The following is a 72,089-nucleotide window of genomic DNA, read 5'->3' on the forward strand; positions in this document are numbered from 1 at the left end:
TGGAGCAACGCTTGACTCCACACAGTCACATTTAATTTTTTAAAGAAATTGAAAGGGTATTAATCATACGAAAAAAACTATGTGTCTAAAAAAACACTTAAGATTGGTAAACTGGAAAATCTCTTAATTGGATGGATCATCTAATGGGTTAAATTTAAATAATATCTCTACATTTAAAAATCGTTAGAAGTTTTCATTGAGCGTTAAAATAATTCAAAGGGAAATTCGGGGAATAATTAATGCTGAGTGAATTTCTCAAGAATGGTTCTTTATTAAGAGAAATTAAAAATAGCCAAATAAAGGTCTTCATTACACGGGATGAATAGTCATCAAACAGTTCGTGCACCATTGAAATCTATTTCAACGGAGATATTTTCTTGAAATGAGCGCGAAAGTGTACGCTGAATTCATTGCAAGAGTCATTGGTCATGAATCCGAAGCTACAAATCGAAAAATACTAGGTACTCTCTCCGTCCTTGAGGACAAAAATTATACAGGTTCGGATTAAATTGTAAGGTTACGGGGAATACAAGCGCGCGAACAATACATGATGTTTAATTCAACTGCCACTTAAACGAAGCGGGCTATATTTCTCATGCTGTTGTTTCGGATTACGTCGAATGATGACGCCACTGCAATTCGAGCAAATTTGCTGTTCAATCCTTTCCACGAAAATTATGGCATATCATACATTTTGCATCAAAGTCGTTCGCGGAAAAGATGTAAATTCCGTTGCATGGAAAGTCCCGACGCAGTATTAAAGGCAATAAACATAACTTGAGGGTAAATTGGATTGCATTGTCGCCCAAAAAGGTGTGATTACGGCAATTCAGCTTGACGATTTCATAAGTATCTCAAAAGTAGTACACTAAGTCTGCGATATACGAACAAGATGCGTTCCGATACCTTGTTCGTAAGTTGAAAAACCAAAGCAAGCCAACGAAAAGTGTAGTTTTCCCGCCAAATGCAATTTCACATTACAATAGGGTAGTTTCCTTCATCAAAGAAAACGAAAGGCATTGATTGTGATTCGTTACCCACCATTAGTGTATTCATAATATACAAATTATTTCGTTTTAGAAATACCGGTTTAAACGAATGGCAATGGTCCATTTTTATCCTCATTTGAAAACGGCCAGATTGGCGCCCATGCGATGCCACTCCACGTGACGTCACAGGGACCTAGTTTCTATACGAGTAGATAGGAGCTATACATCGTCTGAAATTACCAATGCATGCATGAGGCGCAGGGCTCAGGGAAACATGTCTTAATAATCACTTATTAAAACTTGCTAAGGTCGGAAAGTTTTCTTCGTTTGATAAGGTATTAATAATCCTTATTTAAGCCAAGCGCTACCAGCCAGCAGGGTACTCCGCTACCCGCTAGCAGCCTGCGTCGTATCAGCGCTCAAGCCTCCCTCAAGGTCACCTCACAGGGCGGCAGCGGGAACGAGAAATACGTCACACGGAGAGATTTCCCGGTATTCATACTTACCCGTCGCGTTTTTTAAATTTTTCACTTTTCATTTAATCGCGAAAAATAGATATCGTCATTTAAAAATCTAAAAGCGTGAAATACGTACTCCAGGAGTAATAATCTTTCGATTTAGGCAATAAAAAAATAATAGGAAACCACCCTATTTGGCGTTAACTTACGATGGTGACGAACCGACCTAGTAGCTGCGGGTGCGACACGGCTGGAGCCGAAAGAATTTCGCTGCCCGCGGGAAGGAAATACGTGCGAAAAGCTGAAGAGTTCCTGACTTCAAAACGGTTTAATTGATACTTCGTTAAGACTGTGCCCAAAAAGCGAGTTTCTATGCGCTACCCCGTGTTGTACCGGCCAACTACAAAGGCGCCAAAAATGAAATTTTCGCCACGCTTCAACTTTTTGAATGTTCGTATTACTGAAAGTTCCTAAATCGAATGTTCGTAAGATGAAGAATTCCTGTAAATCGACGTCAAAAAACACTTAATGACCATTATTCAAAGCCATTTTACAGCTTGAAAAAAGCGTAGTAATAAATTCAAAGAACTTTTAAGTTTATCTTTCATATTATACCTTCATACTTATATCACATAAATACGACCTAACACTCATTTTGAGGAATTAATTAATTATCAATCGAAATCATGACGTTCAGTGCCACATATTAAGTCTTTCCTTGACTTACAATGAGGTCGTTCACTCCGAATCCATTCTTACTCTGAGGTAATTCCCGGTATACTTTTAAAAAATCAAAAGATCATTACAGAAATATAAGTGATGCATAAGACATAATGAGTGAATGGTTGTCCGGTATACCAAGAAAAGTAGCAATCCTTATCATCTGCCTGCACTTACTGAGTGAAGACAATCGTTGAGCTCAACGGGCTTCTTCTTTTAAGTGTACACATTTTGGAGATATTTTATCGTACTCTTAGTGACATACCATTATTAAGAAATTACTTTAACTATTTCACATCACTTAACAAATACTAGCTCAAATAAAAGAAGTTTTTACGTATAATAAGTTTACTCATTTTGGAGATTTTCCATGATTCACTTGGTTATACGTAAGATGTAACACGTAGGAGTGATACGACTAGCAGATAGTGGAATTGAATGGAGAACTGTCAAACCAATCATAAGATTGTTGACAATTTATGATGATGATGATGGCTTATAAAAATAACCCCTGCAGAATAATAGGGTCATCATATAATTTAATGCAAAATTCCTCGAGAGCAAAGATAGGATAAAACATAGAGATAGCACGTCCTTCGAAAATCGTCCGTGAAATGCTAACTCGCGCTTTACGCTCCGAAATCCACACGTGCCATACAGGAAAAGAAAACACATATCTCGCTATTTTCCTTTCGACAAAAGAATAGGATCAGAAGGCACGTTGAAAGACCCCTTGAAAGACTGATGAAAGAATGTCTTACTCTATCGTGCATTGCCGATGGGAGAACAACATGGTAGAACGGTGTTGAGGAAATATTGTTCGAGGGCAGTGTTTTTGCAGGCGAGTTTCTAGCAAACTAGAAAAGCTGTACCAATCGGTAACCTCTCTTCAAGAAAAGATATCGGCGAACATAGGGAATAACAGAATAACCGTATCTATAATTTAACAAAAAAAAGGAGTGGTATGGGCATGAATCTTGAAACGAGAATAAATTGACGTCTGAGAACGAAACGGATAAAGCGCCAGTTTTCCACAATCTACCCAAAATTGAAAGAATAAAAAAAGAGACTACGTAACCTCGCCTCAACGATAGAGCACCTTATCTAGCGCTCTCTTCTGGTAATATGAAATTTCGAAATCTATCCGAAAAAATACACGTCGTCTCGTCTTGGCCTGCTCTTATCCAGTTTCTTACCGAGATTCAATTTTAATGCTTCTTGAATGTAATCAATACACGTAAGTGATGCCGTTTATTTCTCAAGACTAGAATTATAAGAGCAGCCTGAATGGGTTATAGTATATCAATGGCTCAAAGATACTACATCAACAGACCAAAATGAGTTTACTGGACTAAACTTTTCAGCTAATTTTTTTATGTCTGTGGCTACTCAGGCATTGTCATTTAGAAAATATATTATTTTTATTTTAATATGTTAAAAATTATATCAACAAACTGAATTTTTACGGAATATTACATCTGCCGGATGTGCTTTTGTTTCATACCGAAATTTCATATTATTTCCCTATGTAAACTTCTTAGATTTTTTCACAAAGAACTACCAGAAAAAATTGTGTTAACGCCCAGCGAAAGGACAAATATATCCGTTAGTTTGTCTATTAATATAATTCACTCATGGCAATGATCAGTAAAAGGCAATTCAAGAGAAATTATATAAGATAATCTTGTATGTAATTTTACATACAGGGAATCTTATATTCTTTATCCTCCCTATTTATACGATACATTACCTGACTTCATATCAAAACTCGACACCATATAAAGATATGAGCAGTTGCCCGACAATATCTAGTCAGAACATCCCTCAATAAAAGCACAAACCACATGCTCCATTTCTAATTCCGACAAGTTTTTTTCTAGAGAAGGTAACAAGAAAATTTCCAAACTAAGCCCTGTTTAACGGCTGTTTAATCAATGCTAAATATCAGGATAGGCACATTAAACTGTGCCATTAACATTATTTTAGTCGGAGTCATGACGATATCTGTCACAGAAAACTACAGGGACAGAATAATTTGTAACACTTTTTTCTATTTAACAATTTAGTTTGAGAGTGAAAAACAGCTAAATGATCGGCTATGAGCAAATATTTATGGTGTACCGGATTAATGTAAAGGTTAAAAGGATTATGAAGACTATTCATGGGTTGCAGCATCCATTTGTTTAGCGACTGAGACTGGAATACTCACGCATCTTAAAGTGCACGTGAAAGATATTAGTAAATTTAAATTATTTAAATCATTATGAATATTAGCAATAATAAGTATTTCAAATTAAAAATTTAATGCAGCTATTACTTATTTTTACTATTCTCAATCCCCCCCGTTTTCTGTGGTTCATCCCACATGTCGTTATTTTACAGTTATGACTAGGGTCCTCCTTCCAACGTGGGTACCCCACATCCCGTAGTTGTATCTTTTCCCACTGTCTCCACTTTGTGCGCCTGTTCCCACCCCCTTCTTCAAAGATGTCATATCCTCCCAAACCCCCTTTCTCAAGGGTATAAAGGTGATTTTCAAATGTTTTGCAGTGTTTTGTACCAGATATTGGCTCGGTCAGCTGAAACGCGTTGTGTGCAGTAAAAATTTTAGTGGAAAAAAGCTACGATCTTTTATTTATTTAAATATATAATTTTGTTCTGTGGCAACCTCTTAAAATTTAGTGTGTATTTCGACCCATTTGGAGGCTATTTAAACCCCCCTTACCCCTTAACCCTCCCCAATAAATCCGCCACTTTTCCTGGGGCAGGAAGAACGATAATGCAAATGGGTCAGTGGCGTGGGTGAAAAAAAGACTCATGAGCGAGAGGACTAGAGACCGTGAAAAAAACCCAAGTATGAGTCGGGTAAAAAATTACAATGGCGGAGTGGATCCGTCCCACCAACGCCTTTTGTTCGGCTATAAGAGTCCCCGAGGCGATGACCACCAAATTGACGTGCGTGTGTGAGATGGGACTGCGGAGGTCGGGGTGGTGGGGGTAAAGGCCACGAGTCGCAGGGGCGGAGAAGTGGGAAAATGGGTGGGGAAACAGAGCGTGGGTGTAATATGAGTTCGTGTGTGTGGGAGAAGAGTAAGGTTTAATAACAGGGAGACAACCAGCAAGACTATCAAACCTCTTCGGATAGAAAATTAAGTCCGAATCATTCCAGTGTGAGGCAATCCCATATATTCCTCGAAGGTTATTCGAAGACTTTTATTTCAGAGGATAAAAGGTGAAGAAGATATTTGGAATGCGATATTAATAACTTGATCTCCATGAATTACAAGAGTATTTAAAATTATCATCTACACCTTGTTGGCTCAGATCTTTTATATTCTTCTGCATGCACTCGACGAATCTAAATTATTTCAGGAAATTCTGGCAAATTATTTAATTTTCAACAGTTTATAAATATTTTCAAATCTGTCAAGCGAGCATTCAAGTCTTTATATCCAGTGAAAGGGAAGACTTTAACCAAAGAATTAACCTACAAAATGGATAACATATTCATATAGGGAAAAATCGATACCTTTGATTTTAAACTTGAACTATTCGCAACAAGTTGCAGGGATTTCTTAGAAGTAATTTGCCCGCTTCCCAGATATTATTCTTGGCTAAATAGCTATAGGAGCAGGTACCCTAAAATTTGACCCAGTTACGTTTAATACAGTAATAATGAAAATTGCTATCCACTGCTGCTCCTTGCTCTTATCTCAACGATAAAATATGTAATATATGAAATAATGCCGAGACTTGCATTGTGTTGTGAACTCCAAATCATTCCAGTGTGAGGCAGACCCAAACATTGTTAATTGTTAAAGGTCATTCTTGGAATTTCATTTCAAAGGACAATTTTTTTTTTCTTTTCTTGACCTTGATTAATACACAATATAATATTTAATATATATTTTTATACAATAATATAATTTAAAATATATACATATATATATGCATATATTTTAAATTATATTATTGTATAAAAAACCCGATCGTACCTTTTTTATGTATAAATATTGTATATCGTTATAATCTTTGTATTTTATATTGTTCATACTTTTTTCTTACATAGCCCTGATGATGATTTAAAAATAAATCAAAACGTTGGCTGAAACTTGTTTTAAAATTGACCTAAACTCCAAGAAATATTGCATTGTATTTCAAAGGACTAAAAAGGAATACGAGATTTGGACTGCGAAATAAATATCTTGACCTCCATTAATTGAAAGAATTTTTTGAGTGTTCATCGACACCCATATCATAATATAAACATTATCCTTCCACTGAATCTTCGCAGTTGTACTATCTCTTTCTTGTAAGTATCATTGATTAATCCGCTATTTAAATTGCGTGCACTTCAGAAATAATACCATTTTAATAACTAATCTCAAATAATTTGACCCCATCTTAATTGACATGATTAACCCAAAAAAACTCACTCATTGTTGAAAATTTTAAGTTATATTACCAACATAGCTCGGGGAAGGTTTTTTATTTTAGCACCAAGAGCGAAGTTTGTAAACAACACTGATTTTTAAATTGAATCGTTCTTATGATCCTCACTTTTTTTAATAGAGACTCATCAATTTATATCATTGAAGATTGAAAAATACGATTCCGAAACTTTGACTGAAGATTTATATTTTATTCCATGACCTGAACTCTTGAGAACATTCCTATAATTTTACAATAATAATATTAAAATAATGGTACAATTTGTGCTTTGTGTGGTATCTCCGCGAGCCGCAGGTTGCCGACCCCAACCCTTGACAACTTCGCATTTCGTAAAGTGCTAATATTTTCATCTGTGATCCAGCACATTTTGGGAGTGTCCTAATACTTCAAGCGGGATTTAAACCCGAGAACCTCTGCTAGGCAGTTAAGCGCACAACCCACATATTTAATTTTATTATTATTTCTAACAGCATATGTTAGTATGTGTGACGTTTTTGGACCGAGTGGTGTGCATGTGGGAGTCCAATTGCATGCTGCATGCTGGTGATTGATCACCCCCTGCCAAACACCCTGGAAGTGGCTCGCAGGGTATTATGTAGATGTAGATAGCTACCACGCTACCTCGATTTCCTAAACCAACCAAATTTCCAATACCTAATTTTTATAATTCTTTAGCGGATAAACGCCTTCATTTCACATTCATATGTTTTTTTTAATTTCGAGTCCACTAGGAGGAAGAAAAAAATGTGAATAGAAATGAAGAGGAGAATCTGTCGAAATAGTTTTGGAGGAGGTCATCGAGAGAAGAGCGGGAAACTTATGTGAGAGCATATGACAGGTAGATGCTAAAAGGAGCATTAGGTATTGGAGTTCTGGGACTTGTCGGACGGATTCCTAGAACATAAGAGTCGCAGGGGGAGGAAAAGGATTAGAATAGACAGGAACTTAACACGCACTTTCGTCCCCCTTCCCCCGCCTCTCACAACCTCGTCATTCCCTCCGCCAACATAAGCACGCACTACACAGGCAAGCCACCACGGAAACCTTGAACCCTAACAACGAGGCTCACATCCCACTGGCCATCCCACGCCCAGAAGGATTGACTAAGGAGCGAGGGGAATAGCCCGAGAAACGGATGTAGTAGATGGGATGATAAAATGAAGGACAAATCGAAGAACGAATTGATGCTAACAACAGACAACATAACAAACAATATATTTCCCTTACATGAAGTCCACGTTCGAGTGGTGGCGGACATATTTAAATGAAATCAAGATTGTGAATCATTCGAATCTGATAAATATATTTAAAGGCTCTTCGTTTTATTCTTTAAAGCACAAAAATTATGCACACGACTTATTTTTTCAGCATTCAAGTTCGTCAAGTAGTGAACTATTTTGCGTGAGTCATTTCCATTTATTACATGCACAGTAGTATCTTTGTCATGCGCATTCATTTATTCTCAATAATAGGAATTTTAATACGACATGAGTCTCCTTTTTTCCACGAGGTAATTTCAACACATCGTGCCAGACAGCTTATAGTTTCGGATATTGGATGTTTTGATCGTTTAGGTAAGGACAAGTAGTACCAGTGAAGAGCAATTGTGGCTAGAATCAAACCTGACAGGGGCAAATTTAAGGATGCCTGCTCCCATAGCTATTACACCAAGGATAATATCTATTTCCTTGGAGGAGGTGTAAAATGAAATCAAGTCTCTATTTCAGAGGATTTGCCGACTTCAATACTCACATCACATAATTTAAAGGATTTAGTTACAATTCAGGTTCATGAAAATTAACTAATTTGCAAGAATTACGCGAAATTTTTAAGATCCGTCGAGTAGGTATTCGACTATATCCCGAAGAATATAAAAGATCTGTGCTTGCAATGATGAAAATTCATTCACTTTAACCAGAGATAAAGCCTAAATGATACACAATTAATCCAGCACGGCCACCACCACTTATACAGTACCTACTTTGAACAAAAGCATGACGTAGAGTAGAGCAGCTCAAGGATAGCAGTTCGCTTGTTTGGTTTGAATTTTGATCCGTAAGCTTCGAGAGGTATTTCACTGGTTGTGAGAGTATTGGACTGATGCCTAATTCCAATCTTGCACTAACTGGTCTTTAGACAGAAAGTATTCTTCCAATACCACCCGACGTTAAAACAATCTCTACTGACGCTTTCTAATTCTAGCAAGAAAATAGTAATTTTGGAAATAAAATGGACGGAGATAAAAACGTAGGGATAGAGGTTAAAAAAAGACCTCGATAGGATATATCTAGCATGAGGCTTCCTTCGAAGAGGGGTTGGCATGGGGTCAATAGGTGAAGTGACCTTATCCAATGACAACTTCGGGTCCACGTATTTGGGAGAGGGGAAATTCAAGGCATGGCCCTATTCATTTCTCTATCCCAAGACCAACCCCTCCCCCACTTCCACACACAACTTCATCCGCTGACCACACGCTCTCTGTTGAAGGATTGGTTTTCAATGCGAGGACTTCTGAGCGACCCTCCGATCCCTTAATGAACCCCAGAGTGGGTGGTGAGCTTGAGCGGTGGTGGCCAAGCCTTAGAAGGAAAAGAAAGCCTTAGGATGGGTTTAAGGTAGATGAAGGTATCATAGAATGAGAGAGAGAGAATTGAGCAGCGAATGGAGTACCAGTTTATTTTACGTCAAGGTTGTCTACCTCTACTTCCGTCGATGTAACCCTGCGAGACTTCACGGAGAGCATGGAAATGAGCCTCTCGGCAGGATGTCCAATCAAGCCCACTGTGTAGGACATCTTACTCCATTGGAAAGACGAAAGAAAAAGCTATACAAAGACATACCTCTATTGCCCGTGATCTAAAGGTTACTGAGACTGGGAATAACGAAGGCTTGCGTCAAAGAATATTTTTCTTAGTTCCCATCTCAGGACTGAAAAATAACTTGTATTTTTTGGGAGAATCCAAATCTCATTCGACCGTATCTAAAAAAATGTCATCATCTTATTCCAATATTTACACATCACACAATATTTATTTCTCCACGAAAAAATGAAATTATTGGGATAGCGAGTGCTCTAAAATTAGTACAACAACATATATAGAATCTAATTAGCCAGCGAAATTAAGTTCACAATGAAATTTTTTATTTTTAAAATATAAACTTTACTACCACAAGCCTCTCATCTCCGTTTGCATTTATTTCCTCTGGTCGGTATATGTTCCAAAACCATTATATCTTGAATCATAACAATAAAATTTTTTGCAATTTCATCGCACCATAGTATTCATTGTATACAATACATATACGTAACCAATCCAAACTCTAAATGCCATCAAAACTTTATTTTCCTCCCTTCATCGCCATACTGTGAGCTATATCAATTATTTCCCAAGTCCTTATAACGCTTCCTTCTTCCTCTACATATACCCACATAGCAACACCACACTATAACACTCGTTTTTAGCTATAAACTTGTATTGTCTCAAATTAAACAAAGGTTGTTAACAGGACGTTTGAGTTAGATTACTTACTTCCACTTATTTTACTGATAACCAACCACAGAAAACAACACTTCTGGCGCTTGCATCAAGTAGACACTCAGGGTGTTACAGGCATCTACAAGCTACGCATAGGGGGAGATTACAACCCAAGGCTAATGCAAACGAGAAAACTTTGCGCAAGCACGTGAGGAAGTTCATCATATTCACCAAGGTAAAACAGATTTATTTTCACATCTCCTTAAAGAGAAGTAGCAAAATTTATATTATAATGTACCAACTCTTGGAAAAAATATTAAAAATGAATATTGACCATTTTAGTTTCCCGCCGAATTCGATAAGCGTATTTACTTTATCAACGATACATCTTCCTGAAATATCCTAAATGACCAGGCTAGCACATGAATATATTACATGAAGATGCTCCGATTTTTGCTCGTAATTAACTTGTAGAATTCTCTCCTCAACATTAGCACTCCAACATGGTTGGAGATATAAGCAGATGTGTTACAGAACACTTAAAAATGAATGCCCCACCTAAAACTTGACTGATTTGCGAGCAATAGGATATTCATGAACATCTTTGATGATAAAAATGAGGTGTTCAATCTTAGAGCATGTCGATATTACCATGTGTCAGCATGAAAATTTAACAATGGCTCTAGACCGCGACAACATGGAGCAATAGAATGCTCATAAAAATTAAATTTGATGATGAAAATAAGGTGTTAAATCTGAGAGCCTGTCAATGTTACCATTTGTCTGCACGAAAATTTAAATATGGGCGAACAATTCAGCAAAACGCATTTCTACCCATTGATATCAATCATCTCACGAATCAAAACAAAACACTAGCATATTTCTGCTTTAAACTACCACAGTAACAAATGTAAGTAAAAGTGAAAAGTTAGCTTGAAAATACCAAGAGGATTTCAGTTTGGCCGACGAATTACATGTTGCACGGAACGCTCTGTAGTGTACTGCTAGTTTCATTAAGGAATAAAGCTCTTCTCCGATAATAATTGGAATGACTTACCAAATTGAGGCTTCCTCGAGACGGCAACAGCTTTGGTCGGAAGTTATTTGTGAGTCCACTAGGGTTTTAGCTGTAATAACCCCCAGTTCGGAATCGACGATAAAAATAGCAGAACAAGGGAAATAGAAGCCTCCCAGCCGTACTTGTGACCTCGTGACACGGATTCCAAATGGTGAAGGAGAACCGAGTTCTCTTCCAAGAACGATCCTGCAAGAAAAAGCAATTGAATAAAAAAAGGCTTTCACAAAAGGGCGTGGTGGATAGGAAAAGGCCCGTCTTTTATGTGATTTAATGACGTACAATGTGAAAGACAAGATATTATGTTGATGAAAAACTGTTTTAGCTTTATTCGTGCCATAGCTTTCGCTCAAATTAGGATTTTTTAAAAACGGCTGAGTAATATTGCAAACGCATGAAAACAGCACGAGAAAACATAATTTTCTCAGTTGTTAATGCAAAAATTCGGGTATACAAAAGCACTAGACAGAAATAAAGGAACCTGTTCAACCATATAATACGGTTATATATCTTACAGGAATTTTAATGCAGCCTTATTTTCTCGTAAAATTATGATAAAAATTAAAAACAAAGATTTTTTATTTAGATAATTAATTTTCTCTATTTACAGCAGTAACAATGTCAATTCATAAAACTTTTGCGTTATCCCGAGTCTTGTGGAATAAAATTCAGCGTTTCTTCTTTTCTGCCGGGGACCTCTGCAGTACTAACGTGACCAACCATAATCACATTTGTCCTGAAGAGGTCACCAAGAAGAGGGGAAGAAACGTTGACTTTTAAGCCACAAGACCCAAACGTTTTATTAATACACAACTTGTGGACCACTAAACTTTTAACAACTTCATAATTAAATTATTCCAGATTATTCATTCACGAATCCCTTCCACGTTATTTTCATCCATTGAATCATCACCAAAAATAAGGACGTGAATCTATAATACCCAATTTATTTAAATAGTCTTACATTGAGGATAGGCGAAGCAATTTTCTCTGCTTCAAAACTAAGAAAAGGAACACCATCAATATAACTGTGCCACATTGACAGAGAATAAGAAAGATTTGGACTATATTGAGGTTAAATGGGAAGCGCAGAGCACGCCCAAAGCCGTTGCCTCGCGATGAAGCCAAGCACTGGCGATAAATGTTTTTCGCACGTCTAGGATGGGAGGAGAACTCGTTCTTCCTTGTCTTAAACGGAAATTAAATTCCTCGAGCCTAGGAATTTTTAGCCCCGGTAGAAAAAAGGAAGAATGGAACGGATAGAATGTTCATTACGCCCCTTATCGATGTCCCCACATTTTTTATACCGAGAAACGTGAACGTCATCCTCTGCGCAAAGTAGCTCCCTCGACTAGGACCGCAATTTTTACGACTCAAGTAGTTTATCAGCTGCGAAACGTGTACCAGAACCTTGTCCCAATCTCTGCCTTACGAAGGAGAGAAATATTATAGAGCGTGGATGAACATACTCCTTCATAGCTTAGGGAGGGTTTCTCATACGCGTAAAAAGACATGAATATAAGTAATACCAGGGTGAGCAATAGAACAGCATTGGATATTGATGCTACTTCAATTGAATTTGAATTTCAAATAATAAACCTAATGCGTATTACATTCATTTCACTATTGAAACATTTATATTATTAACAATCTAACATGACTTGCCATACCTGAAAACGTAGCCCACACTTTTTTTTACTTAAAATTGTGAAAAAAATGACCATAGAAGCATATAAAGCGGCAAAAGGCATACGGAGAAAAGATCAAAGGAAATCTGGAAAATCCGGAGAGAAAAAAGCAGGCTAAGAGTCAAAAGGTAGGGCTTTAAAATGTCACGCACGTGAATGGAGGAGATAACGTCTCTGTTTATATGAGTAACCGAGGAAGGGATAAAATTTGCGATTTACCGAGAAAACAGGATAAGTTTTGGCCAACATGATTTCCACGTCCATTTAACAAAAATTATTTCAATACACCAAAACGCGGGAAAAGAAGAAAATTAAGCAGCGGCAAAAATGGAGCATCATGAATAAAAAAAGGACTCCCTCTACAAAAATGTAAAATTAATGAATTGGAATTATAACCCTTTATAATTTGCAATAATATTAAATCTAGCTATCGCAAAAAATACTCAGTACTTACCATAAAAATAAGAAAACAAAATAGCTTATAATATAAACGCAACGCATATAATATGATAAATGCGAGCAAAAATAACTTCTTAGAATTCGGAAATGTAGGCGTGCTATATTGAAGGATTACTACACCATTAGTAAGCTACTGAAGGAAAAATAATAGCTGTAAATATCTAGGACAACTACTAAGTAGAGATTTGCGACGGAAGCTCATACCAATAGGACTACGACCAAAGCTTTTCTAGTACATAGCGTTTTAATTAGATACCAGGGGAAGAGCTGCTGCAAAACTAAAGACTTCGAGAGAATGTTTGTTAGAACCATTTTAGAGCACGTAGAGTCAGCAAAGGATCATCATTTGAAAGGTGAGATCAAACCGCTGATAAAAGGTCAGCGCTTAGATACAAGATTTGCAATGGGAAATATTAAAATGATGACAAAAGGCACATGAGTGTTAAACATGAGATCGTTATAGACAGGGAGAGAGGCACGAATATAGGGAATCTGTAAAGCATACATTGGTTATCCTGCGTGGGTGGACCAAACAAGCAAGTTAAAAGGTCCAGCGAGGAAGGATCATAGGATCATAATTTTAAGATAGAACCTCCGAGGCAGCTCTAAAATATGCGAAAATGTTCCTTCCTAAATAGGGGAATAGAAGACTGGAATGGTATACCCGAGAAAATATTGGATCCCTTTCCAATTAATGCTTGGATTTTTATGACAAGGATGAAAAATAATTTATTTTATGGCTATTTTGGTACCTACTTTTGAATTTAGAGTTTTAAATGTTGTATTTTGGACTTAATATATTTTTGTGCTTTATGTTACCACCCGACCCCATGGTCGGCTAGTATCAATTTGTTTCATAATAATTATTATTAAAGTGTTATACCGAATAAGTTATGCATGGAGCATTCATGACGGAGTCCGCCAGTCCTCCCTGCTCTCATGGGCTATCCTCGTCAATTCATAATAATTCCTACCCCCTTTCATTATATTTAAAAGTCCTATTTATTTCTTTCCTCTCCCTCGTTTACCCAACATTCTACCCTATAACTCTACTTTCAAAACCCCTTCTCCGCTAAATACTCGCTCCATCCATAACTCCTAATATAATAATAATAATGATAGAATAATTATAATAATAATAATTAGGATTATAAAAATAATAAGAATAAAAATAATATTAATGTACCCAGAGGGTAGACTCTGACACCAAAATATATTCGGAGACCACACAAAAATGTGTGGTTTCACAGAAAATGTACTATGATCTAGGCACGCAAAAGCGGATACGTGGAAGAATGGGAACGGAGATATCTTGAGAGGGTGAGGTCGAAGATGAGTTCGATGATGGAATTTCATTTTGCTCATCGCCCTCATCTTTTTCCTTAGCCTGGTTCCTTGAGGTCCATGAGGTGTGACATTCCACGAGTGAAGAGGATAAGGGAGGCGCACGTTGGATTTGAGGAGTTTGAGGAGGGCCCTGCCGGGCGAATCCGTGTTACGCTCCCACCTCGTCCCCATACTCCACCCCCTATCGTGCCCCATAGTCCGAGACAACGGCGAACACTTACGCTCCAGGGACGAAAATTCTACGGAATCATGTTTTCCCATCACGGGCGATCCTCGAGTCTCAGAAAGCCAGCGCTTCTTCGTTATCTCATGGAGAACTTCTTTACATGCATCGAAAGCATTGCTAAGCGCACGATGCCTTGAAGTACTATATTAAACCAAATTAACTTTGAATGTCTGGATTTGCAAGGGTTACTAAATTCGTCATTACATTTAACGAGAGAAATTTTAGGAAGGAAAGTGGATTCATAAAATTTTTTAAGTGGTATCAAAGGTCATCAGGGTCGCTAAGGGCAATGATTTCTTTCAAATCGATTCAATTTTACTGGTTTAAATTATACTCGCATGTAACGATACCGTTTCATAAGCGAGTGAAGTACGATGTTAAATATGTTTCTTTCTTTGAGCACAACGATCATTATCATCACGGTATCATTCAAACCTGAAAAATAAACAATCATACCACGAATGTAATTGATAATTTCATTTTCAATACTTTTGGGCACAGTGGTTGGAAATAACGGTTCTAATGATTAGCAATATATTAGGCAGCAAGTTACTCCACAATGCATCTACATAACACTCTGCGAGCCACCTACAGGGTGTTTGGCAGGGGGTGATCAACCACTGCGGCATATTCACTATCTACACATTGACTAAGGAGAATATTTTTTTTTGTTTTTGATGATAAATTGCAAGAAGATACTAGATAGATTACTAGATAGTAAAATTAATAACATAAAGGTATAAAATTCGAATTCGTTCAAAATTGAAATTGCGTGCTATTGTGCGTACAAGAAAACGATCAACTTCCGACAAAAAATATTTTGAAAACTAACAGCTAATAACACTTGCTCTCTTTTCGATACATGAGCGAAATATTTATCCAGAGAAGGAACACCATAAAAATATCGAAGACTGGAGGAACTTGACGGCATTTACATAAACAAAATGAAAATATTAATTACATTTCGAGGAGGAAAAACGGTTCCTGAAGATAGGCTCATTGGACTTGACATCCCACCAGAAAGGTGAATTACGAAATCGTAATTTGGACGAAAATACATATCTGATCCTATTAAGGACGGTGATAAGAATAAAAAGTGATCAAAACCTGTCAGGTTCGTTCAGAAATGAAAGAAAAACAAAATTATACCGGACGGGTTGAGAAAAAAATTCCGTCTTCATCCCTTTCTGCTCTTCCGAACTCTGACAGCTTTTTAAGCTCCAACAAGCACAGCAAACGGTAGCTACCAGAAACGCGCACCCCCGTCCGTACCTTTCATGCAAAATGACGACCCAATTCCAAAGTAAAAAAATTGCACAAAAAAACCAGGAAGGCAAGAGAGAAAAGACAGCCGAGGTCTGGAAAAGGAGTGAGTGCTTGTAAGAGAGGGAGTTTTAGCCCTTGATACGTTTTTATTTTTATTTTTTCTCCTTTTTTTACTTATTTAAAATTTCCTAACCCCATGCGAATAAAGTCGAGAGGTCATGCAATCGAGGGAGGAGTTTCGAAAAAGCGAGCTGTTGACTGAATGAACGAGACGTGTGCTAGCGTGAGAGTGAACAGAAAGAAAAGGGGTGGTTGCCTTTTCGGAGATGGCACATTCACTGGATAGGACGTCACACAAGAAGCCGCGAACTGGGCCCGGGCGTTTGGCCGTTATACTGGTCGATGTGGGAAAGACCAGCGATGGCCAGGGACCCTTAAACTCCCACCACGCGTGAGACCTTTGCTCTTTTCGACACGGAGGTTGATTATCACCCCATCTTTCGCGAAAAGGGCAGTCGCACACACCAGCAATTGCTCCTTTTCAAAAGAGGCAAATGTAGGCGCGGAGGCGTTTGATGCGGCGGTTTAAAAATATTCCTCCCTTATGAACGCACCAAATAACCGTCGGCCTCGTTGACGCCGGGGTAAAGTCCCCGACTGCTAACTTAGAGGTCGCGGGTTCGAATCCCGCCTGGGTGGTTTGCCCACCATCCAGGGCATGGATGTATGTGATTGCCAAACAAGTTAAGTGTAAGAGAGGACTATCTAGTCCTAAATTCACTTGTGAAATAAAAACAACATTATTATTATTAGTAACTCGGTGTAGGTACTCAAAGAGTGACGAATCAGGTGCCGTGAGTTAACATTGTTGATATCATAATTGTTAAAAGGTAGATATCACAATTCTCTTCAGGTGTTGGCCTCGGTGGCGGTTGGGTAAGGTACTCTCCTTCTACACCAAAGCTTCGGGTTTCATCTGTGTGTGTTGCCTCTATCCAGGACATGGCACGGATGTTTATGATGTACATTGTTAATGCTGGAAACTCCGTTGTAAAACTCCAGTTAGTGCTTTTTACGGGGAAGTTGATAATATATATGAATATCAAATAAAAAATAAGGTAGATAAGGGAAAATAGAAATCAAATGAAAACCCTGGGATTTGGGCTCCTTGATTTTCCAAAAAAAAAAAAATCGCTGCTAATTATTTTTGCATTTTTCACACAACTGGTGTGTTCGGGGCTTTATTTGCGAGGATTTCCGCGATCGGAGGTTGTTCGGACCTACAGAAACTTCCAACAATCATGAGATGGCTAAAATTTGCATTCAATAAAAAAGTAGTTTTTACATTCATTCATTTATTAGAGCACTGACATATTTCATAGAAAAGTCATATACTACAATTTTAATCAAATTTACAATCTTTAAGGCCATCGTGCTCGACGAGCAATTAAATATTTTTAATTTGGTAGTTTCCATTCAATAATATCTTCAAAGAGTATCTTTTTTCTTTATTTCAGAGAACTTTAGAATATAATATACATTCAGGAAGGTATTTGGGGAAAAATCGTCAAGAAAAATCGTCAAGAAAAATCGTCAAGAAAAATCGTCAAGAAAAATCAATAACATCAGGTAAATGAATGACTGCTATCGAATCTCACTTAGACACACCAATCTAAAAGTAATTGGAAATATGCCCCAAAATCACCTCCGAAACTATTTGGAAACATTTATCCAAAGTTAATGCTTTTTCATCTGTTTCAAGTTAAAACTTTGAACACACCTAAAATGGCTCTTGAATATAAACTAAGATACAGCTTATCGTTCCGGCAAGCCATATCTCACAATTATCCATTACAGACATAATAGACAGGAATAGAAATTTTAAAAATAATATCGTTTATGAAACGTATATACAGTTGTTATCAGAATATCTCACTTTAATGCGTTCAGTTTTTATAATTTTGAACGTCACTCAAAAGAAGTCAAAAAAGTCACAGCTGCCACAAAATAGCGTTAAAATTTAATTTCTAGCAGCTATATTTTAAATTTACATAAATAAATTAGCATTTTTCAAAATATTCCTAGGATATTGCGGAGAAGAGCAAGGAACATTTTTCACACTTACCAATACTCAGTTTATTAATAAAAGTATGGAAATTAACGATTTTTTATGACATTAAAAAAATAGAATGCTAAATTATGGAAGAAGTATAACATCTAAGTCACAAATATGCCCCCGTATTAAATACTACTGCCAAAATCATAGATATCACTAATAAAAAACCATAGCCAAGGAGTAAAGACAAGGTAAGCCATAGAAAGGATTCAGCTTTAATTCATGTTCATCTATTATCCCTTTGCATACAGTCCTTCTCATCTTCTTTAATCTCCTCATCATCATCTTCCTTTAATCTCGCATTCAATTACGTGACGTTGCGCCCACTGACGTTGCGACTGAGAGCCGTGTGACACACCTAATCCTGCCCTTGAAATTTCACGGACGCCAATCGTGAGCGAATTGTGGAAGATCGATTAGGACTGGCAGGGATGGCTAAAATTTCACATATATGTACACAGCGTCATCGGAAATTTTCTCTTTCTACCAGTTCTACTCAAAGTGATGTGCTTAAATGGGTCACTCTCTCTCTTTCTCTCTCCACGGCTCCTTTTAAAGATTACGTTTTATCGATTTCGCTCCAGCCGGTGGTCTCCGACGCTGTCCGCTACTGAACCCGATAAGGAAAGTGCAGATGGAACACACAGGCTATAATAACATAATTGTCAGTGAATCGAAGACATATAATGCGCCGTTGGAAGCAGATTACTTCATTAACCTAAGAGAGAATTATCAAATGAGAAATGGAGAATTTAACGCCCCTTTGACAATTAATTGATTTTTATCTTAAGTTCAACCGAAGTTCATTTTCCTTACTTTTTTATATTATAAATATTAAAACTTGCGAACTACAAAGATATCGTAAGTAACAGCACATAAAATTCCTAATAGTACCCTGCCAGCCACCTAAAGGTTGATAGACTGAGGGTGAATTTACCGCAACACAATCCGAACTACGTGAGAAACTCTTATGAACTTTGAACAAAAAATTTGAAATTTATTTCTGTAGTTTTTTTTGTAGCGTTTTTTCTCACCATTTAATGCCACTACAGAGGTAGTAGGGTAAAAAAAGATTACATTTATTGTTTATTTATCAACGGACCTGCAGATACGCCATGCAAAATTGCCCTTTAGCTATAAAGAGAACATTAATTGGTATTCAGCAGAAAGTGGATACTCCAAATAGCTTCTCTGGCCAAAGAATAACCAATTTTAAATCTCGGTTATTATGTCGTGATCTGTCTTTGCTCTCCGGCATAATCAAAAATATACCCCCAAGTCGTCGAATCTATTTTCCTTAATATTTTATAATAATCATCTTATTTATTGCAGCGTACTATTGGTTGCAAGTGACTGACAACTCAACCCCTACCAGACATATTTAAGTTCGATTGCAGCTTCTATTCAAGATTTTCTCAATCTCAATGAATTATTAATTTCATCGAAAAACCAAATTAAATGGTCAAACTCTTATAGAGGTCTTCATTAAAACAAAATGCTGATATTGCTCGCATTAGAAACAAAAATTTCACAAAGGAAGACCACAAGTCAATATTATTGCTTTATCCTGGATAAAGTATTATCCTGCTCAAAACTGGTACTCAGGAGAAGCGTGATTGATTTTATAATTCCGATCTAGAAACTCATATGCATTGGCTCCGTCTACCGTAAAGCTCTTGATTTGATAAATCTGTTCCTCTGCTCTTAACACACCGTCAAAAATAATACAAAATTCAATCATTTAATTCTTCAAAAAAATACTTTACTCCAAAAAATAGTTAGTAATATGAGTCGCGTTCACTACTTATTTTTTTTATTCAAGTGAATATTTCTACTTCCTCGTAGCTTGTTTCCAACTGCGAGGAATAGTGTGTTCTTGGAACTAAGTTTTTCCGCTCTATTTCAGTCGGAGAATTCCGTTTGTGCCTATTTATTACAAGTATAACTCCTTCAAGGAAATATAATAAATGCCTTGTTATGAATGTAATAGGGAAGTTCAATGTGGGATGGTAAACAGCTAGGGGTGATTCGGAAAATTCTCCAAGTAAACCTACCAATCGGTGGAATAACTAAAACATAGCTGCATTTTTAGCGCTCAAGTTCATATTTTAGCGCTCAAATCCATAAAAAATTTAAACACTAAACTTTTATACGCCTGCAGTAAGCAATCACAGTAGAAAAGACGGCTGGAATTCACGAAAATAATGATCCATGCCATATGAAGTATTTAATGCTTTCCCGGCGACTGATGACACCAAATTTTGGCACAAAGGAAGCTTTCGATGGTTCATCATAGATGTAGCACCTTCCGGACGAAATTTTAGCACAACACGAATAATTACTCTCTGAAACATTTATTACTCGCGCTTAAAAAAAATCACACCAATTAGGTTGTCATTATGCTTTGCTTGGTTAAAATATTCCAAATAATACTTACCACATATTGGATAAAACTCTGTTTCCTATATTTCATAATTCCATGTGAAAAGACGTTTTCCTGAAGAATAAACCATTAATGAGGAATTATTCATTCCTATATCACCAATTCTTAGAATTATGGCATATTATCACACTTCTGCCGGCATTTTGAATATAAATAAAAAATCTATTGTGGCATGAATTTACTAATCAACATAAAAATACTTTTTATAAGTATGCAGTGCATTTTAAATAACTGTTAAATGGATTTCAAGTAGCTATTTTTTCACAAATTAAAATATTTAGCCGGATTTCTTCGTGAAACACATTATTCTTTGAGGGAAAGAGACCGATGTGTAAAGAAATCAACTTCCCGCGGGGAGAATATAAATGGCGGCATGGTGGAAGCGGAATTAGAGCATTTATCATCACTCATTTACGTAATAATTCCCAGATTATTCATTCACAAAATAGCAAAAACTAGAAAAAGTGAACTCTAAAGGATAAATGGCTTTAATTGAATCCCTAGGCATAGACAACCCTTCGTTCAGGCGAGTGAAACATAGGTTAGGTGAAGAAGGAGAGCGCCGACCACTTCTTCTAACGTAAGACCTGCTGTAAGGCCTGTATGAAACAAACATGAGGCCCATTCATCGTCCTACGGATATCAAATGGACTGCAAAAATTCACAATAATTGCCCAAACACAACGATCACCACAAGGCCTAATATCGATGATAACACTGTTTTCATGTGATTTTTGTGGTCACAGTAAAATGATGACATTATGTCTCCATTTTTTCCGAAAATTTTTCGATATAAAACGAAATAAAATTCATGATGGAGCGTTTTCCTAATTTTTCCGATGGTTAACAAGTAAACGTATCTTGATAGTTGCGATTTTATGGTTTTTCAATGTACAAAACGAATATCCACCATGATAACTACGAGTACCAATATAAAATCGTAGTCCTGACGGAGCCGCATATAAGCCATGGCCACATATAGGCGTCGGCCACATAAAATTTCTCACTCTGCCTTTAAATCTCTCAATATTATCGAGAGCTTTGCGATTTTTTAGCGCCAATGTCTGGCTCCATTAAATTCTAGATGTGAGGCTATACCTCATGAATCCCTTTGAAAGGACGGCTAATAGTTCCTGGCGTGATGAAATATGATAACACTACATATCTGACTTTATCCCTTTCGTCAACCCAGCCTATATATCTTCTGTACCACTATATAAATCACCGTTTAGAAATTGGTATTGGTAGTATCTCAAGCCATCTACCATCACTCAATCTATTAACCAAAGGAACTCTTATCTCATACGGACTAATTAAATCCTTCGTGAGGTTATTCACACAATATTTACGGTTTTTGAAAAATCAATTGGAAAAACTATAACTGGCAAAAAGAAATAAAACCATTGTAATTAGAGTACTTTATTGGTCAAATTAGCAATGGATTTTTAGCTCCAAAATATAATTCAGGACCCTATAAGACAAAGAGATAAAGGTGCAATTTTTATAGCGTTGAAGATAAAAGCAGGTAATGGTTGGTGGGGAACGCAATATTATTGTGGCAAAGGGATAAAATTTAATCACTGAATGTACATACATGTTGTTATCAGTGATTCACTTGCATACCGTAGCTACAGCAATATAATGTACTCTGAAAATATTATCTTCACTTATCTCCAAAATTATAGAAATTGCATTCGTATCCCTCTGCATCAGCGTCATCATTTCGAGAAAATTACCAACACAACTGAATGTCTAGGAAACAAATCCATTCTCGTCCACTCCCAACATTTTAACAAAAACCTCATTTTCATCATAGAATTATGATAGTCTCAATTCAACAGCAAATATGAACGATGATCTAGCAGTTACAATAACAAATCTCTAAGTTACAATTTGGGAATTTTACTCATGGATCAAAGCCATGAAATTCTAGTAAAAAGAAGGGACAGATATGACTTCTGGTCAGCAAAACATGAACTAGCAGACGGCAAATAATCCTTAACTCATTTACATAATTTTTGTATGAACTACATGCATGGTATACCTCGTCCTTGTTTGAATAATACACATCTATGCTATATGTAGCATCATTTTAAAGAAACTGGAGTGAAATGAGTCGGTCGCTCAAATATTAGGAAATTAATTATTGATTTAGAAAATCAAGTTGAAAATATTATGGTTGCTTGATTTGTTATTAAATTAACCATAATTAAAAGAATTGAATTTGTTAGGCACATAAATTAACCATGACCAATTGAAAGAGGGGTGTCTCTGGTTAATTACGTCCGATGTTTTACGCAAAATAACTAACATTTTATTAGGCCGATGGCAGTAAATTACAGTAACAAATATAGCCATTGTCCATTAATGTATTTCAAGAACAAAATAATTGATTATTTTTAACAATAGACAACATAAGACAAAAAATTCAACTCCAGCCCTTTGCATTAGGATTAGAATTTATAGGTTTAAAATAAAAAAACTATAAATTAAATATACACCGGAAAATTCGTGGCAAGTTTCTCACACCAGAAAAAACATTGGCAAAATATAAACTTCACCAGATCCCTACACTTTTCTTCACAATGAATAGGTAACTATTCAAAGAGAGACTTTCAGCTTCTCATACCTCAAAGTTAATATTGATAACAATGCGCCAACAACGACATTATCTATTTAATTCCAAATATAAACAACAAAAGAAAAATTATTATTTTCCATTTTATTTCGATGACAGCGAATAAAAAAAAAGACACGACAGAACGAAATTTGATTCCCTGGCTCTACACTTTAAGAATATTGAGGATTGAATAAAATATACTCGACCATTTCTTTCTCTAAAGATACAAACAGATCATTCTAACCAAAGGGCGCTTTAAGAAGCAAGGATGGAGCTCAAATACGAAAGGTCTCACCGGGGCGTAAAATTCACGCTTTCTGGCTAAGGATTTCAGTTCCTCTACCCGCGCTATCATTGCATTCCCAGGTAGACATGGTGCCTTGAGCATCATCCTGCGTGGGCATACCGGACGGCCTTCACCACCATGAGCTGGATATAAACCAGGGGCCATTTAGTCAGTGACCGAACGTTCTCAGTACGGAGCGAGTCAAAAGTCTTTTCACCCAGCTTTGAAACCGTAACCTTCCGGTCAGTGGCCAAAATCTCCGGCAAACTAGTAGAGGCGCAGTCATCTCCTACCACGATACCTCAACCTACGTAACACAAGGTTTTTGCATAGGTGGTCCATTGAAAGGATGACCAAGCAAGAGTGGCCAACTCACGATCCTATCATGTCACATGCAACTAAGGGTTACTTCATCTTCATCTACATACTACCCCACAAGCCGCATAAAAGCGTGTGGCAGGGGGTGTTAGGACACGTGCCATTTACACATAAAAAGGAAGTGCTATAACGAAATTACGACTAGCATTTATTAAAATCCTTTATGTCTAGGGGGAAAACGAATTCCCATATCTATCCGTTCGGCAAATATCTCTCAAAATCTGTCACTTCTGTTGGACCTGGAAATATAGAGGGGCTCCAATATTATGTTCTTCGTGTCGCTCTTAAAGATATCCATTCTAAATTTTTCAAACAATCTAAGCCTACCGCGCAGACACCGAGTCTCCTACGGCTCCCAACCTAATTCGCTTAACATCTGGGTAACGCTGTCTGTACGCCCGCAGCAGTTTTTGACGAACCCCGCAGCCTTCCTTCGTATTTTATTCAGTTCGCGAATTAAGTCTTTCTGCACCGGATCCCATATGCTCGCTGCATATTCAAGGTGCGGTCGGACGAATGCGAAATAGCACCTTTCTTTAATTTTCTCATCCGAAAATCTTCCCACAATACGCTTGACGAATCCTAATTTCTTCTATGCCGAAAATATTCCTTAAATGTGTTCCGAACGAAAGGTTCGAGGTTATCTTAACTCCTTGGTACTTCACTTCGTCCGTTGCATTTACGTTAATACCATCCACAGCATAAAAATGGTTACAGTTGGACGAACTCTGGAAAAAATGCACCGACGTGCATTTGCTCAGATTAAGCTCGAGCCCCCACTCCCCACTCTTGGCTCCACTAATGAAGGTTGTTTAAATCCGATGATAGAATTTCATAGTCATAGTGATCACTGATTTCGCGACACAATACACAGAAGGGGGCCGATTACGCTTCCTTGTGGAGCATCTGATGTTACTTTAACTACATCACAGCTAATTCCGTCAAGAAGTAGGTACTTCATGTTTACGATCATTCGGAAAGTCGCGTATCCAGTTCATCACTGTTTCGTTTAATCCGCATGACTGTAATTTGTATAATAGTTTGCTGTGAGGCACCGTGTCGAATTCCTTAGAATCCAGATATATCGACAGAATCGTCGACTTGTCTTTCCCATTCCCCAGATTTGAGAACGCCGTGAAGAAAGAGCGCGAGCTGTGTTTCGCATGATCTACCTTTTCGGAATCCGTGCTGACAGCCATGGAGGAAGTTACGACTGTCCAAGAAAGCCATGATATTGCTAACGACGATTCCCTCAAGTGTCTTGCCTATAATCGATGTCAATGAGATTAGACGATAGCTACCTGGGTCATGTCTGTTTCTCATTTTGAATATCGCTGTAACGTCTGTAATTTTCCCGTCTGGTGGTAACTTTCCTTCAGATAGTGACTTCTTCAATATTATATCTAAGTAAGGTACAATCTGTGGAGGTAACTCCTTGAGGACACGCGCGGGTACTCCCTCCGGACCCGGAGATTTTCTATTCTTTATCGATTGTAGTTGTTTAATTATCCCATCACGTTGTATAGAGATTTCTTCCATCGATTCCTCAGTATAAGTGGTGTCTAAATTAAATCCAGTATAGTCTGTAGTGTGGGTTGTGACTTTCGAAGTGGGAATTTAACGTGTTGGCTTTGTCAATATTTTCGGTGACAAATTTACTATCTTTATCAAATAACGAATCTACGGTTGAAGGTTTTCCCTAAAGCTCTCTCAAATTCGACCAAAAAGATTTCGGATTTTCTTCTAGTACCGAGTAGATTTGTGGTACTTCACTTGGGGAATAGGTATGTAGTTCACAAAGAAATGAAATATTTTCCCTTGTGTATGGGAAATCCCGGACACTAAAATATTTAGAGGAAAAGTTTTTACTAAATTCAAACTAAAATTTTCTTTATCACTTTCATAAGACAAAACTCTGAAAGGAGTGTTAAATATTCTTTTAAGTGGTTGGTGGAAGAACGGAAGCAAAATATTATTAATAGTGATTTTTCTCACACAAATCCAATTAATAAACGCACTACTAACACACCACATCTTTAAAAATGCATATTTCATGTAATTGTAATAATAATTCCAACATAATAACTCCATGTATGTAATTTAAAAATAGCTAAAGTGCCTTATAATCTGGGAATGAAAAGCTGAAATAAATTGGCGATGGCATAGCTACAAATATACTGGGTTCAGAAGAGTCAGATAATCTAGTCTTGCTGAGAAGAAAATATCAGGGAAAAAACCACAACAGACAAGACACAAAAGAGCAAATCTACCGGCATGATGTGAAAAAAACCTCACTGTAGCTAAATATTGTCCAAATTTCACCCTGAAAGACACGAGTAAAAATTAAAAGAGTAAAAAAGTCCTGTGATATATGAATCATATTGATCCCACTTCAATGAACGGATTTTTCACTCGGCTTGGGGAAAACATTTTGTACGTTCATTTTCCGATACCCTTTTCACTATGAAGGTGAAATCAAAGGGCGCTGATCATCATACCACATCAAACGACCCCGGCGAGTGATTTTTCGATGCCCCCAGAGCGTGAACTTCCAATAGCCGGTCATCTTTCCTTTCCCTGCTCCAAAACGCCATAGTGACACAGATTTTCGCGTTCAAGGCAAAGCCACCTGCCGGGGTCTCGTCAAATTCTAACGTAATTCCCTCTTAAAGAGTTACGTGCATAAATAGATGCTGATAACACTGGGGAAATGCCATTATGTTGTCCTAGATCTGCGACTTGTTTTTGACTAACTTTTGGCATCCGAACAGGAAAATTACCTCCGTTTTTATCTAATACGTCAACATTTTCAGTTACAAGATACCATCTTTTTGACTCATAGTTCATACAAAATTTGCAAATGGAGGATTTTAAAGGGAAATATTGCCTCATATACTGTCCATATAGAGTGATGTAATTTATACAATGGTACAGATACGCGTGAATTAAAAAATATCCATGTAGGCAACCTGCGCAACACCAAAGCTCGCTTAAAAGGAAATTTAGAGCTACATGCCTTTGCCTCACTGTAATATCTCCTGCATAGCTAGACTACACCTATCGCTAGTTTGATACGGCCTCAGTCACCCGGCGCCAGTCGGATGAGGTTAATGTAAGCCAATTGGAGAGCAATGATGACTCCTGTGATCGACGCTCAATCTAGTAGAGACAGGTCACAACTACACAAGGAATAGTGAAAAAACTTGAAGTGGTAAAAAAACATTAATGCAGTTTTTAAAAGAGAATTTATACTTCAGTCTTACACAATCAATACTTTACGCTAAAGTAGGTGAAAAGTTAAAGCCAACAAAAAATAACTTCAAAATTGTTCCCAAGTGCAATCAATCAAAGACGAATTCTAAACCTTGCGAATATCAAATTTATCTTTAAGCGATGCCATTCTTTCTAAGACAGGAATACGTAGGAATTACCTTTTTCTATAGCAGTATATCACGCCAGGTTGCTACGAAGAATATAATACGTTACATCACGAAACTGCAAACATATATCCAGCAACACCAGCACAACGTAATCTCTAATAAGAATTCTCCATGGAAGAGATGTAATTAATTTTACATCAGCGAAGAAAATTATAGAAAGCTATATAGTAAAATAATGACCTTAAAATAATTAAATTCATATTATGAAAAAGGAATTTAAACAATTATGGAGCACCTCTTAAACAAAATGCTAGGATTACGATACTCAGACAAAGAAACACTTACGCAATAGCAATGAGGATAAAACACCACCCTATTTTGAAAAATTAGGTTTCTACTAGACTTTTAATCTATTTTCTATAACATTTAATGATTTTTCAGTCACGATAAATTCCATGAGTTCATATAACTTTCTAGATTTTTCCGACCCTGATTATTATTTTTATTTATTTATTTCAAACACTACCGAAAACTACACTGTTCGGCCTTTATATCGGGGTTGATAACATTTAACAATCAAACGTTCACAAACATCCATACCCTGGATAAGGATAACTTACCCAGGAGGTACTCGAACCCGCGACCTTTGGTTTGGCAGGCGAAGACTTTACCCCGCCACCATTATGCAATAGCAATGAGGAAAAATCACCACCCTAGTTTGAAAAACTAGATTCTTACCGGAATTTTAATCTATTTTCTATAATGCGAAAGATCGACAGAGAAAAATTCATCCGCCTTGACCGGGATTCGGACCTGGATCCCCCGATTACCGGTCGAGTGCTTTAGCCAGTTCAGTTACCGAGGCGTCATTCTTCCCTGTGGATATTTTTCTAGGTTCGAATTCCGGTCAAGGCGGATGATTTTTTTCTCTTGGATCTTTCGCACGATTGTGCACTACGGGTGACTCCCGTATGAATTATCTCCGTGGCTAGTCCCGGTATGCTTTAAAATATTTTCTGTAACACCAACGTCGCAACGAAATAACATCATTAATAAACGTGCAAATTTTTTCGTGTTCAGGACTCATCATAGGAGTTTGGGATTATATCTCCACTCTCCCTTTCCATTAATGGACTCCCTCTCTCACGCACACCCTAACCACCGCGGTATTTATACTCTCAAACGCTTTCATCGCTCGACGTACCTAGTCACCTACTTACCCTACTCCATGCCGCACGCATACACACGCACACGCCTGTGCATAAACTCCCATCCTGCAGCAAAAGCCAAGCCGCACAGACGCTCTTCCGCCAGAATCCCTACGTGACCTCGGCGGAATTCTAACCCCCCATCCCCTCCCAACCTCCCCCGCGACTAATTCCCTCGCCGAGCAGCTTTTCGGCGCGTGGTGACGTGAGTGGGGTGAGGGGGGGCGTAGCAACGAATATGGCCGACGCTGGCGGAGGGAATTAGCGAAAGAGCTTTAGCGCAGGTAGAGAGGGAAAAAGGTTAAGAGGGAAATGGAAGGCCAGCGGCGGAGTTGGAGGTTGTAGACGAAAAATACGCCCACGCCCATTTTTCTAGCGCGAGCACAGAAATGATGCCGGAATCACTGGGATGAAATGCTGGCCGAAAGGAGAAGACCAGCTTTCCAGCTTTGAGAAATCTAGACAGGCGCGTGGGCAGAGAGAGGGTTAGAAGGGCTAAAGCTCCACTGTAAAACTACAAAGACTTCTTCGCTTCATTAGTTAATACCTATCTTTATAAGCTTTCTTCGGTCATTGGCTGTTTATTAAGGGATCAAAAATCAGCTTTGTTGATTTTATTTCAATTTAAGTTTTAATTTTCTTTGTCGATGATGATCACTTTTCATTATAAAGTATATAATTTTTAATATAATAAGGCATATCGATGGCTAAGTTCTAACCATATATATCTCAAAAATATCCACTTTTCAGGAGAGGTAAAAACTATTTATTTTTGATGGTATATATAAATTCAATTGAAATTAAAAACCAAAAATGCATAAAACTGAAAAAGCAGCATGCATTTAAAAAAAAGTTTTTTTGCTTGAATTTTATTTTTTAACACTTAAAAGAATTAGCAGTATTAACTCAGACCAGCCAAATTTTGAGATACGTGTTGTTAGAACTTAGATATTGTAGATAATTGATGATATGGCTCTTTCTTTGACTCACTTTTGCTCTTTTTTCCTTCAGTTAAAGTTTCTTTTGTGACTTGTTTTGTTCAGCTCTCTTCCTCAATACAAGGGAATTAAATTATTATAAAAAAAAACAGAAAATGCCGTTTTTCACAAATTAAAAAAATAGAGCGAATGAATAAATATCTTAATTAAATTCAGCACCTTAAAAAATACACTTTCCCTTAAATGATTACAATCACTCAGGAAATTAAAGGATCAAGGTCATCATTAAGCACCATTAATCCGTAGGAGTCAGGAAACGACAAAAAGAAATGCAAATCGGTGTTTTTATTTTACGGCGAAATGTATATAGCTAGTGGTGACGATAAGAGCCTCAGGAAACGGCCGAAATTTGGTGATAGGAGACCTTGCGTAACCCAATATCACCATATCTCCTATCGCCAAACCTCAGTGTGTCACTATCTGTGACTGCTATTTTCCGATAAGAAAGGAATGACGAGACAATCACGAAGGCATTGACGGCGAGGCAAAATTCTGAGAAATTTTTCTACGTAAGTTTAATCGCACAAAATTGGAGGCACTAAAATCGCATCCGATGGTTCAAACGATACACAACAAAGGAGGCACTTATCAAAAGTTTTAAAATATTAATTTTATTCCTCGGAACTACTGACTTGAATACACGGTGAGATATAGAAATAAGGAATGCTATCGGTGAGAAAGAAGAAGGTTACGGGAGAAATGAAGTCAATGAAACCTGGAAATGAGAAAGCCAAAGAGATGAAAAAAGTGATGAAAGTCGTAAATGGTTAAAGCAAAGTATTTTATTCAGTTCTGATTTAGAACAATATATTTGCCTGCCTTCAGACACCCTCCTATTCTACTGTTGAATAACAGGAAATGTACAGGAGAAAAACAAATAGTTAAAAACAAACCCGATGACGGTGAGTTGAGAAGAATATCTAAGAAGCACAGAAAGTTAGAAGGGGTGAGAAAAATTATTATTTTTGCATATATAAACAAGACAAGAAATAAATAAACATAGTGCTGAGAGCATGCTTCTATTTTTCTTGTAAATAATTTTTCTTATAATTCCAATAAATGTCTTATAAATAAGTCTGTTCGAGACACTACAATATTGACCTAAAGGAGCACGATAAAGAGCGAGGGGGGACATAACCAAACCACACCTTGTTAATGAAAGCAGAGAATGATAAGAATTGCAGTGCATTGCTATTGAGTGCAAGAAACGACTAAATGAGTGACATAATATGGCAAGATATTATAGTTGATAGGAGTAAGAATTAGATTACTTATCAATACTATGATGGCTAAAAAAAATGAAGTGATATACGAAAAGAAAAACGAACAGATAAACAATAAAAGTATACTAAGAAGGAATGACAGCTTCGAAATACGGAGAGACATACTACGACTGAACAATCACTTGTATGATAATGCAATTTGAAGTACTAGAAATGTGGTGAATGTGCTAATTTTATGAAAAAATAATTAGGATGAATATGAAAAAAGGCTAATTGCATTGGGTGTTTTATAATAATAATAATAATTCGCCTTTATTGAGCGAGATTGGGATTAGAAATTCCCATCTTCCACCTGTGTAGCCTTAAAAATGGATAAGAAATAGGAAGGGAGTAATTTACGTGCATATTGAGTGCATGAACATGAAGAAAGAAGGGAGACACAAGGGTGACATTCGTGGAGCTAAAAAGAGGGCGGCGAAGGGTTGGGTGCATAGAATTGGTGGTGAAGAATGAGCGGGGGGAAAGCTACCCATTTACCCTTAACCTGATGAGGTTTGTTCGCAGCCGTAGGGGAGAGTCGGGCGGGAGAAAGGGCGGAAAATGAATGGATTCCAGGACGTTTATGATGGGAAGGCGAGGAGATGGGTACAAGGGGATTGGGAATTAGTATGGAGGCCCCCGAAGGGATATTAACGATGAAGTAAGAGAGAGGAGGAAAGATGAGGGTAAGGTAAGTGTGTGCGCTGGAGAGGACGACTCCAGCAAAAGGTTTGGAAAGAGAGAGGGTGGACGGGAATGACGAATATAAAAAAAACAAACGAAAGACTAAGAGCGTATCTCCATCTCACACCCGCCCCCTTCTTTTTAACAAACCTATCCGACTCCTCCTCTTCAATATCGCTTTCTTTTTTACACTTCAGCTCACCTTATTATTGACGAGCTAAAAAAATCTCATTCATATACCATCCTACGTTCTCCCCTTTCGACGAACGAAAAGAATACTGTGCGATTTAAACCGTAAAAGCGGAAGTAGAATGGGGAGGTATGCTGAATGCACGCCTACCCTCAGGAATAAATTTCTCACCCCTCAAATCGAAACTTGAAAAAAGAAAGATTTTCCGGAAAAGTATTTGTTGAGTTACGCCTCGTCGCACGGAGGAAATGTTAGAAATAACTGATGAGAGGAAATTGACTTTTCACTTTCTTTTCCAAGTGGGCTTCATTTGTTGGAAGAAGAAATAGGTAACTGACTTTCTTTTCCCTTTTCTTGAATAGACCAAATTTTTTATGAAGTTCATTTTGGAGGAAATTCAGATTTTTTACGTCATCGCGTAGATCGTAGATGAAGCATATATAAAGGTTACTAGACAGTCCAATAATTTCTCGCATAACGAAATTTCCGTTCAATTACCCCCCAGGCACGATCTACTTAGCGGATAAAGAATGGAGGAAAAGAGGTCTCTCCTGTTACATTAATGAGTCGCATTCATGACATTATGTACGATAAAATTTAGTCAAATGAAACAAAGAGATGTTTCAGGTGACACGCATCAACATTGCACCCTTTGGCAAGCTTTTGTTAAAAGTTCATTATGTTCGTTAACAATACCAGTCATTAAAAAGATAAACCTACTCACACTCCCTCTCAGAGGAGAAAATGTCAAGAACAGCATTATTCTGTTGTTATTATTTGGTTTTGACAGGATCTACGACACGTGCTCTTCTCAATAGTTTAATAAAAATGTATTGCTGTGCGTTAGTCTCGCTAAAACTCGAGAACTGCTGGATTGATTTCGCTAATGTTGTTTTCAAAATGTTCGTGGTAATCCAGGGAAGGTGTGAACAGTGAGAATATAATGAAGAAGGGCCTATAAGGCCTTGGAACGGGCCCTGAATCATTTCCATAAGAAAGATATGTAAAGTTCGTTATTGATGGCAGCAGACCTTTTTTCTTTTGCGTATTTAAATTAGTGACAATATTCAGTTATAGTTGAAACGTATACAATTAGAAAGGAATAGAAATATAAATTTTTATTATTGTAATCGATTTTCGTTTTCAACCTGATTAACGGTGGATTTTGAGAAAATATAAAAATCCTGAAATTTCAGCGTTTCCTGCTTACTACCGCCTTGACGACCGTAATTATTGTTAGTGTAGTTTGACGCTATTCGTTATAACATACCAAGGTAGACACATTAAAATTTCAACCAAGTCGATACGGACTGAGTTTAAAGCGATAGAATCATCTAACGCCTGTCAAAAGGTAGATAGCCACCAAAGAAAAAGGCAGCGTATCAGTGATGGCATTGAAAAATTTCAAGATATCAATTCGTACAAACATCCAAAATATATTAGTACTATTCCAAATTCAAATTCCAAATAAGGAAGTTACATATATATACTGTACTACATAGATATCACGTACAATACCTATTAATGCTTTATTTCCCTGAACCATGGAGATGAAGGCGGTGAGGAACATGAATGTGGGAGAAAAATAGCATCAGTTAAAAAATAAAAATTCTCTGAATGAGGGTTGAATTAGAAGTAGGGGATGACAGGGGGTAAGGAGGGTTGAATTGTAGGGAGGGCTGGAATAAATATATGCCCTCAGCTGGTGTCTATTACGAAAGCGGAAATCAGACCCACTAGAGCACGCAAGCGATAGTTGACGTTTCATCCCAACTAGCACAATCACATTAGTGTACTCATCGGTATGTTGCATCTACAAAAGACAGGACAACGCCAGGGACAGCAGGCGTTCCCGTAAATTAACAAAGACTTTAATCTGGGAGTTATTCTTGGTAAAGTGTTCACCATATCAAGTACAAGGTATTTCAAGCACAAACCATACCCTCTAAGGCGTCATAGGTAGCCTTCGGATAGCAGTTTATCTATTTGTCCGAGCAAAACATTATTTTAATTAAACTCGACCAGCTTATCTAAACCTCATCGTCACAGATGAGACAGCGAATGCTAATAAATAATTAGCGGGTAAACACGAAAAAGAAGATATTATTATACTTCAAGGAAGATTGCTTTCATTCAAGTCGCAAGCACTCATAAGGAAAATATGGAATAGTTCCTCAGTGATTTTTTTCATAAAATAATGGTCGGAAATACTTGATGTCAATAATTTTGATTATATACTGAAAATTTCCCCAAGTTGTCAATCAAATTAATGCTTTAAGTAAATTACAATATGTACGCTATGTAAATCTATTCCAAGTCCGATTAGCATTCAATTCGGAACGATAATGCAGGAAACCTAAGCATAGAAAAATAATTTCTTAGGAAATTTTTTTAAGTATCTCTTCCTAATGCAATTACCAATATATGTGACTTCCAGACAGTTACCGGAAATATTAAATATCAATAAATTTAAATATATACTGAAATTTTACAACATTTATTCAAATTATTTTTTATGTTAATAGTATAGTCACCACAGTTTTGTGCACCATCATACAAGCGATGGTTCTGTTAACACTAATTTTTCACAGCATCGATGACGTATGCAGTGGTACAGCAATCAAATATCTGTCAGAAGATAGATAGCTACCTGAGAAAAAGATAGCGCATTAATGACGGCGAATAAATTCAAGATAATTATTCGTTCAAAAATTGAATTGAAACTATTCCAAATTCGAATTCCTAAATAAACCAATTCATAAGATCAATCACTGTACTTAACATAAATGTCTCTAATACTTATCAAATCTCTATTTCCCTAACGCCACAAATCACTTTCACTCGATGTCAATGCCTTCCATCACCCTTTCGGTAGACTTTTAGTTTGTCTTTCTCCTAACTACCCAACTTTCTTCTCACCCAAACACTATGCCCTTCGATTTGGGCTAGCCTCGAACTCCAAAAACAAATAAGCATACTTATTCTCCATAAGAATCAATTTCGACCCCTTCGAAAGGCGATTCAAACGAAGATCTGTTCTTGGTGCCTTACCCTCGCGGCAACTTTAATCAACTGCCAGGATAAAAACTTCACAAGCTCCAAATCACTTTCCCTCCATTTCAATACCACCTAGCCTAAGTTAAAATGAAAACTTGGGACAAGGGATTTTTGTTCAAAGGAGCCCATTACCTCGATATTTTGTTAACGCTCTGAGCTTTCAAGCAATATCTGTTGTGTGTGGGAAACAAATTTATCATTTTATATTAGAGTTACAAGAATATAAACATCCCTCAGAAATATTACTGAAAACGCAGAAATTGATCCTTTCCGATAACTTTTCCTTGGTATAAGCAATAATACAATTATTCACTTAATTCTAACAATGCAAATAAACATAAAAATAAATACAATAAATTTTAGCCTTAATCTATTCGATACGGGAAAATATTAATTTAGTCTTTATATAAAGACTGTTTGACGCCAATTTTTCCCTGATTGGTCTAGATCTTTAAAGATCCGTTTCCACGCGCTGGCGAGAGTGTAGCCGTCTTCACGGTTGAAATTCTTGGGTGTTTTGGCGATATCAATTGCCTCCCAGGTGATCCTTGGGTATTAGCGGCATTCTTTATTCAATTGAGAGGCGTTGTCGAAGTCAATATTGCGGGTCGGTCCACTCCATTGGTGTTCCGTCACCGCTGACTGACTCAATTGTCCATTTTTTACGGCCCTTTTGTGTTCGGCGAAATATTTTCCAATAAAATGGATAAACGCGGAAGGAAAACCGGAAGAGCCGCTGCCTACCGTCATAATCACCGCGGAAGCCCACTTGGAAAAATCGCTGATAGTGGCCGTGCGTTGTGATTGGCTGAAAGACGGAGCCATCGACGGAATAAGGGCGAGCAAAGCGATGGAAAAAGGGATGGGATTGCCATCCCTGGAGCCTTAGCGGAAAATTATCACGTGAAATAATCATTTTTCCACCATCATTGGAGGATCGTTGGAGCGATCATTGGAGCAATCATTGGAGCTATAGCTCGAAATAAATGCAAAACACTATCGTGTTATTCAGGCTTAACAAGTGAACTAGAACTAGATATCCTGCGAACTAGGCTATATGTAATTCATCGATCCTTGTACATTATTAATCAATGGAATTCGTATTTCCCCCAACGGCAAGTTATAACTTCCACTTTTTAAAAACCTACTACATACATTTACTAAGATAAATACAAATCGTTGAAATTATATGGCTACAAAATAGTAGCTTTTATATATTATATTTTATTTATTATTATTTATATATAATTAATTATCTTGATACTAGTATAATGCTTAAATTCTCTTATTCGAAAAAATAGTCAGGAAATGGTTATTATTTTTTAAAGCTATAACACATATGGAGTAATTAATTGTATTTACTTATCTCATTTGCGGGATATTGAAGTCAAATTAATTAATACGTACGCTTGACCATGAAAATACAAGTTTATAAAAATCAATCAACATTTATTTTAACGCATCCCCGATTTGAATTCACGGTAGAATTGACGGAAGTATTAGATTAAAATAGAGACAAGTTCAATCAGAACATCGTCTTCTTATTTTTCACCATTTCCCAAGGATGCCAAGAACGCTCAATGGCATATGCAGCTAAAATTATATCACGGAGGCAATGGAGCGTGTTCACATTTCCCTTTACAATCCAGGGAAGTGACAAGACTTCGCTGGACGGATAACGGGTGAAATTTAGTGCAGCATAAAGGATTATAACGGACCCAGAACTCGATTCGGCACCCGGCCGATAAACTTTGAGCTTAATAAGGAGAGAATGCACGAGGTCCGAGGGAATATGAGGCGGCTGATCACTGCAACCCCACTGCTAAACAAACCTCGTGCCTTTGGGTCAACCCGACAGGGAGCGATTTCATTTGCATCCACGATAAAAGCGCACCAATCTTGTTATTTTATAACTGTCACGAAGGTACCGCCTCATTCAGACCGACGTGAGGGCGCAAGCTTTCGCAATTACGGAAGCTACGAAGTGAGCGAGAGACCGGAGCACCGGTGAGAACTGAATTCGTCATCCGCTTATGCCTATGATTGCACTTCATTATGAGAAGGGGTTTCTGAATGGCCGCCCGAGAGAACGCCATTAAGCGGAGAGGACTAAAACGCATCGGTTTGCGAGGGAACGCAATTCCACTTGCGACCTAGAATGCCTTCCGCTGGCATTTGTGTGCAAAACGCTTCCAAGATCTAAGTTGGCCGACATAGTCGGGGGAAGAGAGCATCGAGCTAAGGATGATCGCATGAAAATATTCATTAAAAATGATGATAGTGAAAATATTCATTTTTGTTTTCTCTAAATTTGCTTAATAATATAAGCATGTTCAAACGTCAAACTTCATTGCATCATTAAGTTTATGACCAAAAATAATATTAATGATCATAAGTATCTTGAAGTATCGGTCAAAATGATGCAAAAATAATCCCTAAAGCATAAAAGTTTTGCACTATGTTGTCCTAAACTCCAAAATATTCATGATCATTAAAAAATAGAGGCCAAGACAAGGAGAACAAAACAAATAACACTGACCGATGTCATAGAAAGCCTGAATATCTAAAACATTATATCTCTACAATTCAACCCAGGAATTCAAAAACGATGTAAGCCCATGATCATTAAAAAATAGAGGTCAAGATAAGGAGAATAAAACAGTATATAAAAATAATATTGACTAATATAGTATATAAAAAAATATTGACTGTTATCACAGAAAGACTGAATATCTAATACATTATGTTTCTGCAATTCAACCCAGGAATTCAACATTAAGTCCAATTGGCTTTGATTTTGGCTGAAATTTTTATTATATCTTCAGGGATGCTAGAGCAGAAACAGAAAAAGCGGTTCATCTGAAAACATTGTCGCTTAGACTTGAGCTAATGTGAAATTCACGTCTTCAATTTGACACAGCATGTTGGAAAATGAAATCACACAACCTGGTCATTATTTGAAAGAGTTATACCAACACAAATGGAATTAGCTCGTTAACAATCTATTTTTCATGGATGAAATATAATTTTTGGCTTTTGCATCAATAAAAATTGATATTATTTTTTCTAAACGTTTTCTTATGGCATTAAAAATTTGATGCTTCGACCATTCCTAATTTTTTGTAGTTGTACGACAAAATAACCACATAAATAACACCAAGCAACTAACACCAGAGTCATATAATGCCAGGAGGAGATTTCTCATGAATAAATGCCGCATAGTGCTAGATGCCCAGCCAAGGAGGGCTTCACCACGTATTTCACCGAAAAAAAATTCCAACAATCTTCACTACAGCTTAAAAAAGGGAGCCGAAACTCTAACTCAACTGTCTTCATATGTGTAACTCCATAAGGAAAAATTCCCAAAAAAAATATGCATTTCAATAAGTAACCTTATCTAGGTAGATACTTATTTGACACTTTTGGAAGTCTTACTATTAACGGAAAAAGTGAGACAGTGGGACCGTTTACTAAAACCAAAAATCGTAATTTATAAGCATAAAACGGTTGAAGAGAAGGATAGGTTACAACGAAATATTTCTTCCTCATTCAAACTTTCTATAATAAACATGACAAAAAACGTGAAGGCATCCGTCCTCTATTCGTGAGTTGGTAATGCCATCAGAGTTACAGTTCATTGACTCATTAAGGTAGAACCACTCACTAAGAGGAAACTCTCACAAGAGTGTACGCAACAATAAATCACACGAAGCTGATGCGAGGATGAGAAAAGTAACTGAGAACTGAGAGAGGAGTGGAGGACATTTCAAGCGCAACACTCCGTCCGTCGGATGGGATGTTAAGCCGTTGCCCCCTTGGCGCCTTTCGTTAAGAGCAGGTTAATGCCAACACCGGGTTTCCCCTCCACCCTTCCATCCATACCCCTCCCTCCAGGCGCAAATGACCTCAGCTGTCGGTTGCCTCCTCCAAATACCTGTACCATACCACAAATATTAAGTGATGATTTGAAAACGGTGTTATAGGGTAGAATGTTAGGTAAACGGGGGAGGGGAAGGAAGATAATAAGATTTTTAGATAGATTGAACGGGAGTAGGTAATACAGTGAATTGAAGAAGGCAGTGCTGGAAGGAAAGGGAGGCTCCCAGATTACTTCCTCAGTACTCCATGGAAACCTACCTTAATCGATAGAATGCTATAATAAATAATATTGGTCAATATATTATAGCATATGCATGCTCGATGTCTCTATTTTAGAGAACACAAGAGAATTCCACGCAACTGCCGATGACGGTGGTATGCTCTGCAGGAGAGGCAAAGTTGATTGGTGGTCTGCATATCGGGATAGGGATGTTCCACAGGAGGATGGGAATGGTGTAAATCAACATGCGAGACGCGTCTCCTGTAAATGGGATGATGCATCGCCCTCCAACGCGCGCAGGGCGCCAAATTCAATTCGAGAAGGATCCGGATGGCTGGAGGAAGCAAATGGGCGAGTCCATTGAAACGATATCTAAAATCTTAATTGAATGAAGAACGGCGCGAACACGTCAACAGGCTGGCCATCCAAAACGCAAGAGATGCTCGTTAAACGAAACCGTGACTACTGTCATTTCTCTTTCGCAATGCGTTGTTGGGTGAGAGTGAACACGCACATAAACGCCTTTCCCAGCCGATAACAAGACTGTAAAGAGCTGATATATCGCGGTTCGATGGAAACCATTCGGTAGGTGCAAACAGCTATTTCATTCCAATAACAAAGTACTCATAACGATCACGAAACCATGGGGCAGAGTTAGCGAAGTGACACAGACGAGGCTTTCAATTCAGCTTTGATTACGCAGCGCCGTATTTCAAAGTGGTCATTCTTCATTTAAGTACATTCCGAAAGCAGCACATCATTGTTTGCAGAAGTCATTCATCTGCATTTTCACCAGGACATTTGCTTGGTTCATTCGCAAAGTGAGTTCGACATTCCATTCCCTCAATTTTGAAGCGACTCCGTAAAAACATGAGTTCCTTATTTTCAGCACTTGGATATTCAATCACTCATCGAGATGGCCCGAATTTTGGTTCGGAGTCGTGACGTCACCCCTAAATTAAGCCATTGCTGAGTCAATGTTCTATTCAGCGTGGGGGACCAGTTTCTTTTCCTTTGCGACCTAATACTTTTATTTGGATTTTTTGGAGTTCTCAAAGGTTTCAAGCGAGATTCCGAACCGATAATCTAGGCTTTCGCACTGAATTCATATCAGTCATTTAGCTCTGATTAAACCAATCAGCGAATAAATGAATATTTGCCGATGAAAGGGTAAAACATACAATTCTACCGATACCTGCGGTCTATGGCTCATAAATAAACTGAACACTCGCATGTGGGGGATGACATTTCCTGCCCAAGTACTCCAATTTCACTCCTTAATCGCTTTCACGAATATAAATACATTATTCATACAACACGAATATTCATGTGAAAATACAAAGTTCTTCTTTTTAATTTTACAATGAATCGCTTTCACAAAGTTACGCCTAAAACAATCAATTTGGGCCAGAAAAATGTTATGCACTCGCAAGGCGAGATTGAGATATGAGATGGAGAAAGTAGAAGTAGTTCCAGGAGGGCCAGATTTGTGATGAGCTGTTATGATAAAAGGTGAGGCGTTTCCAGTAGGTTACGCGAGTTAGGATAGGAATCTTTACTTTTTTAATAATATCTTCCTTTACTTACTAATATAGCCTTTATAGGCTAAATTTACTTAGTAGACTCGGCGAAAATGTTTTCTCATACGACGTGAAACATATCCTACGCTAAACGCCATACTATGGTTGATGTGATCACGAGAAGAATGTAAAAGAAATACACTGCAGAACAGATATTTAAAATTTCATTCTTCCCTCGTACTATTAAGGATAACAACGGCGCGGCGTATCAATTAATAGAATTAATTGCGTAACTCGGTACGACGACTCATTGCATGATTTTTTTCCTTCTATAGTTTTAACCTTGCGTGGACTTGCTTTAGTATTACAAATCATTGGTAAGTTTTGTCTTTCCTTGAAAAGGCATGTGTATTTTGCTGATAAGCTTGATATTTCTATGACCGTGCGGTGTGCATGTTGCTGTCCTCTTGCACACTGCATGTTGGTGATTGGTCTCCCCCTACCAGACACCCCACCCTAGAGGTGGCTCGCAGGGTGCTATGTAGATGTGGTCGCCTATGACTGCCGATGGAGGTAGAGTAAGAATACCAGGATATAACAATGTGCATTGAACGAACAGCATTGTCAACTACGCAACTGAAGACAAGTATCCGCAACCGTGTCTTCCGGTTGAAAAACATATGACTTCACCAGCACAATTTAATTTCCTGATTCTCCAGGTTTAGCTTAAGTGGGGCCCACATTGATAAACCATAAAATATTCAATGTCATGTATGGGGTTTGTTACGGTGTGGCTTATATTTTAAATTTTCTCTGAATTTCAATTTCAAACACTTTAAAATATGCACTAGCACTAGATAAAATATAATATTGTAATAGATTCAATTACGATGAATTTTTGTCCAAATGGAAAATTATTATTAATTGATAAAATTACGATGATTTTTTTCAACTGGACGAGTGAGTATATTTTCCAGGAGCAAAAAAAACATTAATCTGAACTAGAGTAATTTAGTGATGTTTGGACTATAGGCTTGTGCGAATAATGGATGCACTCCCAGTATTGCTCTCTCGACCCTGGCTGGGAAAGTTACGCGGAGGACGTTGTGAAATTGGGAGCGTAAGACTAATCGGGCGACCGTAACTGAGCCATACAAGTATTCAGCGCGACTCTTAAATTTTTTGGTTGGGTGGAACCCACTACCGTATTCTCCACTATCTCCTCTCAAATATGTTCAATATGGCAAATTGTAGCTCCAACGTAAAAGTCAATGCATTTTGGTCCTAAAAATCTCAAATACTTTGCATCACTTCAATAAAATATACTCACTTGTCCACTAGAAGAAATATAATGTTACAGAATTTAGTGCTGCATAGCGACCGCTGAATGCTTAGTTATGCGTCTGATTGTTGGTTAATGAATTTCATTCCCCATAGTACTCAATAATAGAAATTTAAAAGGCTGGAATTTAAATTCAGCTTAAATTTTGAAAATAACCAACAAGCCTAGAATACATACAGACGATGCAATAGGAGTTAAGTTATAGTCAGAAGAACAAAGTTCTCTACACCAAGATCAGTGGGAATAAGAGATAGATTGAAAAGCACAGAAGATATTGAGAAGGGTGATCAGAGAATACATTACGAGGTGGATCAGATTAGAAGTCAGAAAAAGGGGCGTACATCTGGGTGAAATATATCATCTATCCCCCTCCACATAACCGAAAGGGATGGGATGGGGTTGGGTGAGGAATAGGGTCAAGCAGGGTGAGACCAAAGGGAGGAGGAACTGAAGGTCTGCGGCAGGGGTGAAAATTGGTGAGGGGAGGAAGTGGTCCTGATTTCCCCTCTTACGCGAGAGGGAAGCCGAGTTGGATAGCCAATAGATGCCTACTCACAAAATCAAAGAAAATATTTGAATTTACGGAGGAAATCGACATATTTATCAAAATATTTTATCAAATTACACAAATAGAAATACCAAAAGCAACTTCACAAGTATGGATATATGTTACAAAATATAAACCTAAAGAATAAAAATTAATAAAACAAATGTAATATAAAATATTCTGATAAACCGTGAACTCTAATCTGAGAAATATAGACAAAAATGCTTCCCTATGCTAACAAACCAGAAAGAAAAAATAAATTTATAAAGAATTAACATTAGTTATGTAAATGAACTGCAGATTGATTGATACTGGGCGATTGCTTTTTTAATCCATTATAACCCAATTTTTCTGGTAAACAACATCAAAAATGTATACATTTTCTGCTCTATTTAGGAAATACCTAAACTACGCATTATTTTGTGGTGTAAATTGTAATAACGAAATATTTAGCAGCTGCGGTAATTATGATTGAGTGAAAAATTTTCAAGGTTTCGAAATGAAAAATCTTGAAATTTGATACCTCCCAGAAGCATTTCTGGGTTTGAAAGGGATAAACCGTAATCGGATACATCTTACTCCAGGATGATCAATCCTATTCTTTCAGTAACAAAATTAAATATGACAGTTTCTTAGAGAACATAAGGTGAACAATACGCCAAGCTGTTCGACTGATATAACAGGAATTCTTAACTTATCCAAATTCATATGGCAATGAATAATTTACCTTATAGGAGAAAAAAACAAAAAAGTAGATAATATCAAACTCATATTCCCCATGTATTTTACCAACACCAACATACCCTTTATAACGTACTCCCAATGTGTTACTAGGTTTTTTTTTGAGATGCAAATAGAAAAAATAGTTGAATGTCAACGCAAGAATAGTAAAATTGATTATCATCATTTAAATCAGCTTTAAGTATTTCCCGAACAGGTAATATCTGCATTATAAATCCCACGACGATAATTCACTAGATACTAGATACATTTTATAGGCGAAGTTTTAGGGTCAGAGTAACGCAAGAGCGTTTCAGAAATTAGAAGATAATTGTATACGTTGACTGCTAAAATGGAAACCAGTTAAGATATTTTCTTTCTAAGCCAGTCAAAATAATACTACCAAACTCTAAGACAGGTAACATTTAAAATTTTGTGAAAATAAAATACACGTGGAAAACCAAAATCATGAGCAACTTTCAAACTTATACCGAAAACGAAAATTCCAAAAAAATATTCTTCGTACATTTCGCAGAGTTATCGTGTTAAGGGTGGCAACCCTGCAGGAATAGGGAAGGGTACGGGTGGAGTTGCTTGAGAGGGGAGAAGGCAGCCAACTCCTGATATATTGGAGGGCAGCTAAGGTAATCCGCGGCCAGCTATTCATACTGGGGGTACACCCTCAGACACGCACAATGTAGCCGATATTCTGGGGGGAACGGGGTAAGGGGAAGGGACAGGCATTTGATGGGATAAGGTGTGAAAAGGTGTGCGGGTGACCACAAGGGTACTCTCTCGATCATTACCAGAAGGACCCCTTGGGGAGAAGGAGGTATATATACTACACTCTCGGTTCCCAGACGGGCGCAGCCGTATGATTTTGAGGGATGAATCCCGAACCGAGGGAAAGAATTGGATGAGAGATAAATCGAAGGGGGAGGGAGGGATGCGATGGGAGTGGTTTAAAGAGATTGTTCCTCGAAGGAGTGAAAAACTGGCCGAGGTGAGATGAGGAAGTGCTGATGAAGGAAAAGAAGATGAGGTGGCCATCTTGCCTCACCCCGTTCACCTCCGATGGCTTTTGTCGTCTCAATCGACGATTGACGGGCAATTCCCCCTTTCAAAAGGCCACTTCCTCAATTCCGTCGACCGTCTCCAGAGTTCATTCCCTGTTCCTCTCCACTGGCTGCCTTACCTAGGACGTTCACTCCTTATATCAAGCTAAAATTCCTCATATTAAAATGTAAGAGAGTTACACTTTTCCGCAATCATTTAATGCGTACGACGCATTTCTGCACACAGAGCCATCATATGGTACAAGAAGCTTTTATTTCAATATATCGAACTTTCACTATATGATGTATAAATCGGTTGAACTTAAAATTCCTTATCTTGGTAGGATAGGTATGGTATTTTGAGGGAAACTGACGCTCTAGCCACCACACCAACCCGATTCTCTTCGTCATCTATACGCAAAGGTACATATATTTTTCATTCCTTCGTAAGCGTATTTTACAATATGCATTGCTTAAAGAGGCTCAAAAGGCTGTGAAGAGCCGTATAAGATCACTCCTCAGGCGAATTAAACTAATTTTTTTTAAATTCAGTCTTATTCGCCTGAGGAGCAAGCAAAGCAACTTCCAGGAGCAGGATCAGGAAAAATGAAAAAGCAGGAGCAGGAGTATTAATAAATTTAAAATTGTGGAAATTGCTCCTGCTTTTTCATTTTTCACTATGTCACGTTTCCACTCCATCTTGCCTGAAATCTCAGATTATAAATTTTTTACAGTTATCGAGTATCATCTAATTCGCAAATGCCTCAAAGAGCTCTCTGAGCTCAATACTGGGCGTGGAAATTGCTAAGCTTTTTACTGAAACTTATCTAGCATGTTATTAGCTCAGTCGTGATAAGTACCATGGGTTGAAACCCAGATGCCAAGGGGATATCTGCAAATCACCGCCTCGGAAAACTGCGAATCTAATCATCTGCAAAGCCTGCATAGAGAGTAATGCTCCAATGAGATGTTCGATTATTAAGAGTTATTTAGCTAATATAAGAGGATGCGTTTTCCTCTGCTAATCATTTCTTTCCCTTTTTACATGACTTTCCAGGCAGTAAAATTATTCGATATTGACAAAATATTTTGCAGAAAGACAGTTGCGTTGAAAGTGCTTAGTCCTTAAGTAAAGTCATTCCTAAAAGCGGCTCTCAAAATTACTGGCATATTTTTTAACGATTCTAGTCTAGCCAGCATAATCCTTAGTCAAATTAAGCATAATTATGGGAAATTATAAATAATGAGTTATAAAGAAGCGTCTGATTTACTTATGCTGAAAATATAAATAATATTTATGAACCAAAATCAAGGGTTAAAATCACATTGAATCAGAGATCATTTGTATCCGGCCTCCATATTCAGTGATTTTTGGCCTTCAACTAAATACGCCTATCCAGGATATACCTTGGAAACACCCACAGTCACTTATGGAAAAAATCCATTATCCTTACGTTTCATGCCAGGCAAATATTAGCGACAAAATATTAAATTAGTCAGTGGTGGTAATCATGTCAGTGCAATATGCTGTAACGCCAAGGGTTGAGAAAGAAAGTATGTAAGCGGTTCTTAAAGGATTCTTTTGTTAGATTAACTCCAAAGTATAAATCCAACTCCTACTTAACCCCCATCTTCAATACTAGGCCCCGTTCTTTAATACCTATGATGATGAATTCTCATGGTGTCGAAGACATCAGGAATATATGACTGCCAGTCCACCTTGAAAATGACAAAGCTAAGTTGGAATCAAAGGAATGACTCCCCCTTCAACTCCACGAAAAGATGTCGGAGTTGAGTTATGCCAATGAATTAACTGTTTGCTGTGGCTATATGTATTTTTCTTCCCTTGCTCGAGACTGATTACTTTGCTTCCTTACCTCCTCGGATTTAAATTACAAAGCACACCCAAGAGCAAAGGGAAATCAGCCCTATTGACTCAGCAAATTAGGCGCCAGCTGCAATTTTTCACAAACGCCTGGGGGGGAGCAATGTAGGCAGTCTACTCGAGCGAAAAATCAACCGAAACTAATAATCTAATTATAGATATATAAGGATTTGTTCATAATGTAGATGCTGGCATTCGTCACAGGCATAACATGAGGACCCAAAAAAATATTTGCGCTCCTCAAGCGATGAATCAACGGAAAACATAGTTAATGGCCGTGCCATAAGAAGGATAGGGACACTATTACCGGCAACAGAACTCATTTATCGAGTACACGATGCTATATTTTCTCATCGAATAGAACCTCTTAGTGGTTGATGACTGGATAATAAAAGGCATAACTCACGAAAATGAACCCGTCTAAAGGGTTAAGTCTCAGAGAATATTTTAGAGGGGAGTTTCATGAAGCATGAAATTGCATGCTAAGGAAAGATATTCCAGCAGTAAGTGACTCCAAAGTTCAAGTTCCAGTGGCGGCAGCGATGAGCGCATAATTCGCTCTGGCGTAACGCTCCACGAATACCTTGGCAAACTAGTGACTTCTACACGTCGGGTTGGATAACTTACACGCGCGCTGGGATGACTACATTAGCAACATGTCTTATTATCAAAACATATGTACGAGGGACCTGGCTTGGAAAATAGCATAATCCTGGCTATAATCTCCACGCATAATTGAAGTGTCGCTTTCACGACTCCACACGAGTCTTACACGCGGTTGACTTGTCAACAATTGTCCTGTCGAGATTTGACAATAAAAAGTTTCTTTCGGGACAGAGGCGATATCATTCTTTGAAAAAAAAATGAATTTGTGAAGATGTGCACACTTTAAAAATTAATAACAGAACCGAATTTTTCGTTCCCATTAGTACGAAACATTGAAGCTGTACGCATTGGAATTATTATTACTATATTTTCCAGCGCGTGAAAGCAAAATCCGAAATCGCAGATCTACGTGACGCAGTAAAATATATTTAGTCGTATTCAAACATTAAGTGGCCTTGACTTGAAGGAATAAAAAAAACACTACCATTACAAGTGTACCAAAAATAAATATGATAACGTAATAAATTAACTTGGCATAAAATATACGATTTAACGCAATTAGCACATTTTACAATTAGTTCACTTGATGGCGTAATCAACGTCTTGTAACATCCTAATAAAATATATGACATATCATGGGCAATCAACGGACCAAAGTGGCTCTCGTATAAAGCGTATAACATTAACATTTTAACTTAAAACTGAATACCATCATAGTCGTTGAAACGATACTTGACTTATTTACCACCATCAAATTTAGAAGCCTGAAACTGATTAAGTTTTGTCTTTCCAGGCGGGAATGGAGCGTGTATTTTTGGCTATTTTATAATTCACATGCACCCGCTCCCTAAATTTTGGCAAAAAGTCTCGAATTTCTTCAGCTTTCTTCATGAACGCCGTATTTGGCCACAGTCTGATTCACTAAAATCATATACTACCACACTCTGAATATGGATTCAGAGAAACTTTTGAAAAAATTATAAGATGGGTTGGAAGCTGAAATTAGTTCTTGTACCCTGACGAGAGCTGATGTATCACTCTCTTCAGCGTATATCAAAGTAATGTTTCAGAAACTACACATCCAAACTTCTTCATGTATAAAACTCACTCTTCCTTAGAAATTAAATGCGAAATTTACTTGAGCATCAACGTTATTTGCAAATTCAAAACAATTTCTTTCGTCATTAATTTTGGTGCAATTACTTTCTACCAGAAGAGTAAAGCAAAAGGTCTCGAAGCAATCATGAGATAACTTCACAGCTCTCAATACCACACAATACCGCATCGTTCTCTATAAGCCTAAAACCAGCCATAGAAACGGAGAACGAATAAAACTCTCCGAAATTAACACACCAGAAATTAGAGCCTGAAACCATGTACTTCCAATTCCCAATTCTGTGAATGCTAAAGCCGTATTGGTGCAATCCGTTCATCCAGCGTTGCACGTTTGAATATGGGAGAAAATAAGGTGCCTAGCAGAGAACATCGGAGAAAGCAAAGGCAAAAAGGGAGGTGAGCAGGAAAGAGAGAGAGGGAAAATGAGAGAGACTTTGGAAATGAAAGGGAGATAGATTTATGGGTAAATGACTCGAACGTGCGGGAAGGTTGAAAACGAAGGAAAATTGGGAGAAGGAGAGGTAACAGGGGTAGGAGGGGTAGTAAGAGAGAAAGGGGGTGAGGAAGGAGGCATTGGGGGTACGAAAGGTGAGCAGGGTGCGAGGGAAAGGGTTCTAAAAAGGGTACAAGTGAAGAAAGGGAGGAGGAAGCAGAGATTTTAAGGGGAGGGGTAGTGAGAGAAGGACACATCTCTGCTCCAAATGGAACAATCCAATTCCCTCTCTCATCAATTTCCCTACCTCGAGCCGGTAGTATATATATCTCACTCACACTCGCTCGCTCTCCTCCCGCTAAATTCCTCTCTTTCATCAACTCCAGACAAACTCTCTCGAATAGGTATGCTATGCTCTCCAATCCGTAATCCATCCCTGTTTACATTTCCCAAAGCCGTCGTCTCTCCTAGCTACCGACCACCCCTACCAGAACACTTCACCTCCATCTCCATCATTTTTTCTCTTAATTTTCTTCAAGGAATAAGAGACCTTTTCGGAGAACAATTGGAAATCTCAGGTTCCCTTGACGTCACTGCAGTCTTTACCGCCGCAACTTTTAAGTCCACATAACGCACCGCTATGCATGCGTTAGCTCCTTTGCATGGAAATTCCCTTCTCGAGATCAAGATTTAATTTTTGCGAGACGGTTGGCAAAGACGGATCGATAGGGAGAGAGGAACTTGCCGAATTCTTCATCCACTGCGAAAAAATAACACTCGATCTCATCCACGATTTCGGAGGGGAGGTTTCGCAAAAGTAAACCGAAAACTTTTAATGGCGTTCACACGGAAGTGGATGGGATCCAAAGGGAAGGTTACAGGGGAAATTAACCCTCTCCCCTCCTCTCCTCTTCCAAGATAATTTCAAGGATTGAGACAAGGGGAGTAGGAGGTTCAAATTTGCTCGGTCTCACCCTGAATTTAACAATCTGAGCGGTGTTAAATGCTATTTACCAGACACCAGCAAGGCATTTCAGGATTCAAGTCCGGATGGGACACAAAAAACTAATATAAAATAATATGAGGCAATAGAATTAACCAAGAATTATCTTAAAAGGAAAAAATGGGCTTTTTGGGGAAGCGGTAATACGCTCCACAGGAGTTTGCTACGTCATCACCTTATCTGCGAAAGGGTTGCGACCTTCTATTTTTCGTCCTGAATAAAAGTCAAAAGATCGTGAAACTAATCACTAGTATTTACAATAAAATAGAGTGAATAAATTACTCTGCAAAGAGTCAAAAGTTTTCGATTAAATGCGATTTATTCGAGTTTAATCAGCACAGGCTCAGCCCGAATAACAAAGAACATTGGTCCGCAAATCACTAATGACATATTTTAATGTACCATTAAATTCAAGAAATACGCGGCTTACTCTACGATTTAAATCCATGTAGTACCCGCTCTAGATAGAAAGATGGATGTAAGATTGATAAAGTCCACGATATACGAGGGACGTTTTTATTTCGAGCTCCGATAGCTCATAAACAGAAGACAAATTGAGATATTGAAAATTATTTCATAGCTAAATATTGATCACACTTATGGTGTACTTTCAACATAATCACCTCGGAGCCTGAGTAATTGGTCGTGCCTGTAGTCAAGCTTCAGTATACCTTATTCATAGGACGTTGCATCCAATGAAATTAATTGAATTTTTCCTTTCTCCTGAAGCTCATCTTCCGTTTAAAAATACTTCCTTCCAATCCAAATCTTCATTTCAGCGGTTACACGGTTCAAGTTACACGGCACTAGGTCGGCATTGTACGGCTGGTGATCGAAAATGTTTCATTGAAATTGCTCAAGGACTAGTTGGGCTGCATCAACGCTGAGATGACGGGCGTTTTAATGGATCAGAACACCTACAGAAGTCAGCATGTCTATTCTTTTGTTTTTCATGGGCGTAATGTTTCACTCTGAGCAGCTGCATTAACGCAAAAATTCTCTTTTATCGGCATAAAGGTGAAGATATGACAATGCTGAAGTCATTCAGCGAGTTTTCTGGCTGTCAATCCGCAGTCCACACTGGGCGGAAGAATCAATTGAGGCAGTGTAGCTAATGAAATTGCCACTAACCTTAAACTAACTACCTGGATGCGCAGTTCCCCTATCCGCGCACTACCCGTCTGTCGCTTGTATGGTATTTTTTATATGGTACATCGGAGGTTGAAATAAAGCCGCCTTCGTATTAAAAAAATTATTTCGCGTATCGTACCGTCAACTGAGAATTTTGTGATGTGACCATTATGCGAAGAGCCCATGCTAATCGGACGATTAGAGCGAGAAATATCAATAAATTTCTCCAGCGTTCAGATGAATTGGTGAAAAACTTGTAAATATTTCTTTCAATCAGTAAATACAAATAAAGGCAAGGATTGAAAGAGGAACATACACCATTTAACCCAAAGCGGCCACTGGGGGTAGCTGTTGAGTGATTTCTTCCATATTTCCCGACAGTAATTCTGCAAAATAAATATACTTTTTGCAAGATCCACGGATACTGCTATTAAATGGCAGTGGTATATCTTGTGCGCACAGCCCTAAAATTTTAGCCCTAAATATAAGAAAATAGCGGAATAATGAATTGTTTTATTTAAAAAAGCCGTTTTTTGGAGGCGTCACATTTGTGATGTCCAGTTCCTCGAGCGCCGATAAATAGATAAATGTTGAAGATCGTTGAAAGACCGTTCAAAAAACATGATGCATCCGTTTAGAAGTCCTATTTTAAATAGCCGTATTTTTTGTATTATACAACTAGGTTTTTTTCGGAGCGGGGTAACCCTTCCTTTTTAAGGGTTAACTATCTACGAAAATAGGATTAAAAATATCTCACCAGCGAGTCCAATCCCCACTCAAGGAACACGTGATTAGATCTATGTCACGACTACGTTTTCATACGGACTCTAATCGCAATCGGAATAGGATGCTAGTAAAGCATTTCCTTCAATTCTGGGTCGATATCAATATCGTTAGATTCCAATCCCGAATTACACTCTCTACTGGAGCCATAATAATGTAAATTTCGGACTCAAATATTCCACCTCATACATTTAAGGAAACCTCTTTTGCAGATCGCAGTGAAATTTTCCACCGGAATGTTGATTGGAAATGAGAAGGCTAATGAGGGCAACGATGAAAATTTGGAGGTGTCAAAAAGGGGGAAAAAACACATCCACACATGGAACCGAATGAAAGAACTCGTATAACGGCACGAACTCTACGGCGAAATGACATCAATAACTGACGATCAAAACAAATAGAGTTATGTGTCGCACGCGAGATAAATGTTTAATTTTACGCCGCGATGATTAAAAACCAGCAAACATTCCTCGTCGTTCTCATTTCCATTTACTGCCTCCGCCCGCAATCAAAAATTGGATGGAAAGTGGGAGTCGAGAGAGATGGAGCAATGACGTGAACCCCCCGTAAAAAGGATATGGATCGGAAGCAATTATGTCGGACTGTCCCTGGAGCGGCATTTTCATCGGAAAGGGACATGAATCGAAATTCACCCTGTTTTTCCTTCCACATTGGCAATTGCTTCCAACGAGCTAACAGCTATGAAGTATATTGAGACCATCACACGTGGGAAGCAGTGCTAAGCGATATGCCCGTTCGGAAAACCTACGCGACGTTCACTATGTGCCTAGATCGAGTCAGTTCAATCAGTAGCTCATCTATAAAGACCCTCGCGATAGACAGATCCTATTCAATACGCTAACAAAATTTTCGTGCCATGATAAGGATATGATCTCGACGCCGCTGAGTAACAGTGAAACCGTAGCCATTTTTATTCTATTTTTCAATGGCAAATCAATTTAATACTTATTTTTTAACTAAAATAATTAATCAAATTCACGACCTTGCGCTGGAGCAGTGACCATTGCTCGACTTTGCTTGTTGGCGAACGGCGGAATATTCGCTTGCGTGATTTCATGATGTGTAGCGGTAGACACGTGGCCACATATTTTCGGGGGAAGGAGGAAGGCAAATTATAATTCAGATGTAACTTTTCCGGCGCCGAAAAGTAGCAGACTCATAGAAGCATAGATCACAGTAAAATTAATGTTTTTCGGTACAACTGAAAAACAATTTTATGTTGATTAAAATAAGTTAACGTAGCGAAACAAACGCTGAGGTCACTCGGTATAAAGTGCAAATCCTTGCACGTCACGCTTAAAACAGAATTTTAAAAAATTTCGGCAATGCTAAAACCACACAACCACCTTTGGCAGCCTGTTTGTGAAGAATATTTCTCTCGCTTAGAACAGCCTTTGTTGTGGGGTGGCCTAAGCAGGGTGCTTCATGAGGAAGTTGCAATACTTCAGGAGGTGGTTGGGGAATAAATTCTAAGAATTTATTGTACCTAAACAAGATTTCGCAATTCCTTACAGTTATGGCAACGCAAGCATTTATTGGGATGGACTTTGTGGTTTTTAAGAAAACTGTTTTACCCCAGATTTCTTTTATCATTATTTATTCTTATTTCTTCTTATTAATATTTATTATTTTATTTATAATTTATCTTTGACCTTAATTGTACGAGAACTTTGAGCGAGTAACTAAAATACGAATGCACAACCTCGCCTATTTAAAGACTAACTGTTTCAGAGTTATAAGAACGTTCAGACTTACATAATTATAATAGCACATTTTGCCTTAATTATTCAAAACTTAAAAATCTTTAAAAATTAAGTCTTTAAAAATTCAGAGCATTTAGTAAAATGTCGAAAAGGCTGTATACCCAAGAAAAACTGTTTTCATGGTAACAGCAAAGTGCATCCAAATAAATGTTGGCGTTGCAATAGCACAAAGGAATTGCGGCTTAATGTTTAGGGACAAGAAATCCTTAAAATTATATCCCCTACCACCTCCTAAATTATAGCAGAATCCTCCGAAAACCCTGTACACTCGAACTGGCAAGGCGGTCACGAGAAAACCCGGGTCCATCGCACCGGAAAGAGGGAGATAGCGCAAAAAAAAGAATACGGATAAAGTCAATTACTCCACAGACGCTCGCCGCCCGTGCTTGCAAAAACTATTGCACCCGAGGGAAACAGAAAGAGGGAGGGAGGCCGAAGCGAATATTGGGGAAGGAAACCTGCCTTTTGACCGAAATCGGAACGGACAAAGCGCGTAACACGAGGGGAGAATTTTTCCAGCGGACCATCGGCGCATCAATCTGCATCCCTACCAAAGGCGGCAGATGTGCATCTCAGCCTTTGTTCCGCGCGCATAATTTTTCGGAAAAAGTCCGGAACGAGAGAAATCAGCGAAGGCGCGTGCTGCGTCGCCCTGAATAGCACCCCGAGTATATGACCTGCAACCCCCGGAACCGAATTATCCAACCCTCCCCTTCCTCGTAACAAAGCCCTCCCGGTTCCAAAACAACCCCGTCGACTGCAAAACGTCCGTCGATAAGAATGCAGCGAACGGCTGTGCCCGAATAGAAGGTAGCCAACGTCCATCATTCATATATTGGGTCGAGCTTTCATTTAAGAGCTCACTCCCTAGGGGAAAAATTGCTGGCCACGGGACGATTTTCGGCGTTGATTATCGCGCAAAGTCCGACCCCTTTTTCTTTTGCAAGGCTATTGATTGACGCCCACGATCTCTTAACTGCCACGCTGACTTGCAGAAATATCATAAACCACTGCTGCATCAGCTGCAATACAGAGACCATGAGTCAACCGTAGAAAATTGGGGCCACCGAAAATATTACGGCTTCGGCAATATGGAAAGGCTGTAAATCACGCATTAATTTGAATATTTTCCACACAAATTCCAGGCACAATTAGATTTACGTCGTACATCCAATGTACCAGCCGTTGTTATGAGCTATGATAAAAAAGGGATAGGTAGGTACATCTTACAAAAATCTTTATGGCATTGCAGTTTTCGAGAGCCATAAGCAGTCGGATAGCATGTTGAAACAATTTAGATTCTTCAAATACATAAATAAATGAATTTCCAAAGCGTGCTTCCGAACATTTTTAGAAAATTAATATCAGTGATATTAACGATATTCGATTGAATTTGTGAAAGCATAATCAAATCTGATTGTCAAAAGTTTAACTAATATCTAAACAAAATTTTAAATCAACATTTTTTTGATATCATAATTTCGCATTCCAGTTCCTACGTCTAAATTCGTTGTTTTGGGCGTGACTTCATGGAATCGACAAAATAAAATTCAAAAGACTATAATTCCAAGTAAATTTAACGCTATACCACCTACGTTTCAATGTGACCAATCATCATTTGGTAGGTATATTTGCAATCTAAGTCGTACAGCATTAACTTTACGTGGTATTATAAAGTTCTTTGAATTTCATTGTGTTCTTTGCTTAGACACTTATTGATGCGCACCAGCATACTCATGTTTTTGAATCCTAGATAAAAGTTTATGACCTTTTTTTTATGGTTATACTTTTTTGTCGAAGAAAATAGAGAGGAAAATTAACTATAAAAAAGGCTTACTTAGCTAGAAGTAAGATAAACGCATGGACAAGGCGGAATGAGCACTGCATCAATCAAGTCAGCTAGTGAATCCAGGATGCAAGGAAGCGATACGAGCCGTGGAGTGTTCAGCAAAATTTGCTTCCCTAGTCCAAATCCAGTCCACACCGACACTCACAAGGGTACCACATGGTGTTCGTATTACAAGGAGGGTGAGGAAGAAGCTACGTCTACCGGCATTCGAAATATGATGGTACTGAAGAAAGATGAAAATAAAATGGATCGACCGAGTAAGTAATTAGGACGTACTTAGAAGAGTGGACGAAAAGATAAGTATCCTAAAAACCTACAAGAGAAGATGGGACAACTTAGTTGGCCACATTATGGGGCATGATGGCCTCATGAAAACAATCATAGAAGGACAAGTGGAAGGGAAGAAGGGCAGGAGACGGTCGAGTGGTAGTTACATAAGCAAGGGTGTTAAGGATGTAAAAGAGAAGAAATACGTCACTATAAAAAACTAGCGGTTAGGAAAGAATAATGGAGACCTGCGACCAACATTAGAATTGTGGACTAATGATAATGGATATAAACACTTATTAATGCGTACTAGCGAACTCAAATCTAATGTTAAAAAAAGTCTAATGAGCTTTCTTTGCATGATAACACTTTTTCCGTTGGGAAAAAATGGAAAAGAAATTGCTTACTCAAGAGATGAGAGATTAGGAGCTAGAAGTAAAATAAACGCATGCATATGGCGGGATGAGCACTGCATCAATCCAGTCTGCTTGTGAACCAAGGATGCAAGGAAGCGATGAGCCGTGGAGTGTCCAGCAAAATTTTCTCCCCACACATCGACAAACGCAGGTAACACACGGCGCGGCGTCCGTATTACGAGGAGGATGAAGAGGAAGCTATGTCGACCGGCTACGGCTACCGGGCTTCTCTTCAAAGAACAACGCCGCCCGTGGTTTCCGATCACCTCCTCCTGCCTCTCTTTGCCGAGAAAGGGAGAATCTGCACGTCTACGTGGCACGTCACGCCGCGGCGCGCCGCCGGAAATTTAAGAAAGAGCCGGGAGTGTATGAGTGATAGGCGATTGGAGTAGGAGGATGGATAAATGAAGGGTAGCCTGAAAGGGATGAATAAAATATTTATTATGCTCTGGGAAAAACGCATAAGAGCAAAGGAAAGAAAATAAATGTAATGTCCTGCTCTGAAAAATATAATTTTCATATAAGATATCATATCAGATGAAGAAAATTGTCGAGGGACAAGTGGTTAGCGAGAACGGAAAAGGAAGACCTCGAACGAAATATATGGAATAGGTAAAGAAGGATGTGAAAGGGAAGAAATACGTTGTTGTAAACAGATTAGCTGATAGGAGGCTTAAGTGGAGAGCTGCGTCTAACCAATCTTCGGATTTTTGACCAGTAATGATGATAATACCATACAAGCGATACAAAAAATAAATATACGCCTCTGAAGAAATAAATGTAGGGCTTAGCAAGTAAAAAATGCTTGGGAATGCATAGCAAAACATTAAATTATAAACGAACCCGAATCCTGGTCTTCAGGTAACAATAACATAACGAATATTCAATATCAATAACACAAAAATATAACTTTTAACACAAATAGTAACGAACACATGTATTAATAGAAAGTTTTGATAACAACAGAATACAAAAATGATAAGCGAACTTAAATCCTGGTCTTCCAATAATAGTACAGTCTTTATTCTGGGACGAATGGCGCAAAAGCGTATTGTTCCTTATTTCCCTCTCTTCCATGGTCTACTCCCACCACAGAATGCATCCCATACCCCCAGTTATCCGTAGTCGGGGCCTTTTGTTTGTGCCAATCCGCCGCGTTAGATTCTCTGAGGCGGCTTCTCCTGCACAGTCGGCTTCGGCTCTGCTCCGCGGACAAGCTCAAAGCACGAGAGCGGCCCAGCGTGGATCTGGTCGTGCTTGGATGGGGAGAGAGAGGGACGGGAGATGACTCGGGTTTCGGGGCTGCGATCCCGAAATCACGGAATTCTGAGATTCCACTCAAATAGTCAAGCCCGCAAAATCCAGCGATATACGCATAAGTCAGGAACGTTTGAAGCAGGTTTTTCAAATCGTATGGAATCAAACCAAATTATTTCTCTTATAAATTTGATGCACTGAATTTTTTAGGCCTTTATCTTATGGAATCCCATTTTAAGTTTGGTAAAATAACAAATTTATCTTTCTGCAACTTAACCTTTAATCACCGACTAGTTTCGATACACTCTATAATTTTCAAGACCAGTGCACGCTGGTCTGAAATCGGAAAAAGCCAGACAAAAGTCCAAAATGGCTTTTTTTGAGATAGAGACTTAAATCTTAGCAGAAATACTCATAAACGATGGCTGATTATGGATTTGTATGCCATTTTACATACATTTGATCCATTGCTGAGGTACAGCAGCTCAAACATGACCAATTTTTCAAAAGCTGCAGTGGCGAAAAACACAATTGGTACTTGGGAGATGACACGGGTTTTTGGGCTGCCATCCCGGAATTTCGCTCAAATAGTCGAATCCACAAAATTCAGTGACATACGGGTAAACAAGGAGTGTACCAACCAGGCTTTTCGAATCGTACCAAATAAAACCATTTTTTTTCTTAAAAATTTGATGCCATGAATTGTTGAGGCCTTGACCTTGTAGAATTTCATTTTAAGCCATGAAAAATAACAAACTCAGCTTTCTACATCTTAACCTTTATTCGTCGTGTAGTATCGGTACACTGTATCATTTTCAAGGCATGTGGTACAAAATACATTGGTACTTGGTTATAGACCAAGTCGGGTGGTGGCTATGGTCGGGTGGGGTGAATGTTGGAAAGGTGGTTCCTCACATAGTCGACTATTAAAGGTTAAGTTGTAGAAAGCAAAATTTGTTATTTTTCCCTGATAAAAATTTTCTCTTACCAGTTTTTTTTTAAGGGTTCGAGTAAGCATGAATGGAAGAAGCATGAAAGAAGATATTGCCCACTAGAATAACCCAGGCGAAGAAGATACTCTACGAAGAGATAGATCCACTTCCAGCGGAAAAAAAACATAGAAATAACGAAAAAATCATCGAATGACTTATTCAGATCATTGCTCTTGAAAAACTGACGATGACACCACAGATGTCAAGGGTGCAATAAAAGATATGTATAGAATACAGGCTATTGACTAAAATGTAACATATAGACCAACTAAGCGACGCAAAATCTGTAATTTAGATGGAAACAAGATGATCCATCGACCAATGCTCCATTATTATTATTTAAACGTATTTCATTAAAAATATTAATATTGAATCCACTTTATAACCCAGTTGAACTTAATCGTACGGCTTAGCGGCGTTACACCTGGAAGTTCTGTTTTTATTGAATTAATTGATGCGGCTTATTGCAAATCAGTAAGTTTGCAGATGCAAATAAAAATATGTCATTGAAATAAAATTCATGGAGAAAAAATTCTTTGCTTCCGAACTGATCAGCTTTTACAATTTCTTGCTATCCTAATTGAATTATTTTTCCTTAAGGAGCACTTGGTTCCACTGTCCTAATATTGACGATATAACTATTCCGGAATGACATATTTCCAGTGGGAATCAAAGCCCGAATTCAGCCTGAATGAGGAGTGGGAGTCGTGTGTGCTTTGCTGAGGATCCCTGGGCCCCGTGATGTCCATCGATTCTAGCGGACGGCTATGTTTCCTGGTTTCGAATCAATTGATCCGAGGTCCCTCTTTAATAGTTGGTGAGCTATTGTACGGTGGAATAATCAAGCAGTTAAATCAGACGGTCATTTACTCGAAAATATTGCACGCAGAATACCAAAGTTAAAAACTCAAGTTTTCAAAATGTATACCATTCACTCCATTAAAACCCTTATGAACAACTATTAAATGTATTACGCCTGGTATTCATGGAAGAATTTTCAAAAAACTTTAACCAGGAACTTAAAATATGGCAACTAATTGGGATGGAAATATTTGACATTGATTAATTATCATTGTTATAAAAGGGATTTGAATGTACAATAATGTACTGGAGAGGAGTATTTTGCAATAACGATTTGAAATCTTTGCTCAACGATTCCTCTCACTTACGATCATCACACATTAATGCCACACTGGCTATTTTGAAAAAACTATTTTTGCCAAAACATAGTTTATGGCTGCTGTCGATGGGAGGCTAAACCTGGACCACCATAAGGATACCGCCGCGGCGCGGCGACGCGGCTTCATAAATCCGGCATTGAGACTCAAGCATAACCAATTTTTGAGGTCTTAACTAAGAGTTCTTCTGACGTTAGCGTCACTATTCCCCCTCCACTACCCCTGTGGGCTGAGGAGGGTTGACGAGTATATAATTGAAAACTATTTTCCAATTTATCATTCATCGCCTGATGCTGCGATCTGCAATAGCCGCGAAAGCTTGCATGACAACGCGCAGTACGCAGCTGCACTCGAAAGTCGTCGACATCAATGAATCTCGATGCGAAAGCCTATGTTCCAACGATATGAAAACTTAGCTCGATGATTCCTCTCATCGCCTATTAATGTCGTACTGGCTATTTTGAAACACTATTTTTGCCAAAACTTAGGTTACGGCTGTTGTCGACGTAAGCCTTAACTGGGACCACCTTAAAAATACAGCCAACACGGCTATATATATACAGCATTAAGCATAAGCATACATAAGACAGTGGCATGTACCACAATTTATTAAATACTGCGACCGGTTTCGAATGCATAGTATCATCATCAGGCCTGGTGATGATACTATGTATTCGATGCCGATCGCAGTATTCATTAAATTGTAGAACCTGCCATGGTCTTTCTTTTTTTGTTTCATCATGAAGGAGTTCCATCATGCTTCGCCTGACACGATTGAATTTAGCAGCATTGAGACTCAAGAATAACCTATTTTTGAGGATTTAACTGATGTCACAGGTTGAAGTCATTGAGGTAAATGCTGGTTTGCTACGGTACAGGCCACCCATAAACTGCTAAGAGAAGCATTAAGGGCGAAAACACTATAAAAGCGTACTACATGTTCAAATATTATAACGCACATCTTTACTGGTGATACTTATTAGTTTGCAAGGTAAGAGGCACGCCAATGCTAACAGATGACAGAATAAAAAGAACGTTCTTCCGATAACACTAAATCCGTATTGTAGCAGTACAAGGTCAATCGGTCAATCAATTTTTTAAGGATCAAGCGGAATCGAAGAATCCCTCACGTGCTTTATAATTCTATCAGGAGAGTTTAGAGGGCGATTGGACATCTGCACGGACTCGCACTGCAAAATGCTACGAGTAAAACCAATGCCATCTGGTTATCATACGGATTCCACCTCAACACCATCCCAAGGCACCGATGAAAATGAAGCATTCACCGCATCTCAACAACGGAAAATGGGATTACGACCTCCGATGTGAATTACACCCGCTTGAATTCCGTGTTAGCCTAATTATAGTAGCTCCATCCCCACAAATAGCCAGTTCAATCGTTCAGAAAACTCTTGATTATTAAATAACAGATGTATTGTTTGCGCAAAGAAACTGTGATTGGCGTATGTGAGACAATCTATGTTCCATTTAAGAATATATTCACTACTATGGGCTTCAACATTTATAAAAATAATAGAGTTTAGACAGCTAATTATTAAATTACATTTGAAATTACTAAAATACACAAAAAAGAAAAAAGTAAGGGAGGATAATTTTCCTTATTTAATTCTACAGAGTTTAAGAAAATTTTTCAACTGTAGGCATGCATTTTAATACATTTTATCGCGGTTTCAACCAAAAAATATCATTTTTGAGGGTGTTAGAGGGAAACTCCGTGGTAGACAAATGTTCGCTCGGAAACATGTCACTCCGATGCTGTTAAAATTAAGCGCATGCTAGAGGAAAGGTGTGATGCTTCATAATATGACCGATGAGTACAAGCTTAATCCGGCAGCCGGTAAAAAAATAAATCAGCGTTCTCGAAGAAAAAAGCTACACCATTAAGAATGTTCGGAAAGGGATTACCAAAGAAATCGAAGAATTTGTGCATATAAAAGAGTTAATAAGAGCAATATTCGGTAGAATCAAGAAGAAAAGGCTAGCAGAGGGACTAATTAGGAGCGTAGCATAGGGAACGCTGAGATAGGAGATGAAGAATGTTTATGAGAATTAAAAAGGTGAGATTAGGGTGGGTTGGTTAGATGAGGGTTAAAAAGGTGAGATTAAGAAGGAAATGATTAAGGAAGTTTTAACCAGAACAGTGGGAATGAGAAACCATGAAGAGTACGAGAGGAAACAGAGGGTGTGGATTGATCGCGTACCACAAGCCTATTTCTATAGATCGATGGGATTGATTTAAATCATGGTTAATTATAACGTAGCCTTTCTTGCATGCACGTTTAGGACCACCAAATCTGCAAATGCGAAATACATGCTTGGTGCATGAGTGACTATGCGAGTGTGACTGAAAATATTTATATTATTATATCTCCGCAAGCCTGAGTGTGTGCTCACGTGAGACCGAGCCAAAATTAGTTTCTTTGGTCAAATCTGATTGGTGAGTGAGTGCGTTTTTATGTTTTTTTTCTCCTTATTTATATTTCAACTTTGGCGTGTTTTGCGCATTGCTTCACTTCTTTTCACCACATGTACCCCGACCGTCACTTTACAAAGTCCATAACATGTCCACAGAATTTATTTTATTCGGTTAAGTCATGTATTCACAAACACAGACACCCATAAACTGGATGGTGAGAAAAGCTACACCGGCGGCGTTTCTATTCAATACATCAACCATTTTCTATTCTATACATCCACTTACGAAGACGTTACCTCGCCACCGCTGAGGACGATAAGGTTAGAGTGCTATACAATGAGATATAAGGAAAGGTGTCAAGTAATCTAGAAGTAAGGGAGGAATTGGACAGGACTAATGAATTAAATTAAGAGTATTCGGCCTTCTGTTGAGCTGGTGAATGTAATACACCGTAAAAATAGAGTGATCATAAATAAGGTAAGTCATGATACATGAGAACCTACATTAAATGGTAGATTAAAATCGAGGACATGTAATAATATTAATAACCAAGACCACAAAATTAGCCCTATCACGTATCTGGCATGCAATATTTTAAAATTTGCACATCTCTTTAAGTTACACTCTACTGCAACCACAGACACAGGAACGAATATGCTCAGGCTGACCAATATTGCGACAGAAGTAATATTTTGCGCTATTAAGCTTTTTCACTATTTTCTATTCCATATGTTAAGCAAACCTTTTACTTAGAAGCCCTCGCATATTCCCATAAGGATGTTGGTAACAAAAAAGTTTTACAGATACACTATCGGCAGCACTTTTTACTTCATACAATTACCCGCAAAATATTTACATATTTAAGTGTAAATGACTAGGGCTGCCTCATGCATTTCAACTTGAGTCTTGCAACCACTGCATGCAGTCACTCTCAATTTAACAGCTATCTCAAAAAAGTGGAACAAAAACTAATAACTCGAATTTCTAAGGCAAGCACACAAAAATTACGCCGTGTAAACTTCTGGTGCTGTCGCAGGAGGCATTTTTCCCCGCCAATAATAATACGCAACGCAAAATAAACTCAAATACACTCCTCCCACTCCCTTGCTCTTTTTTCAACCATTAAACAAAACAAATGTAAAGACAAACAGCCGCCTTACCGACACAATATTCCACGCTGAGATCCCGTCGCTAAAAGAGACCGACAACATAAACGAGGAAATATGCATTGTGATTACTTGAAAGTGAGTGCGAGAATGTTACGCATTCGTAAAAAAAAAGGAATAAATAAATATTAACTGCGTCGAGAGCAAAAAAAACGTTGCGGTGTAGGAGAGGGGAAGGGGGAGGAAAACAAGAGCGAAAAACAAATGAAGAGAGCGCTTTGCCTTTTACCAGAAAGTTGCTCGAAAAAAAAACAGAAAGGGCCTCCTTCCCTTTCGCCGTCTCGCTTGTTTTCCCTCTAGAAGTCGCGTTGGAATTCCAAAGCTTTGAAGAAGCCTACCTTTGCCGTCGCGGCTAACAATAGCAAATGCCAGTGCTAATTGTTGCTCGGTCGCCGGGAGGATATTGGGGGGGTGACAGAAAGAGAAAGAGATAAGTAAAGAAGAACACATAAAAACGGAAAGAGGATGAGGGAGGAAAGAAAAATAAAGGGATTCCGTCTTCGAAGAAAAGACGAAATGCTTTAAGGAAGGCGGTTTAAAAGGTGGATTGTCGGGAGTGAAAGACTGGCAGCAAGATTAAAGAGCGTATCACACTACGAATACGATACTAAGCGAGGGGGAGAAAGTCCACTATATGCGTGCAATTTTGTCTACATATTTTTTATATTTTGTCTATTATAACTATGTCCGATCTATTGCTTTGAATTGTTCGGTCATTTCTGATTTCAACATACCAGTGTATCGTGCATTTATCATTTTCCTTAACATCAGGTGGATGTTATTTTTTAATATGGCGCATCGGTGTCCAGGATTCCATTTTTTTGGTCAGTTCCTGATGCATGATTTTAGCCACATTGTTGTACCTACTGGTGTATTCCTTAGCAACTAGGGTCATGCAACTTCCCATAATGTACTCTATTGTCTCACCTTGTTTTTTAAATCATCTGCATTAATTATTGGGCATTTTTTTCTTTAAATGATGAACTTTCTGTAGTTCTTCGACAAAATTGTACGATCGTGATTGGCCCTCATAAAACCCACTGTTTCACCAAGTATGTTTCCTCGTTTTAACTATATATTTGAAGACTCTTTGTCTATGCATGGCAGGAGGAACTGAATCGGGTGGTGCCCATGTATTTCTTTACTCTTCTATTGGCTGGTTAGTAATGTTGTAAAAATATAATACCACTAGAGTGTTGCAAGGAAAATGCGGAAACCGTCAAAATTCAGCGTGCAGGAGATCAAGATGGAATTACAAAGAGCAAAAAAAATATTTTTTTCCTAAATTCTTCCCCCCACACTATCAAAAAACCTTGAGTCATCTTCAAGTACATATGTATAGGGAAGAATTTAAAGGGAAACCGAAAAATAGACCTACAAAAGGACCGCGGCAACAAAGTGAAGAATGCACCCCTTTAATTTTTTAAAGTGTGTTGATAAAAAATATATCGGGCAATTAAGGACATTTATGAGGACAAGGGGAAAGAAATAAAACCTCCAATGCGCAAAGCGAGATGAAGAAGAGATGCCATGAGAACAGCGTCGTCTGCTCTCGCAAAAGACGATCGGAGGGTCCGACTCAGAAAGTCGTAAAAGACCGTGTGAAAAACGAGACGGGAAAAATACACAGAAACGTTGTTTATCGCAACTAGAGCAAATGCGTCCCTGAAATTTATGTATCACGTGCTACCCATCTACGGGCAGGAAAATAATTTCCGGTGTTTAGGCTTTGAGGTTGACCTACCCCTAGGAAATTGAGACGTTGCTTTTTTCCTCTCCCTCCTACGGCAGTAACGGAGATGCATGATGATATTTTTTGCATTAGGTGAGAGGACTTCTGTGCCGCTCGCTCAAAAATTCCTTCTAGTAACTACAGACCTGGATACCAAAATGTATCTATACTTCCGCCATTCTTTCACACTCCTTATAAAAAAACTAATATGAAAGACTGAGAACAAATTTATGTGTCCTAAAATTAAACATATTTTCCAAGGGTAGCTCTGGGTAAATATCTTTTGGTAATTAAAAAAAATGCTGAAATAAAAATATTTACTGACCAGCATTCAACCTCATCAATATAATTTGCAAAAATAACTTCATTGATGGGTGGATATTTTCTCCAGTAAACGAGTATTTTCTACTTAAAAGCATTTCTCTGAAGAAATGATGCGTAGAACCAGAAATCAGGCATAGTTCCCAAAAGACATGAGTTTCATGAACAGATAACTACATATCACTGCAGGAACAAGTGACTTTGTACGCAGTCACGCGCACTGGTGCAAAGTTAAATAAACCAAAGGAATGAGTTCGCCATGAAAAAATATTTGACGTGGCGTGCTACTACAGCCTAACCGGCAATCGGGAGATACGGGTTCGAATCCCGGCTAAGTCAAATATTTTTTCATTGCGAATTTCATCCTTTGGTGTATTTAGATAACTACATTTAGAGCTTATTTTATAATTTCCAATGGATAAAATTGATGGTTTGAGGCGTAGCTTTGTGAAGGCGATTCATCATGAAAAATTTAAAAGAAGAAACTTTTGCTTTCACATTAATTTACATTCAAACATTTACAGTGGCGCCGACTCCATGGGGCCTAAATAGGCCCGAGCCCCCGCAAAAAATTCGTTATGGGTGTGAGGAAAAAATGTGTCAGGCTTTTCGATTTTCCCCGGAGTGTCCAGATATCGAGATTCGAGTTATCAGGGTTCTAATGTTGGACATATGACTCTTCGAAAATGCTTAAAAAACTTAAAAGTCACTACTTATAAAATTTCCCGGGGCAAGATCCCCGGTAGGGCCCCCCAATATTTTTTGTAAGCCGGCATCCCTGCACTTGTACACGACATTGGTTTCAAAGTTAGGCGTCATCATTAGGTGATGATGACGTCTGCCTGATGATGACGTCTAACGTTGAAACCATGGTCGTGTGGATGTGTGAATAAATATTCATGTGGAAGCACAAAGTATCTTCTTTTTCATTTTTCATAATTTCCAATGGAATAATTAGCACCCATACTGGAAAGCAAATGATCAATGCTAATCGTAGAATAAAATCAATCATAAAATCATACCATGCGGAAATTCTTAGAGAAGTTTGCTAGAGCCTCTAATTACTATTTCTTTGTATTAATGTGCAATGCGCTTAGCCACTCATCGATAGGCAAATTCAAATATATTTACTCAATTGCTTAGTTGAAGACATAGTTAATGTGACGCTGATTAATGATACTGTATACATAGTGAAGACTGCACTACCAACATTATGAGAGGATATGCGCACGGTTTAAAGTAGATACTGAGATCTCCTGTGTAGCTACAATCACCAACTATAAATCAAATATAGAGTTAAACAACTACATTTCTGAGAAAGTTGTTTACAACAGATTGCTTTCTCTCCTGAGCGATTGATTCCGTGAAATAAAAATAACAAGTATTTAGGAGAATTCTTTCGAATCTCGGTAGACAAGGAAAAGATACCATTAAAAGAAGAAATGAGGGTAACTGTGGAGGATAATGTGGTGTCCCCAAGATCTGCGCGTCCACCATGAATTCCTGCGGACGGAGAGGCAATGACCCTTTCCTCCTTCATTACGACGATCGGAAAGAAAGGCCGCCAAAGTAAAATAGTGGAGGAAAAGCGACGGAGAAGGAAAGAGAGAATGGAGGAGATAAAGGGATAGAACGAAAGGCGGGCCTAATAGCAGGCAATTGGTCAATTCCCTACACTCGATGACTCGTGCCGATGCGTTCTGGTATCCCTACCTCCGGCCATCTTCCTTTTTTTTATCCTCATTCTCCAGCAGTCCTTCCAGGAGCCAGGAGTACCCATTTATTTTTTTAATTCACATTCTATAGGTATATACCAACTATCTGTTTTCATGTATAAAATTTTATCTAGTAAAGCACCTCTATGAAAAGGTAATTGCAAACCTAAGCAATGTATTAAATAGATCTATTAGAGTCAGAAAACGATTCAAAGCCCGTAAATGTAGAACAACTGTATACCAATTTTCCACCATTAATTCATGTATAAGGGTGTGGAATGATATTCTTGACTACATATCGAAAGCTAAAACTATAATTCAATTCAAAATAAAAATGTTTGCGTGCCTGATTAATAAATGTTATGGTGATTGGGCGCGTACCTCTACCTTTCAATTATTTATTGATTTCTTTTTCTTCCTTTCAAAGAATCTACGTTAATTTCATTAAAGGTTTTTGTATGTTTTTTTGCTTCTTCTATTGAATTGGCTTCATATTTTCTTGGTAAATTCTGTCATTGCATTTGATTTTATATTATTTTTGTGTTTCAATGATCCTGTTGTTATAGCAAGGTGACTTGCATATATCTCTTGTAAATCCACAGAGCTTGTTCTTTTTCTTTATGTATTGGATGCATTTTCCAAAGGCTTTGCCTTGAACAATAAATTTGTTTTCTATTCTATTCTATAGGTAATGACAACACTGAGATAGCGATCTTCACATAGTAGGGTTTTTTCAGGACACAAAAATAATATATCGACCACTGCCAAATCCCATGGGTGTTACATGTACCCGACTCGGCAATTTTAATTAACACACCGACGTCCTCTGAATCAGCACATAATACTAAACTTCAAAGGATTATTATACCGAGGAATCCGGATACTTTTGACGAATACTATTAAATATTGTTTTTCCATTACAGGCGTCATCCAACGAGATTAAAAAGTAAAATGAATGTGTACAATTCAATACCTTAATTATTTAGTTAATATTTTTCCAGCTCTTGGATAACCTATAGCGCCATAGTCGTGTAACTAGCATGATCTGACTTCAATAACACCTATGGTTTCCTGATAAATCAATAATAAGTACGTTGACGTGTGTATCGTAATTTATTCTTGTATAATTCTTGTATATGTGTGTATGCCGAAATTAATTATGCATTCTGTCAATATGGCTTATGTTTACCACCAGTAATGAGAAATAATTCTTTGCTTCATCAAGGTCTGTCATAAGAGCCTGTGTAATGTTGTAAAATCTTAGTACGGAAAGTCTAATCAACTTAATGCTTGATGGCGATATTTGGTGGAACTTGGTGACAGGAAAAATAATAAATGATACACTGATGTATGTTCCAATAAAGTTCACTCGACCGACCCAGGTTTCGACATTACATTATGTACCATTGAAAATTACATAGTGTAATGTCGAAACCTGGCTCGGACAAGTAAACTTCTGTGGAGCATACAACACGGAAAAGTCTACTTTTTAGGCCTTCGGTCGATGAGGTACATGCAATAGGTAAAGCATCCATTGAAGTTTTTATGAAATTGACATTTGTACTTCGTTCCTCGCACCAACCTCCGCAAAGGCCATAAGAATTGAACCGCAAACGTCAACGGCCGACAGGAGGAAAGCCCCGCAGCAAGAAATCGAGCGAAACCCACGCGTCGAAGTCATAAGAAATTCTAAATTATTGCCCGACGCAAACGCCCTCGAGAGAGAAGGGTTGAGAGATAAAAGGAAAGAATAGATCCCTGTCCTCACGAATACGCCATGAGAATGTAAGATGAGTGGAATGAAGGCATAATGTGATGAGTGTAACCTTCGTGTTGCAGGGATAACCCGGGAAGTTGGAACTCAAGAGTAATTATACGGGAGAGTGATTTTTGGTTTTTGTGTATATTACTATAGGGGAGAGAAAACCTTCAGGTCATGCCCCCAACACTGACCTTTCAATAGCAGGGAAGATATGCTATAGATCAGTAGCGCGAGGTTTGTTCACAAGGAACGCAAACTTTAGCTTCATTAAACTCACTCATAAATACGTAGAGTTCCTTGTTGGCCTTCATGCATCGAAAAAGTATGCAGGCTCTCTATCGCTATACTTTTTCTAGTGACTACCAAAAATAGGTACATATTTCTATCGATACGAGGAAAAATGATTGAATCGGTTTCAACTTGGTGAAAGATTTCTTAATGAAAGTTTCCTCGATATAGCATTGATCCACACTCAATAATAAAAACGCCGACCAAAGCAGGGACATAGCGAGTAATCTAGTGGTTCCAAATCCCCCCCACTCAAAATTTTTGGAGATATGGTATCTATCCTCTCATGATTTTTATATGACTACTAGCTGACCCGGCGAACTTCGTATCGCCTAACAATCAATGAACTTAAAGTTTACTTACACCATTTATATATCAAGAGCGGCTGTATCGTTTTTAATCATGTTTAATTTATTATAATGAAATAAGGATACAAATTCAATAAAACTACGTAAATCAGTACCAAAATTGCTTGTCAGAAGGACATTTTCTTTATTGAATCTATATAGGGTGGATCGGAGCACGTCTACGCGGATATTTTTCAGCAAATTTTCTTACGTTTTAGCTTAAGAAATTTTGGGCATTGTGGTTTAATAAAGCAGTTCATGAAATAAAAATTATACGCATTCAGTTGTTGGCTATTTGCGTAATTAGCTGTAAAAAATGTTTTTAGGTCCAAGTCTGTTGCATACACTTGGCCCATTCAGGGGGGAGGTTGACACAACCCCAGACCCACGCTTGACTGATGCTCAAAATCGTGCAAGAAGAGCCCCTATGAGGCAGCATTCGCATTAAATGACTTAAGGCGCGCCAGTTTTAGTATCTCTGTTTGAAAAAAATGCACTGCGTAAACGTACTGCATGCTTAAACGCACCACGGTGAGCTCTACACATTCGGGTTTAATTTCTTGCGTCAAGCACCTTCTGATAAACAACAGTTTTCGTTTTGTTATCAGGCGCAAGATGAAGCGGATGAAGCTAAATAAATATAGCGAAGCAAAGCAGTGACGCAGCGAGGGGAGGTTTTGGGGGATAAACCCCCCCCCCCCCCAAGAGCTTAGAGAATTTTTTAATGAAAGATTTTGTTATTAATATTAGGGGGACGGATGACTAACAAACAAAACATATTTTACTATTCACACAGACGCAAAACCCACTATTTTGAACCATTTATCTTAAAAAATATCTGGGGGAAGTGGATACAGAGGATGGTTTATCGACTCGTGAACATAGCACGTTAAATTGACCATGAGAAAATCATGGGTTTTCATTAGCACATGAGCACAAACAACACAAAAACTGAAAGACTGACCATGCGATTTTTTAATCGTTATCACAAATGCAACACGAATTGGAAATTGAATACGTTTAATCTCAAAAGGGCATATGAGTTGACATAATGGAATCTACGGAATAAGGACTTCCTCATCTTAGAATTTTCCTTTGAGTGAAGTTGCGTGAATCACATTCATTACCAATTATTTTAATCATCAAACACGTTCCGTTGGATAGTTATGGTTGGTTTAGGCTTCGAAAGATCATGAACACAGAAACTACATTTTTCTGTAAATCGTGCCTTGGTAAGCTAGGTATGTCCAAGGACTTAAAATATTCAGATAGGTAGTTGGTGATTTCGTCTTCGTTTGTTACACATTTAAAAGATTCGAATTCATGCAGAGTACGAACTATTTGAATTTACCTCGTTTTAGTCATCCGAATCTTCGTTCTTGCTCGCTAAATCAACCATCTTTGATTTTATTTGGCGATCAATCATATTCTGGAACTCTTTGTTGATGAGCTCACCTTTCGCTGTAACTAATTTGCAATCATTCCAAGGAAATGAGTTAAAACTACTCGATTCCTCGACAGGAACACGGACATTACCGTTTGTCAACAATTGCTTGGAGATTTGTTTACAAACACGGTAGTGAAGTGTCAACTCGAGCTTGGCCACGGCTGGGCTTACAATTAGCTCGAATTAAATTTTTTAAATGTAATTTCAATTTAATTAATATTTTGAATATATTTAGTAATTAAAATGTTATATTGTTACTAAATTCAGTTATTAAAGTGGTAAAAGCAAAACAAATTATTTAATTTGTAGTTTTGACCGACTTATCAATTGTTGTGTTACTATAACTCCTAAAAGCATGTCCATAGGAAAGAGATGAATTTTTTTTGTGAAATTATCCTTTTTTTAATAGCCTATATGTTAACCCCGCCTGAGACGAATCCAAAGAACCAAATCTCATTGAAATCGGTGCAGCCGTTCTCGAGTTATAAGTGTTCTAACTAACACGATTTTCGACTTTCTTTTATATATATAGATGACCTTGGACGAGGGTTTAAAGAAGGACCAAGGCCTTAATTCTAAATGAGAACCCTCGAAAAATTGGCAATATTTTCTTGAAATAGTGAGTATCAATATCATGGCAAATTCATTTACAACTAGAATTACATAGTAACGTACTTTCTTTGCTGATCTATGCTTTCGGTTGCTATGCCTCCTCGTCGTGTGCACATATTTTCTCCTTGGGTGGGAGTCGACGTTTCTTGCTCCTACTGCATTCGAGGCACAGCTCCATTCCATAAATGTCATTTTACTCTTCGACCCAGGGAAAACTGGCTCGTCCTTTTGCGTTTATTTTTCACGGAAGGATGAGGAAGAGATGGGTCGCAGCGGTGGCAGCGTGGTGGTGTCGGGACAAGACAAGTATGCAAAACAGTGAATTAAATGCACGGGTGAAAACAGACTCTCTTCTCGGAAGAGTGGTGGTTACGGTGAAGAATACAAAACGGAAAAATACCATGGCCATCGGCACAGCTCCAATGGTAACTTCTTCTCACTCTTTATCTTTCTACCCCTCACTCCTTTTTCCAACGCCTCTTCCAAGAAATGAAGATAAGTACTTTCTAAGTAACAGATGATTGCGAGGGAGAATATAACTATCCATCACAATAGAGCAGTTGGCTTTGAAATGCCAGCCTATCAGTGAAACCCTTTCATGCCATATAGTAATTATAATGAGTCACTAAGCGAAATAAATAAGGCGGCTTTATCAGATTCGCCTGTCAACGCAGTTAACCTTTAAATACTTTCTTGAAAAAACTTGGAAATTTGCAGACCTAGGGGGCAGCGGGATTTTGTCCTTCCGGAAATCCAAAGGTGACGGGTTTCGGTACGACCTGGATAAGATTTTTTTTCTCAGGGTGTTTGTTATTATCCATTGTTGTATTCTATTAGCCATAAATGTGCTGCGTAATTTTTCCAGAGTAATTAGCATATTTTTGACTGGACGTTTTTTTCGAACTATTCGACCGGGTATATTTCCCAGCAGCTTTGGAGTTCTGCAGTCAACTATAATTGATTTAATAACTCATTAATTAACGAAAATGCAGAGGCAATCGAGTTTAATACATATTCTACTGATGTAACCTGTGCTTGGACGAAGCTGTTACGATACATCAATGCAGGTGGCACCCTACCATCTATCCCTTCCATGAAAACATGGAGCTTGACCGAACGAGTCTCGGATGACATCGCGGGCCCTTAGGTGCAAGTGTCAAAGGTGACATTCTTGATAAAGCAAGAAATTTTTCAGACCTAGAAGGCAGTGGAATAGTGTCCTACCGGAAATCTAAAGATGGTGGGTTTCAGTACAACCTGGGTAAGATTTTCTTAGTCAGGCATAGGTGTTTGTTACTAAACGTAGTTGCTTGTCATTGGGGTCCAACAAGGGCAACTTATCGTTCGATCGGCTAGGTCTTCGAGGTCCGTATTATGCGAAGTTGTTGTAAAAACTTATCATCAGCATCCGCAGCCGCAGCATCCAAGAAAGAAGAAAAGAACATCATCAAGAAATAGAGGATTATGTAGTGTAGAGGGAAGTTCATGAAGGGAGGGGGAG

Source organism: Ischnura elegans, chromosome 4 (assembly GCF_921293095.1).
Source record: "Ischnura elegans chromosome 4, ioIscEleg1.1, whole genome shotgun sequence".
In the NCBI taxonomy this organism is placed as follows: domain Eukaryota; kingdom Metazoa; phylum Arthropoda; class Insecta; order Odonata; family Coenagrionidae; genus Ischnura; species Ischnura elegans.